This window comes from Myxocyprinus asiaticus, chromosome 46 (assembly GCF_019703515.2).
Source record: "Myxocyprinus asiaticus isolate MX2 ecotype Aquarium Trade chromosome 46, UBuf_Myxa_2, whole genome shotgun sequence".
NCBI lineage: Eukaryota > Metazoa > Chordata > Actinopteri > Cypriniformes > Catostomidae > Myxocyprinus > Myxocyprinus asiaticus.
The window spans coordinates 12,533,864-12,604,283 of record NC_059389.1 but is presented as its reverse complement, the minus strand read 5'-3'; the positions used below and the strand labels follow the sequence as shown (position 1 = coordinate 12,604,283).

The window sequence follows — 70,420 nt, the reverse complement described above, 5'->3', positions numbered from 1 at the left end:
ACATACAAAAATAAAAGTATGTATAGATGAATTCATTAAATGTTCTGAAACAACAGCCATGGCCTACTGATAGACCCAGACATCACTTGCACCACCAAATGAGGGCATGCATGCTCCCCATACATTCTTTGCAAGTGAGCCATCCCTCTGACACACTTCTATAATTCCTTTCATCTTCTTTTAGGGTTTTATCCCCATCAGCCCCCAAATGTTTAAAGCTGCATACACAACAGTACTTGCATGACTTTGTCAGGAAACTTCAAAGCCATAATTTATGATTCCTGATGGATCTCCATCTTTTTTGTCATGTAGAAAAGGCTGAACAGGTATAAAAAAGACTGTAGATATGTTATAAATAAATAAAGTTTGTCTTGTTTTGTCTGATTTTAAAATCAGGTGGGAGCAGGCATGCTGTATATATATATATATATATATATATATATATATACAGCATGCCTGCTCCCACCTGATTTTAAAAAGTTACTTAGGGTCTTGCTTCATACTTTGTGAAGAAACCAGGCACTGAAAAATATTTGCTTCCATCAAGTGTTATTGCTTACCTGGAATGGCTATAACATTAGGGATCCCTCAGGGCTCTGTTCTTGGACTTGTTTAATTCAGCCTTTATTGCCTTGCAGCCTCTTGGAAATGTTATCAGAGATCAACTCTCTGACACACATGCTTAAAATCATGTTAGACTCATTTAGATTCCTGGACATTTTATTATTGTCCTGTCTGAGCATGCTATTCCATATAACCATGATCTCTTATATGCTGGTGTTAATTGGAACTAATTGTGATATTATTTTCTTTGATTTCACCCTCTTGCTTTTGTCTACGGTATTGTTATGACTAATTTGATTGTTTGCTTTGACTGAAATGCAAGCTGTTTGTGTTCACTGACCTTGTCACCGACATCTGCTGTTTGATGTTGTTACTTTTGCATAGCTGTTGAAGTCTTTGGTTGTGAAGGCTTTGGCCTTGCAGTGTTTATTAAACATGCAGTGAGAACAGAGACCTAAACTTCTGAAAAACATCATCTGAAAAAATCTTCATCTGAGCTTGCACTGGAGAAAATGAATCAACATTGAAACTTCAGTCTTTGCACCTTGGGACTTAGTTGGAAAGAAGGCAGTTTATTGTTTCCCCTTTATATGTACAAGAGTTATATTCATGCTGAGTAGGCCTACTCAGTTGTGTAAATGTGCATCACAAGCACTGTGCGCCATACGTAGTGGCACACTGACAACAGAAGTATACTTTACTATGAGGAACAGAATAGTATTACTAAATAGTAAACAGTGACAGCCAACAACTGCACAAATTGAGCCTTAACTCATTTTTTACTCCAACTGACACTTAATGGTTTTTGTTTTCCATATGGATCACTCATTTCAGTACTTTTTTGTTATGGAGACCGCAACCAGAGTGATTCATCTGACACTTTGTAATATGGCTTATACTAATGCAATATTTGGCCCAGTGTTTGTTCTATGTGTTCCAGACTGGTAAATTACACTTCTGCTGTTGTTTATGCATTTATAATATTGTCAGATTTTTCTATTCAGCCTAAATGACAAGTTAATAACTTTGCATAATATTGGGCCTATGCAGTTCATGGTAATAATAAAATATTTCATGTTGGGTTTCTGTACAATAAACAGTTTTAGGTACACTTGGTGGTCAAAAGTTTTGAAACACTTCATTCTTTATTAGAATTTTTTTTTAACACATTTTAGAATAATAGTAAAATCATCAAAACTATGGAATAACATAAATGGAACTATGTGAATTATACTGTGACTAAACAAAATCCAAAATAAATCAAAACTGTTTTATATTTTAGCATCTTCAAAGTAATCACCCTTTGCCTAGAATTTGCAGACATGTACTCTTGACATTTTCTCAACCAACATCTTAAGGTATCACCCTGGGATGCTTTTTAAACAGTATTGAAGGAGTTCCCATCTATGCTGGACACTTATTGGCTGCTTTTCTTTATTATTTGGTCCAAGTCATCAATTTCAAAATGTTTTTTTTTTTTTTTTTTTAATAAAATCTTAGTTTTATAATGAAATAAATGAGTATAGTAGCACAATTATATTTTTGTCTACAAAACTAATTTAAAACATTTAAGCATACGCCGTTAGATCAAAAGATTTTTAAGATCATGAGAAACATTTCAGTCAAGTGTTTCAAAACTTTTGACCGGTAGTGTATATGCTGGGTCGCCATTATATATCCAAAGTAAAATATGGGTCCTGAAGCAAAACCAGCTGAGTACCACTGCTCTAAGTGCTTTGGTGTTCTTGGTGAAACCTGATCTGACACCCTTACGGGAATCTGACGGGAGAATGAATACAAGAACACACCCAACCACAAAACATACATTTGGTCTTAAAGGGTATACTCACAATCAACATTATTTTGTTTATTAATTTTACTTGTGTCAAACAAAGCTTTATAGCCTAATGTCTTCCCTTTTACAGGGATAGTTCACCCAAAAATGAACATTTGGTCATCTTTTACTCACCCTCATGTTATTCCAACCCCATTTGACTTACTTTCAAACGTGGAACACAAATGGAGATGTTAGACATGTCGGGCTTTACCGGTTGTTTAGATCAGTGTTACTATCAGAAATAATTAATAATTATTTCTGTAGTTATTAATTAATATTTAACTCATTAAAACCTCATATGGGGCTCCAGTAAATGTAGTGTGCTATGTTTAGGAGCAAGTTTGGTTATTAGCAATAATTAATAATTATCAAAAATAATTACTAATTATTAAAATCAATAGAACATTGATGAGAATCAATGTTAGCTTTTTTAATCCTTTAAAATCAACAATTATCAAAGATAATCGTTAAATGTTAACATCGATGAAACATTAATTAAAATTAACACTAGCTTATTGATCATTCAAATTCAACAATCATCAAAGATAATTGTCAATTATCAAAAATCAATAGAATATTAATAAGGATTAACATTGACGGGGCACCACCCTGGAATTAGGGACTAATAACCAAATAATAAAACAGTCTCAATATTAGATTGTTTTCTTAGGAAAATCGGCATCCGAAGAATATTGATTTTCGGGAAAAGAAAACAGTGAATGAAGGTTTGAATCCGAGCACTTACATCCCATCAGCATGACACAGGCGTATGCAAAACAAACCAAAACACTTCTCTTTGTAATATAAACAAAGTTTATTTATGCAGTAATATCAATTAATAATTAATACAATGCAGTCAATAAACTTCCGACTTACAACTACAAACTAAACAGTGATATGATTAGATATGGAAATCAAAATAATCCTATAACACATAAGGTGTGTGTGTGTGACAGTGTGTGTGTGTGATTAGTAAGAGAGAGAGAGAGAGAGAGAGAGAGAGAGAGAGAGAGAGAGAAAGAGATGATTAAGTGACAGCCCTAAAGCTGATTTCGCAATAGCGGGAGAGAAAGCAGCTGTGTTCATCACTCAGAGACGCGGTTTTACGAGCGGGGCTCGTAAAAGTCCTGCGTTATTTGACTCTTTAATGGATGAACTCAGTTTCTGTCTCACCCACGATGGCGAAATTGCACAATCCAATTTGGTTGGACCACAATACAGCAAAACAAATTTGTGATAATTAATACCCTGAGTATTAATAATGAGCGGACATGGCGGTCCGTAAACTGTACAAGCAAAAACCTTGAAACACAAGAATAACACGCTATAATATTCTATCTCTGCCCAGACGTAAACCTCTTACTTGTATCGCATGAGGACACAGGTAGAATGCGTTTTCCTCCGTCCTTTAACTCTGACCCGGTTCCTTGAGGCTCGTGTAATGACGGGAGGCCGTTTCCTCGCTCTGTCAGTGGGCGGTACGGCTGTTGATTCTCGGCGGGCTGGCGGAGAACTCAGAAATGTCGACTTGATTGAAGATGGAAGAGAAATCTTTAATCTCTTCACTTCTGTAGGCAAACGGATGAAGATGCAAATTGCTCGCCGGTCTCCTTCGGATCCGTTAGAGTGTTTGGTTGAACACAGAGTAATCTCAACTCGTGCAGCGAGATGGAGATTGTATGGCTACAGTTTCAAGTCGGACATTACTTCCTTGTGCCACGAGGTTGCACCGGAGAGCAGCAAAAGCTATGTCTATATTCGGTGAATGAAGTCGCTGGAAGCGAATTCTGGACGCATTTCAGAATTATTTCAACTCCTGATGATGTCATGTTTGAGGGACGTTCTGTTGTGTGCCTCATCCAATAGGAGTTGAGTGCTCGATCCTTTAGTGAGCAAGGCTTCATGGATCTGTAGTCTGTTTTGGACTCCCTTTGTTTGATTTTGGCGCGATTTTTATCAGTAAAATTTACGACTTAGAAGGTGGGGGCTTGAGTTATGTTTTTACGACTGTGTTAGGCCTGCCTTTGTCTTCTATCTGAATACATGAGGCCCAACAGACAGAATGTTAGTTTATCATGTTTGGAACAAAATGAAGGTGAGTAAATGTTGACAGAATGGTAAATTTTAGGTAAACTATCCCTTTAATTATTCTACTCTAGCAGTATACAGTTCAGATGGTGTAGAGATTGCAACTGGCGAAATGCTAAAGAGTGAGTTGTAATCTCATTTTAGGCTTCAGTTTTCCCGCAGATATCTTCTCAGTCCATTCTGAACCAGCCTTCACACCTCTACTTAAGAGTCATATATCCGTAATTCACAAACCATCTTAAACATATTAAGGCATTTTATACATGTTCCTATATCAAATATCATAATGACATTTTCAGGAAATGTTAATGCTACATACCACTCACACATTTTTTACTCAGCCTAAAACAAGAGAAGCAGATTGTCTGCAGTTTTGTTGGGTGTGTTAATGTGCGTTAATGTGTGTGTAAATGAATGATCATACAATTATTTTGTTTGGACAGCAATATAGCCGTAGGATGGGGCCTTAATTGTTCTGTGTATATAGTATGCGCTTAGTTGCTAATAACAAACTGTTATTGGGTACTTTTGAGAACATGGAATCCCTTGACAATTGAGATGGATAGATGATCAATCCTTTGCTGGGCCTTTCAACTATGTGATGTGCACTAACTGTGAACCCTAATTTTCTGGAATCCTCTTGGGTTGTAAATCAGAGACATGTAAACACAGGCTGCATAGTACTCACCTAATTGGCTTCCATTTAATGCTGGAGGGCCACATTGGCTGCAATTTACCTCTGAACTGTAATGAGGATAAAGATATAGCTTTTGAGGCTCATGAAGAGGATGAGATAGAAAAAAATCTAATTGAGAGATGCCGCAGGTCAGTAGTTAAAGACTTGATATCATGCTTTTTCTAATGCCAAGGTTTTAATTTGCATCGAAATGAGTTTGTTGTCACGCATTAAAATATAGTACCCAGTACCTTTTTTTGTTTTTATAGACAAATTAACCATTAATAATATTTTTAGTGGACCACAGGAAGATGCACGTGATGTAGCTCTTTGTTAACACTAGTCTACTATTTTAGCACTGTGGACTTCAATGCCATGTATGCTGTATAACCTATAATCTGATTTATAGAGCATGGGGTCAGGTCTTTAAAGGGATAGTTCCCCCCAAAATGAATATTCTGTAATTATTTACTCACCCTCATGTTGTTCCAAAACTTCCAAAACTGCCATCTGTTATTTTTACACAGCTCTTGTCATACAGTGACAGTTCATGAACACCAGGGGCTTTCAAAACACAATAAAAATATATAATATATAATAATAATACTAAAAGTCATCCTTACACACTATTTTCCATGTCTTCTGAAGCCATACATCAGTTTTGTGTGATAAAAAAACAGACATTTAAGCCATTATTCAATAGTAATGTTTCTCTCCAATGCAACTCTCAAATCAAATCTTGCGCCTATGCTGCAAGTTTGACGTCATGGCATTTGGTTATGGGACAAAAAAATAACAGCATATGGGTTGAAACAACATTAGGGTGAGTAAATAATGACAGAATTTTCATTTTTGAGTGAACTGTTCCTTGAACAAATCTAGTATGATGCAGTATGCATGTTAGAAGTAAAAATCACATGTTGCCATATTGTTTACAATGATTCATATAGCAGATGCTTTTATCCAAAGTGACATACAAATGAGGAATTAAACAGAAGCAATTCATCAAAAAGGAGGCAGTAATATGAGAAGTGCTGTAATACAAAGTTGCAAATTGCTCAGAAAAGCACAAGTAGAGAGGAAGGTAAGAGACAGTAATAAAAGAATCAATGGATATTTATTTATTTTTTAAAGAAGAAGAAGAAATAAAAGTTATTGCATTAGTAGGATTGGGTCAAGTGCTAGCAAAATAGATTTCTTGAACGTGGCTAGAGAAACAGCTGCTCAGGTTTGGCAGGTCATTCCACCAGCGAGGAACAGAATTTCATATTCATATTCTAGCTTAACTGGATGAGACTTTTGTTAGCACACCCACTCTCAACTTTAATTTGAAGTTGCAAAAGGAGAAAAATTGAGGTAATTAGCAAAGGCTCCCATTGATATGGCATCCATCTTGCCATCTGAACAGGTGTCTGGGGGTTGTAAGTGTTTGAAATGTGGAGAATTGGCTCTGTAACTTAACTGCTAGTCTATTGTCAAAGACATGAGTATGGTATGCAGATAATGGAATTTTGTAGAAAACTTCTCTTTCAACTATGTCATGTGTGACAATATAACACTGAATACAAAATAAATAGCTGTATAACAGGCACTTATTTGTAAGATAATGAAATATGACCTTGCACATTCTCACTATGTACTCTTGGTGCGTGTAAATTTTCTTTGAAGCTATTTAGCAGCGGTCATTTCAAGAATAAATTATTTGAGCTAACAGGTGTTTGCTGTTAACATATGACCAGGAAGACAAATGGAAGCAGAGAAAGTTCGACAGGGGTGCATAGAAGAATTTTTTTGGTAGACTAATACAGCTTCCATCGCCTTAGACATTTAAAGGAATAGTTCACAGAAAAATGTAAATTTGGTAATATACTCACCCTTACACTTGTTATTCTTAACTCATATGACTTTCTTCTGTGGAACAAAAAAGACTCTTTTCTATACATGTACAATTAATAAAGACTGAAAATTTCATAGTTCAAACTGGATCCTGACCATGAAACGAGTGCACATTATTCTTCTAAAGTGTTCTTAAGTCATACAGCATTGTGTGAGAAACAAACCAAAGTTTAAATAATTTTACACTGATAATCTTCCCCTCCAGTGAGCTTCTAACTGTTGCGACTGGAATCAGTGAACTGAATTCAAGAGCAGTATCAGACAATAATTATTGTTATTGTACATGTAATTATGCAACTTTAAGTGTTAGGTTTTGTGAATCGGATCTACCATTTCTTTGAAAAGATCAGACTCAAAAAACTATTTATTCATGAATCAGACATCACCAAATCTCTCAAGAGAATAACTTGGGAAGATGTTAAGATAACGTTTCAGTTATTTCCATATAAAGCTATCATATGGCTTCAGAAGACTTGGAATATAATACACAAGTCGTATGGACCACTTTTATGATACTTTTATGGTGCTTTTGTGTCCTTTTTGAAGCTTGAAAGCTTCAGTCTCCATTCATTGTAATTACATGGAAAATCAGTAACCAGTACATTCTTCAAAGCAGGGGTGAGGCCAGAAATCTCCAAATGAGTGGACCTTGGTAAAACAGGGTGGACCTCTATTCTGTGCCTAATTTCATCGTGAATATAATGAAGTGTGCCCCTTTCCTCAGCCTTTAAATATTCGCTCATTTACCTTATACTTAGAGTTGCATAATTATGTACGTACATAATTATGTATTATGTACGTATACATTACGTATACTGTACAGTGTATGTTATTATTTGTATACTGTTGAGTGTAATTATGTGTATAACAGATGTTTAAATTGTGTTGTGTTAATTTGATGTTATTGTAAATTGGTATATGTCTCATCCCAAACAATTCTTCTGGCAGTTGTGGCTGAAATCTTTCTTGGTCTACCTGACCTTGGCTTGGTATCAAGAGATTCCCAAATTTTCCACTTCTTAATAAGTGATTGAACAGTACTGACTGTTATTTTCAAGGCTTTGGATATCTTTTTATATCCTTTTTCATCTTTATAAAGTTCCATTACCTTGTTACACAGGTCTTTTGACAGTTCTTTTCTGCTCCCTATGGCTCAGTATCTAGCCTGCTCAGTGCATCCACGTGAGAGCTAACAAACTCATTGACTATTTATACACAGACACTAATTGCAATTTTAAAAGCCACAGGTGTGGGAAATTAACCTTTAATTGCATTTAAACCTGTGTGTGTCACCTTGAGTGTCTGTAACAAGGCCAAACATTCAAGGGTATTTAAACTTTTGATCAGGGCCATTTGGGTGATTTCTGTTACCATTATGATTTAAAAAGGAGCCAAACAACTAATTGATAATAAATGGCTTCATATGATCACTATCCTTAAATAAAAAACTGTTTTTTTTTCATGATTAGTCATATTTTCAAAATCAATGTCAAAATTTCACCATTTCTGCCAGGGTATGCAAACTTTTGAGCACAACTGTAATTACACATATCATTTAAAATATAATGTCTGTACCTGTTTAAACACATTGAAAAGCAGTGGTCAATCCCAATAATCATGCTCACGCATGTTATATAATGAGGTTGAACATTAAATCAAACATTAATGCACATAAAACATGGTAACTTGAGAAGAGAGCATACAATACACTTTCATACATGACAAAACAAAATACATGTCGATGTTAACCCCGAACAAAATAAGAAAAAATTAATTAAAATATTTTTCCGGGGAGCACTGACCCACCACAGCCACTCTCTCGGCCGGCGCGAATCTTAATGACCCATCCGGAACCAGTTCGCTACACAGCACCAGCCATTGGGTGGAGAGTGCAGCTTAAATATAATTAAAGGGCCATACACAAAATTAAGTGGAAGCACCTTTGTTACACAATGAAAAATGAAATGGCCATAAAAAATAAATTTAAATGAGGTCTAAAGATAAATCTAAAATTACATGACACATAATAGAGTATAACGTTTAATTGGCCTTATTTGATAATCATAACTATGATATGCAATAGAAAGTTTATCTTATTAAACAGATTTCTTTAGACACATATGAGTAAAGTGACCATGCAGTTTAAAACTTAAATAAATAGGCCTAAATAAATAAATAAAATACGTTTATCAAAGGAGGTTAGAGTGAGTGTGCAATGAGAGATTCCCTTCATTCTGTTTAAAAAGGTCTATGAGTAGTTCAGGACTGATGTCTGTCATTTTAATCCTGTTCTTTGTGCATCTGTTCAGTTTCCAGCCAAAGAAACAACACAGGCTACATGAGATCCCCTTATTATGATGTGATGTTCATTGGTTACATTCACGTTACATGCACTCCTTGCGTCACTTTTATTAATCTCTATAAACTGAGCAAATATCTGAAACCCTGTTTTACCAAAGGCGTAATTATTTAATTGAATTCTATAATAGTTATTACATTTCGGTGCCTCAACAAGGTTACAAACAACTTCCATGTTTGTTAATATTCCACATTACTTTCATTTTGAGAAGACAAACACCTGGACATATTTGCCAAAGTGATCAGCACCTTTGGACTGGACATCTCCCATAACGAAGCACTTAAGTTCAACTTTATAATGAGCGATCTAAGTGCTGGTTTGGGAAACAGGCGTTACTCCATCATAAAATAACGAACAACATCAGTTAAGATGATCCTAAAGGCTTAAGTTGCAATGTTATTGGGAAACCCAGCTTTGGCTTTTTCCCCAAAGATCGAAGCTTTAAAATCTGACAACTCTCCTTTGGCTTACGTTCTGGGCTTTGTGGAGCTGCAGCAATGTCCCAAATATTTATTTTTATTAGTAGTCTATGTAAAATAAGAGGTCTGGTAAAAAAATGCAAGTGAATCAGATGTTCTATTTAACAGCTGTCCTATAGATTTGGGGAATGTTACATTCAAATGGAGGCTAAAGAGTAGACAAGCACAGAAGAGAAACTTCTTGTTCAAGAACCATTTCTGAGGTTGTAGCTACTGAATTATGACACATATGACAAATCATCTGTCGTCCCAATGTCCTTGCATCCTGAAATGGTCTGAAATCATATTCAGCATTCTCATAGACGAGACTATTTCTGCAAATTGTTATCAGATTACGAACAGGGAATAAATAGTGAGAACTCGTGATATGCACGTTTGTGAGTGCCAACGTGCCAATAAACCTCTAAACACAGCGAATCAGAGATGCGCATCGACAGCTTCTCCTTCCTCTGTTTTCCAAAATATGATCAAGTGTGCTTCTTCAAATGCGCGTATTTGTGTCTAACTGCGTTTCTTGTCATTTGTCACACCAAGAAGTCTTAAAGGTCGCCTGCCACACAGTTGCAGGTAGGTGATGAGCAAAATTACCTGCTAATTTCATACCCTGCCATGTCATCTACTGAAACATCTACCACACTCCCATGTAAAATATTAATAATAATAATAATAAATTAAGTGAGACAAAGCATGGAATACATTATCTTGGTGCTAAGCGCAGTAAGCGGATCTGTTTACAGGCGTGACTGTGCAGTAAATGAGCGACTCGGTAAAAAGTGCGCCGCAACTCATTTCAGTTCACCATAATCATATCAAACTTTTTATTTGAACTAAAAAAAAAAAATGATTTATTTTTAATTTTTATATAACTATATTTATAACATGAATATGATGATTATCTTGGTTGTGAGCTATTTTGCGTGCGACAAAATGCAGTTTCTTTTTATTTGCAAACTGTTCTTATATTCCTGCAGTTTTGATTGGGTGGACCAGCCATCAGTCTGGGTGGACTAGTGCCACTCTGGCCCTTATGTGGCCTCGCACCTGCTTCAAAGTATCTCCTTCTGTGTGCCATGGAAGAAAGAAAGTCATGCAGGTTTGGAATGATGTGAGGGTGAGTAAATGATGAAAGAATTTTCATTTTTGGGTGAACTATATCCTTAATGGATATGCATAGATACAGGGACATACTGTATAAAATGTTTTAATCAGCTGCCATAAAATGAAGGAAAGAGTTAAATAGAGTGTTTCAGAAGATGGTGTGCACATTGTCAAATGGTCATATTAGAATAAAAAAATAAAATAAAAAAAATCTAGATTATGTCATCTTTTACATCTTTGTAAGCCTCAAGGTCCTGCAACAGATGTTGCAGCAAAAAAAAAAAAAAATTACTGTAGTAACAAAGGACAGGTGGTATGTAACACTGCTGTGAATGCAACCAATAGCAGTTGAAAGCAAATACAGAGTGACTCCCCAAATTGTATTTGAACAGGTGTGTAGGTGTGGAACAATCAGAAAGTATGAATGTTTCTCACCCACTCAATATTATTCCATAGAGTTTATTGGTTTATTATAGATGCTAATTTAACTGATTCACATCTTAGCAACATATGCTAAGAACAGGGTGAATTACTGAAATGAATTTTTTTTTTTTAAGTGACTGTCTCACCAAAGGTGCGCTATTGATGAATTCACTGAGTTGTTTTATCTCTAGAACATTTTCTGGGTGTTCACTAACAAAAAATGGACATACAGTTATATAGTTGCATACTTTCAGGCCATCCAACGAACCGGCATTGATATGAATGGGAAAGCTAACAGATAGCTCTTTCCAGGTAGATTAGAACTAATGTTTTTTTTTTTTTTTTTTTTTTTTTGGAAATGGTACCATGGTAATATCTTGGTCTTTGGACATGCACTGTACCATGGTGGTACCATAGTATTCTTTAAAGGACCTTGGAGTACCATGTAAGTATCATGGTATATGAATATTATTTATATATACCTAAAAAATATCAATGTACTCAGGTATTATCATCTGATACCATCACTGTACTTTTTTGTAAAGGTTTTCACTAAGCAAGGCCCTAAAGCGGAAGTAAACGAGCATTGCATGGGTACTGAAAAACCATCAGATCCATCTCAGTAAAGCCCTGAAGGCTTCTCCATTAACACTCTGTCAAATTGATACAACCGATTAAGGTAAAGTCTGATTAGAGACCCTTTACTGGAAATAGGAAATGAGCATACTTCAATTTTAAGACTTTAGATAAAAAGCTAGAATTAATGGAAAAGGTGCACCGTGATGTAAGACAGCCCAGGAAAGGACTGTGATTCCCGTGATGCCTGTGCTACTAAAGGGCCCCACTGTTTGGGGACAGATCAGCCCCATGGAATGATATGAGAGTGCAGAGTTTGGCTCAGTTTTGCACATCACAGAGATTGCGCTGTTAAATAATTCATAATGCCGGCAGTAATTAGGAAGCGGTGGGGCCCACAGAACACAGCAGTTACTGGAAACACTTCCCTTTTCACTCCTGACAGTTCCTCTACCCCAGAGTGCCAGCTTCTTGATTAGCAATGTGAGCTATTAGCATGTCTTGACGTCATAAAATTTCAGGTTGCTATTCGCAGCATTAGTTAAACACAGAAGGGTCTAACTGTGAAAGAAGGTCTAACTGCAGTCAATTTAACAAACCAGTCCCCTAATAACAAGTCGAACACACCGTCGTCAATAAAAGCGAGCAATGCAACAAACTAGAATGTTCCTGTTATAATCAATGGAGCTGTCTACACTGCAAACCATTGTACTTGTTATTATCAGCATTTGTTTTTTTAGTATAGACAGCTTCGTGGTTATAATATGCGTGTTCTAATTGTGTCATGTCACTCCACTCTTAGCCTGACGATGTTAAAGGAATGTTCCGTGTTCAATAAAAGTTAAGCTCAATTAAAAGCATTTGTGGCATAATGTTGATTACCACAAAAAATTATTCCTCCTTCATTAAAAAAAAAGAAGTTACAGTGAGACACTTGCAATGGAAGTGAATGGGGCCAGTCAATAAACGTTAAAATACAAATTATATGCACAAGACGTAAACATTATACATGTTAACATGATTTTACTGTGATAAAATCGCTTACTAACCTTGTCTGTGTGGCTATACTCTTGAAACAAAGTGTATTTTAGCATTTTTTGGACTGGCCCCATTCACTTTCATTGTAATACTGTGATAAAAAAAAAAAAAAATGGGAACGAGGGATTACTCAAAACTATCTTTTGTTATAATCAACACAAAGCAAAAAATGCTGTCGATTGAGCTTAACTTGTAATGAATCCATAACATTCTAAACTATAAGCTTATCTTGGTCATATTTTGGGTTTTGCAGGTAAGCCGGGGCATCTTGCACCTATTTTTTGAGGGGGTACCAGTGGCAATCCTGCCTCACTTGGTACCCTAAGCTAGGTAAGACATGACCAAATGTTTTTTAACAACATAGTAGATGTTTAAGAATAAAACGTGTCAGTCTGTTGGCAAAGTTTTGGTTTAATGTGCAAGAGAACCTGGGTTGAAATATTGATCTACTGTAAATGCGTATCACTTTTGTAATGATGGAGAGGCGGAAGCCGAGGAAGAATCCATATGCGGATGTTTATTCAAACAGTCCATCGAAATCCAAACACAGTGTCAGAAAAACAGTGAGGTAAAGCAGTCCAACCAGGCAAACAGGCAAAAGGGGAGATCCAAAAGAGAAGTCAAAACAGGTCGAAACACAAGGCAATAAGGCAATGATATAAACGCTTGGTAAGACAGATGATCTGGCAGTACTTCGCAATATAGGAATGAGCATACATGGCTTATATACTAAGCAAACAGGAAATGACAATACAGTAACTGATGTGGCAGGAAACAGGAAGTGACAGTTCAGAATTCAGGTGAGGGCTCCCTCTGGTGGGCAGGATACCTCTCAGATGTTACAGAACCCCCCCCCCCCTAGGAGCGACTCCTGGCGCTCGGCGTGGACGTCCCCGTGGTCGTGGCGCTGGGCGGTCTGGCCTGGCTCGATGAAATTCCTCTATGAGTGAGGAGTCCAGAATATCAGAAGCAGGTATCCATGATCTCTCCTCAGGCCCGTATCCCTCCCAGTCCACCAGGTATTGGAGCCGACCCCCTCTACGCCTCGAGTCCAGCAGCATGTTCACTCTATAGGCTGGCGATCCGTCAATGTCCAGCGGAGGCGGTGATTCTTGAGACTCAGCGTTGGGATCAGCATTCAGGTGGACCGGTTTGAGGAGCGAGACATGAAATGATGGAGAGATGCGGTAGTTAGCATGAAGCTCAAGCTGATATGTAACCTCATTTATCTGTTTTACGATTTTGAATGGGCCAACATATCTTGGGCTGAGCTTCTTGCTCGGCAGACGTAACTTGTTGTCCCTCGTAGAGAGCCAGACCCTCTGTCCCGGTTGGTAGCGAGGATGTGGGCGCCGTCTTCGGTTAACCTGGAGTTCTTGCCTTCGTACGTCTCTTTGAAGATGGGCATGAGCGCTATCCCATACCCTCTCGCTATGACGTATCCAGTCGTTGACCGCAGGAACAGAGGAAGGTTCGCCAGACCACGGAAACAAAGGAGGTTGATATCCTAGCACGCATTGGAATGGGGTTAGTCCTGTAGAGGCATGGGTTAATGAATTCTGTGCATATTCTGCCCATGGCAAGAACTCTGCCCACAGATTCTGTTCCCGGCTACAGTATGTTCTCAGATATCTACCGATTTCTTGATTCAGTCTCTCGAATTGACCGTTTGACTGGGGGTGATATCCTGACGTCAGACTCACATTGATGTCTAATTGTCGGCAGAAGGCTTTCCAAACCTGAGATGTGAATTGAGTCCCCCGATCAGAGATGATGTCTTCAGGTAAACCATAGTTGCGGAAAACCTGGTGAAACAGGGCTTGAGCCGTTTCCATGGCGGTTGGCAGACCCTTGAGGGGAATAAGACGGCAAGACTTGGAGAATCTATCAATGATGACAAGAATTGTTGTGAAATTTTCGGATGGAGGGAGATCAGTAACAAAGTCTATTGACAGGTGAGACCATGGACGTTGCGGGATGGGTAGTGGTTGCAGAAGACCAGATGGCAGTTCCTTGGGGGTCTTCGATTGTGCACAAACTTGGCAGGCTTTCATATAATCAGTTACATCTCTGTTCATCGTTGACCACCAGAAAGCATTGTGGATTAATTTGATTGTGCGTGAGATACCTGGATGACCTGAGGTGATGGAAGTATGAACCCATTGCATGACCCATTGTCGTAGTTCCAGGGGAACATATTGTTTGTTTGAGGGGCACATAGCAGGCGGAGGATTTTGCTGTGTGGCTCTTTGGATCTCCTCCATGATGTCCCAGTTCACAGGAGTGATAAATACAGAAGAAGGGAGAATGGGTTCAGGAGAATGATCTTGGAGAGGAAGGTCATGGCATCTGGAGAGGGCGTCTGCCTTGCTATTCTTACTTCCTGGGCGATATGTCACAGTAAATTGGAATCTTGAAAAGAACAGTGACCATCTGGCCTGACGTGAGTTTAGTCTCTTGGCACTCTTTACATACTCAAGATTTTTGTGATCGGTGATAACCTGGAATGGGTGAATGGCTCCCTCCAACCAGTGTCTCCACTCCTCTATTGCAGCTTTCATGGACAGTAACTCCTTATTTCCAACATCATAGTTTCTTTCGGCGGAAGTGAGTTTTCTTGAAAAAAAATGCACACGGGTACAACTTAGCTGGTTGACCCTGACGCTGTGACAGTACTGCTCCAATTTCGCAGTCAGATGCATCCACCTCCACTACAAATGGGAGGTTAGGGTCAGGGTGTTTCAGGATAGGTGCCGAAATAAAACTTGACTTGAGTTTTGTGAAGGCGATGGTGGCTTCGTTTGTCCACTTTAACTTGGATGGTTTCCCTCTCATAAGAGACGTCAAAGGAGAGGCGATCATGCTGTAATTCCTGATGAAACGGTGGTAGAAGTTGGCAAAACCTAGAAATCTTTGAAGTTCCTTGATTGTGGATGGTTGGGGCCATTCTGTGACTGACTGGATCTTGGTAGTGTCCATCTCCACTCCCTGATGACTTATGTGATATCCCAAGAACGTTGTTTTCTGAACATGGAACTCACATTTCTCAAATTTTACATAGAGTTGATGCTTAAGAAGACGAGAGAGGATGTTTTGGACATGTTCAATGTGTTCAGCTTCCGACTTGGAGTAAATCAGGATATCGTCAATGTAGGCAATAACATACTGGTTCAAGATGTCTCTGAAGATATCGTTAATGAATGACTGAAACACAGCTGGTGCGTTGGCTAGCCCAAATGGCATCACCAAGTACTCATAGTGACCTCTGGTGGTGAGAAATGCAGTCTTCCACTCATCACCTTCCTTAATCCGGATGAGATTATAAGCGCTTCTTAAATCTAACTTGGTGTATATCTTTGCTTCACGAAGTTGTTCTAGGGCAGCAGGAACAAGAGGGAGCGGATAGCAGAATTTCACCATCACGTTGTTAAGTCCACGATAATCAATGCATGGTCGTAGACCTCCGTCCTTCTCAACGAAGAAGAAACCTGCTGCTGCTGGTGAAGTTGAAGGTCGAATGAATCCAGAGTTAATAGCCTCTTCGATGTAATCTTCCATGGCTTGAGATTCTTGACGCGATAGTGGGTAGAATTTACTCTTAGGTGGCATGGCATTGGGCAGAAGGTCGATGGTGCAATCCCAGGGGTGGTGTGGAGGTAGCTGTGTAGCTTTGACTTTGCTGAATACCTCTAAGTAGTCGTGATAGCAAGCAGGAATTTTGGGACTGGGGGCAGCGAGCGGACTCTCAACACTCGTGGCGAGACATGGTCTTGGCATATTGATGTTCATGCAATGGGTTAGGCAGAATTTGGACCAGTGAGACAGTTCTCCATGATACCATGATAGTACAGGACCGTGAACAGATAACCATGGATGTCCAAGGATGATTTCATACCTGGGTGAGTCAATGATGTAGAGTGATATGTTTTCACTATGGAACAGACCAATCTGTAGCTGTGCAGGTGCAGTTTGTTGGGTGATACCTCCCTCAGTGAGTTTATTGTTGACATTAGTGATGCAAATTGTGGGAACACAAGGTAACGTAGGTAGACTGTATTTCTTGACAATATCTATGTTGATCAAATTCAGAGCAGCACCAAAGTCAATCAATGCTGTCAAGGTAATGGGACCATTTTTAGTAGTCAATTGTACAGGAATCAACAACGATTTTGAAATCTGAAGAGAGCATTGATTAACACTCACCCGTCTGGTAGTAGTGGTGGCTCTCCCGACTTTGTGTGGGCACTCTACGTTACGGTGGCCTGCTTCACCGCAGTAAAAACACAGATCATGTTGGCGGCGTCGAGTTCTCTCTTCAACAGATAGATGTGCATAACCTATTTGCATGGGTTCTTGGTTTACAGTTGGTGTAGTGAGGAAGTGTGTGTGAGGCAGATGAGCAGATTTCCTCTTAGGATTGTTTCTCAACAGGTTATCTATCTTGATAGCCATAGTAACAAACTCAGAGAATGTTAAATCCTCACCCTTGCAGGTTAGTTCCGTCTGAAGCTCAAGGTTTAAACTCTGTTTGAAAACAGCCCTTAGAGACACATCATTCCATCCACTTTGAGCGGCAAGGGTTCTAAATTCAATAGCGAAGTCTGCAGCGGTACAGTTGCCTTGAGACATGTGTAACAATTGAGTGGAAATATCCTTTCCCCCCTCGGGATATTCAAACACATCTCTGAGTAGTTGTAAGAAGTATGCAGAGGAGGAACGAAACTGTGAATCTGTCTCCCAAACCGCTGCAGCCCAATCAATCGCTTTTCCAGATAAAAATGACATCAGAAAAGTGCATTTACTTGCTTCATTTTGAAACTGATCTCTCTGGATTTCAACATAAATGCGTGCTTGTCTGATAAAACCATGACATTGTCCTGCAGAGCCATCAAACTTGTCTGGCAATGCCAGTCTTACCATTGGTGGTGTAGCTGAAGGAAGCGATTGAATATAGTGGGTCAAATGATCGTTTGCCGATTGCAGCTTGTTGAGCTGCTCTTGGTAGTTCTTCAGCATTTCGCTCTGATAAGTGAACGCCGCTTGAAGCTGAGAAACTTCCGCTGGATTCATAGTAGGCAAAGTATTCTGTAATGATGGAGAGGCGGAAGCTGAGGAAGAATCCATATGCGGATGTTTATTCAAACAGTCCATTGAAATCCAAACACAGTGTCAGAAAAACAGGCAGTGAGGTCAAAAACACAGTAAAGCAGTCCAACCAGGCAAACAGGCAAAAGGGGAGATCCAAAAGAGAAGTCAAAACAAACAGGTCGAAACACAAGGCAATAAGGCAATTATATAAACACTTGGTAAGACAGATGATCTGGCAATACTTCACAATATAGGAATGAGCATACATGGCTTATATACTAAGCAAACAGGAAATGACAATACAGTAACTGATGTGGCAGGAAACAGGAAGTGACAGTTCAGAATTCAGGTGAGGGCTCCCTCTGGTGGGCAGGAGACCGCTCAGATGTTACAACTTTTTTTCTTTCTTTTTTTTTTTAAATCAAATAAAATTTGCAACTGAAATTTGCAGCCATGCATTGTTGTACAGAAAAGAGCAGCTTTGGCATTTTGTGTTCTATGGGTAAAAAAGTCAACGAGTTTTGAACATCATGATAGTGGGTTGTTGACGACAGAATTTTGTGTAAAAATGCATTTATTTTGCTATGTTTACGCCTTTCACGCACACTGGAATGCCATTTTCCTCCATCAAAAATGCTCTTCTTTACCGCATACTTTGTAAAATGATGACCGTAGGAAACTAAAAATGGATTAGTGTGGATGTGCCTTAAAGCAAATGATCTGCGGAAGGTGCGACTTGATTGGACAGACCAAATATAGACATGTAAATGGTAGATTATGCTACGGAAAACACCTTCCAACCAACAATAATCGTGCAATTTACAGTAATTACCAAAGATATGCTTCATTTTTTTAAAAGTTGCATTCAAATCAACTTGGTGTAAAAATCTAGTTTAATCATATTTAAAATGAAGTACATAATATGTCCAATGTAAAATGTTACATTTGAGAAAATCTCTTAGCTGTAACTTTCCAGTTTGGGTTGTCTCTTTTCTCTTGATTCTTGAATCTTACTAGTCTCGAGTGTGGCTTCTGCAATCAGCTTGCACTACCAGCTGTCAGTAATTGTGATTTCCACCTGCCTACTGGCAGGAGCATCTTTCTATCATCAGCCCTCACCTGCTGACTCCGGTAAAAAGCACAGTATGACAAATATCATTTTAAAAGTTTTGACCTCTCACACCGACTTAAACCCACATGTCAGGAAGCCAGAGTGCAGCAGGACTTTGATTAAAGAACCAGAATCATCTTTTCTTGCAGATTGCTTTTTTTGCCCTTTTGTAAGGGACCTCTGTGTAGGATCATTTACCCTTGAATGATTTCTGAATAGAAGAGCATCAGTCATGTGCGGTTTGCTGACATGTCATCTATAAACAGTTTAAAGAGGGCAAGAGGTGGAATCTGTTGAAAAATTACAGTAAAAGCTGTGCCCTTATACCTTTTATCTCTCCTGTTCCTTTAGGAAGGAAAGCAAAATATAAGTTTTTGTGTTTTTAGCTTGGAGTAGACATAAATGTGCCTTTGCAATTTGTTTTGACGAAATCAAACACCAAGTCTTGCTATTGCATTTCTTACGTATTTTTATACAGTAAGAGTTGACAATAAAATTCCACAAAATAGACCCCATGCACTACACTTCAAACAATATTAGTGTGTTATTACAATGTGTTATACTGATACATAAAACATGACTATGTCAAAAATACTTACCTCTCAACTAAATTTGATAACAAAAGCAGAACAATGTTCAAGGCTCATTTAAAAACCAAATACTGCTCACATGGTCACTTTACATGCAGTGGACTTGACACTCTTGTTCTATCCAGGAAATTCTTATGTCTAAAGAGTCCTGGGTGTTTACTGCATTGAGTGTGTGCACACATTTAAAGTGACCTTTAACGGAACCGAGATATTTGTCTCACTCTCTCTCCTTTTCATTAATGTTGTAACTTGGACCCTTTCAGGTTTCTACATGGCTGAACCTCCACAGCATCCATTATGGGGAAGGAGGTGTCCTCAGGGAGTTACAGGAGCCTTGGCTACCACCAGTCGTGCTTTGGGCAACCCACTGCCAGAAAGAGACATTAGGGTTAGCTGAGGAAAACTCATAGGGATCAAATGGTAAGAATCAGAATTTAAACACTTTGATGTAAAGCACATTGGGATGTTTTTACATTTTGAAGATTTGCTTTTGGCATACTACAGTACGTTGTAGGGTAGGCATATTTGGACATGGGGAGACATTGGCTGTGCCCCAAATGACGCACTACACACTATGCACTTACAATATGCCCTCTATGCCATGTAGTGTATGAATTTTTAAAGTGTAGTATCATCCCAAATAGAATTTGCCGTTTTTCAGCTAATGGAAGTGACGTTTCAAATGCACCTGATACGTTGCCGCTAGCTTTAGCCTGTTAGCCAGTGTGGGGTATTGGTAAAACATTCAACTCACATTTGTAAGGTGCTGTCTTCACTGAAGTTTCGCTAGTTGCCACATTCACCAGTAATTACAATTGTTCTGCCAGGCCAGCATCGCGGCCCCATAACTCCGCCACTTCCACTAGGGCAAGTCGTGACTGTTGAGTGCATGAAGTGTCCAACATTCCACACTCCATTTTTTTGGTTGAAGAAGTACATAATCCGGGTACTCGTAGTACACTTTTTGTTGCTTTTTTAGTGTAAACATACTACTCGCACTACTTACACTACAAAATGGCATAGAATAGTGCAGAAGAGTGCAATTTGGGACGCACCTATTATTTTTGACATTCAATTTGGTGACACTAGTTGTGCAGAAAAAACACACTTCACATTTAAAGCTCAGCCAAAACAAATGCTTTGGGAAAAAACTAAATCTCATTTGCTGACACTGAAGGGCTGAGGTACCACAATGTCATTATGATTTTATGGCGCTTTCATTATGTTTTCACAATGGTCATCTTAGTGCCTGAATGGCTACAGTCTCACTTTTGCTTTTGAATCAATGGTGATTGTGCAATACCTGCGAACACTGTCTCCAATATTCCTGCTCTAAGTGCAGAAAACACATTCCTTAACCTGAAATTTCCCTGAATTTTTTTTATTTATTTTTTTCCTGGATTGAAATGTGATTTTCTTATACGAGTTAAGCTGAGGCTTTAAGGGGTTCTTCACTTTCCTGTGGCAATAAAACTCTTTTTGTTTAATATTGTGGTGGTTTAGGGAGCATACAAGCTCCCTAACATGATTTCATAGCAGTAATGTGTGAAAAGCCTTCCAAAAAAAGGAAAAAAGAAGATGAAAATCACGAACTCTTTTTAAAAAGCCCTGGTGTGCTTCCTCACAGAGGGCTGAGGTAAACACAAATAAGGCATTGGATTTTAGGTAGGGCTTTCTTAAACTTCTAGTTTTTTTTTTTACCTCGCAACATTTGTTGGTCTGCGTTGACCTGAATAACTTTTGCATTGCTGTATTGCATCAAGGGGTCATGTAATTCAAAATAAATTTTTTCTTGAACTTTTGAAATAAAAAAGTTCCATGCACTATGAAAACATTCTGTAACTTCAAGGACTGACAACCTCCATACCAGTCCAAAAACAAAAGAAAACATCTACGGGAACCAAGCTGCAAAAGCGACTAGTTCCAAAGTCTTACATCAGTAATAATGTTGATCGCTCAGATTTACATGTCAATGACGCCTTGAAACACAGCACAAATACTCATTTCACATGCAAAGAGGATGTTGACTATGAAAATATTCTGTAATTTTAAGAACTGCAAACCTACACCAGTCCCAAAACAAAACAAAGAACGCAACCAAACCAAACCAACGGGAACCAAGCTGCAAAAGCTACTAGTTCCTTAGTCTTACATCAGTAATGCTGTAAATTAATATATGATTGCTAAAATTATCATTTCAGTGACCCCTCGATACACAGCACTGACTCATTTCTCATGCATAGAGGATGTTTACATAGAAGTCTTTAAGATACATCACTAAAAAACAGCCTGTTTAATTTTGAGGGTCAGAGATAGGGTTGAAAATGATCATACATTTTTTTTTCAATTATGTTATATTTTTGGCACACAATTTTTTTTTTTTTTTTTTATATAAAGAAACCTCAGAGGGGAAACAATAAAGGAGAAAGAAAGAAATTATATGATTTCTTTAAAACAATAGCTCCTTAAAAAGTCAACTTTAGGCTTGTCTTCATTCATATATTTACTTTATTGATTACCATAAGAGAATTTCAAAACATCCGCAACAACTATTATGGGGTTGTCAGTGAAATTTAGTCTCCAAACACTTTCTGCTGTTGAAAACCAAATAAGGTCGACATTACCTCTACAATTGGGTGCCAGTGGGCGATGGGTTTGCGTGGGTATGTGAGCATCTCATTCCAGTGGTCACGTCCCAAACTCTGAGCTCTGTTCCCCACATGGCAAACACCAATAACCTCATTGTGACCTACACTGTGAATAAGAAGAGGGACATATCCATACTTATAATGTGTCAGTTTAACCATGTTGCCCCACAAGCAGTGTCTCTTTTCCAAAGCCGTGTATGATAATATGCACTTTTAAGTGCTGTCTACCCTTCAGTAAAGCAACATAATGATTTCTGTACAATCTTTTTATAAATTATTTACTCTTCTCCTCATCAGGACACTCGATCCATTTGGATGTCTGTTCATTGGTTTTTCAGTGCTGGTGAGACACTGAAACATTGCGGTTCATGCTTCACAAACAGGACAGTGATCTAAATTTGATATGAAACCCTCGCTGCATAGGGAATATACAGCAGCTCATGCTGTTCCTCAGATCATCCACAAGCACTAAGAATAAACTTCTATAGTCTCTGAACACTGTGCTTGGCAATAATTAAAAGCATATTTCTTTCAGATGAGATTCTTTTTCAGTTCATATTTGACATGCAGCACTCACAAGCTCATACCACACTGCTAGCTGTGCATTCGGATTAACTCTGTGTGACAGTAAAACTGACGGAGGAACAAGTGGGTGTTGGGGAAGCCACTTTGAAACTGTGGCTGTTCTCAACTGGTGGGTCGTGACCCATAAATGTGTCACAGGCAGTGGTGTAGTAGTGTCTGAAGAAGTGGGCCCCCCCAAAATGGCGGCGGAGACTACAGTTTCTGTAGTGAATGACAGATTTTATTCATTTTTCTAAATATAGCTATTGTTAGCACTTGTTGTTTCGGTCATATTCATTTATGTATATCAGCAACCATATTAAGAATGTTGTAGATTTTTACACTGTTAAATAGCTTGTATTTGACCAAAATACTATTATCGTCAGCAGGCTAACTGAGTAGTTTTATGGTGTCAAAATAAACGTTCCCCAGGAAATATGTATGAATGAACCTGCCGTCATCCATGTTTTCTGTTCTTTCCGACAACAAAGCACTTGAAAGCTACATACTCGTAATTACTACTTCAGATATGGGAAGTAGGATATTTCCAATAGCACATGTAGGCAGCATTAGTTACTCCCCAACACTAATAACAAGAAAAATTTGTATCTTACCGGTCATAGTCCATAACTGCTATTAAAAGGCTTATTTGGTCAATGTTCTCAGGCGGAACATCGAAAACGATGGCTTCATTGTAGACTGGATTAAGCGTGTTCCGTTTAGTTGATGTTTTCCTTTTCTTCAGTCTCCGTCCTTCACACATTAGAGAGACCTTTACGTAAGGATCTTAAACGAGAAAGAACAAAAAAATTACTAAAATAGTCGCTTGGCACTGCTTGTGTACATTAAATATCCCCTGCCACATTCTCAAGTGTTTAGTCGATGAAATCAATATTCTTTTAGAGAGCCCAGGGTGGCCCTTTGTTTTAACATGTCATGATGATGCACAAAAATCACTACTGCAGGGATAATAAGTCATTTAGAGGTGAGGGCTGTGAGGAGCCTACCAGACGCTCCTGTGATGTCCATGGCTTTAAGGTTTCTGGCTTTAATTATTGTTATGGTCAGTCGCCCGGCAGTTGGCAAATAACAAAGAGAAAACATCAGATCTCCCAGATCCACATTATCCTAGAAGACATACAGCCGAACAGGAATAAGACACTTTAACTGACATAATCATATCATAATAGTTAATTTAGTGCATTAAATAGCATTTACCAAGGCTTCCTTGAATTTCTGTTCATGGGAAATGTGTATTTCTCCATTCCATGGCAGTGTAGTGTATTATATGCGCAAACATTCACTTTGATATGACTCATATTGAAATTGCTTTTTGGGCATTACAGCTGCTTCTAATAATTAAAAGTGTGTAATAAATATAAATAAATACCATTCTATCAGAGACATGCAGATGGGGGTAGTGTTCGGGAAACCTGATTGAAAACCTGCAGTATTTTTTAAATACATTTGATGATGCTCTAGTGGCACAGAAATTACACACTTTAAAGTAAATCCTAAATTAGGTCATTTACATATAGAAATCTTAAAGATACAGTATCAAAAACATCCAGTGTCATGTGATTTAAAATAAATGAATGGCCATCTGAAGTGGGCTTTGAGATGCAGTCAGGACTCAATATAATGCTAAAAGATGTATGGGAATAGATGTGTGTTCAGAGAAGTGTTTCACCTCAAGGGAATTCAGTTCTTGCACTTTGCTCTCCACTCTTTACACAAGCAGAAACCTGCTGTCTAATTATCAGTTCTGAAAATAACCACAATTTGCAGTTTTATTTTATTTATTTTTTAAATTAGAGATGTATTTATAGCAAACTAAAAATGCAACCCATATTCTACATCTTATAATAATGAGCCTATAAAGGGAGCCAACAAAGCATAAGCCATTGCTTTAATGGTGATTCTATCACATGTGCACCACACATATACAATATATGATAATGACTGCTGTGATTGTAGTCTTTATGCTGTTGTTTGATGAAGAACAAGATAAAAAGCAATACACGGTGAGTGTATTCTAAGGCAGCATCCTAACTGAAACGTAACCTAATAAGTGAAAGATTAGGAACAGTCTATTGGCAGCAACTCAGTGTATCAAACAAATGCTGCATCTTATGCAAAGTGTACTGGTGAATCGGCTTTTACCAATTGATTTGGCATTAACTTGTTGCTAAGATAATGATGCTAATTGTAGCACTTACAAATATTTCATTGGGTTAAACTATGTTTATTGATACTGTTTGATTATGAACTAATTATATTTGTAATCGACATTTCTCTTGCTTCGTCCACATTCTTGGATGGAGTTTTTCATTAAACTTGTCGCAAATTGGATTGGATTGGCTGGATTACACTACACGACTTTAACCCCGATTTTAGCCCTGATTTTCAATTGGGCTGAGTTTGAGAAAATCATGTAGTGTATAATTTGTACCGACTCTGTTTTCTTACCCACTGATTATGATTCCATCTAGTCGAAGGATATCAAACATGTTTGATATTTTTGAGCCAACTATCCACGACTACAGTGGAAATTTTGTAGTGTATGATGCTCTACGACTCAAATCTTAAGTCATACAATGAACAGCCAATGGAAATCGCACTGGGACATCAAGTTTAAGAAATGAAGATGGCGAACAAGCACTCCAGTGGAGTTAAAATTTTGATGCCTCACCAAGTGTTGTGGTGTAGAGGCCATACTTGCTGCGTCTTCAAACCCTAGACTAAAATGCATTTGCCCTGTTTTTGTTTTTGTTGTTGTTTTTTTTCATGACTTTGAACACAGAATAGCAGCAGCAACAATAAAACCAGCCAGCTTCCATAACCATATTTGTTCACATGCCATGCTGCTCCCTAGAATGGGAAGGTCTGTGTTTTTGTGTGAGCTTGTGAACGGATTGGATCGGCTTTCGTTTTAAGTTGGGTAGTGTGCGATCCTCAGTTGTTTGGTGTGTGATGCCCAATTTTTTGTCTGTAGCAATTTTCAAAGTCAGTAAATGATGCTAAGTATTTTGAAATGTGTTCAGATTTTAAAAGATGTGTAGTGTAATCCAACCTTTAGAAGACACCATAATCACTTCGGAACAGGCTTCATGTCAAGGGCCTATGATGCCTTCAGATGCTGCCTATGTAGGCAGCTCACTAGGTTTTGGAACAAAGCCTACAGTATATTACTTGAAAATCCCCGTGGAGCAAACTGGGGTTAAGTGTCTTGTCCTCAGGCACAAAGGTGCTATAGCTGATGTGATCTTGGAGACCGTCTAGTTCCTGGTTCACCACCAGTCGGTTGAACTACTGGTATGCATACATGCAGCTCTCTGGTTCATCTCAGCCCGTTAATGCAATGGCATAACAGGATGGAAGAGAGGAAGATGACCATACATTAGTAATGAATCAAAGTGTTTGCAGAAACCAAATGGGCCTTTAATGCACATGGCAGCCAGGCATTGCCCGATCCCACAGCTGCCAGAACTTTCACGTACTGTCAATTATTAACTGATCTATGTTAATGGACACACTGGGATTAGATGGGTGTGTAGTGCTGCTGAGAGCATGTTAGAACCCTTATCATTACTTAGCCTCTCAAATCTTTTTCCCCCAAGGATATAAGAGAATGATGTCAAAGTTGCATGAGTGTTGGAGGTCCAGTAGTGGACATTATAAACGGCTTACTTTTTATGCACTAAAAGTACATGATATGGCCAAAAGTACAATATGTGGACATCCCATTCTTATAAACAGGTTTGGCTATTCCAGTAATTCCAGTGAAAACAAATCTTTATGCTTCTCCATACGATTTTTTTTTTGCAACTTTATTGCAGCAGTTTGGGGAAGGCCTTTTGTGTTCCTGCATGAAAATGCCTCTGTGCACAAAAGGAGGACTATAAAGAAATGGTTTGCTAAGTCTGGTGTTGAAGAACTTGACTGGCCTGCACAGAAGCCAAGACCTGAACCCCTACTGAGCACCTGTGATTGATTGGAACAGCGAGCAAGGCCCAATAACCTAACATCAGTGCCTGACCACACTGATGCCCTGGTGTTCTGTTGAACATTTAATTTCAAATGCATTAATTCGTCCTTTTGCTGCTATGAGTTCTTCCACTCTTCTGAAAAGGCTTTACACTAGATGTTGGAACATTGATGTGGGGATTTGCTTCCATTTAGACACCAGAGCATCAGTGAGGTCAGACAATGATGTTAGGTCATGGGGCTTGGCTCACAGTCAGTGTTCCAACTCATCCCTAAGGTTCAGTGTGGTTTAGGTCTGGGCTTTGTCCAGGCCAGACAAGATCTTCCATACCAGACTCACTAAACCATTTCTTAATGGACTTTGATTTGTGCACAAGGGCATAGTCATGTTGGAACAAAAAAGGCCCCATCCCAAACTGTAGCCACCAAGCACACAATTCTCTCGAATAACAATGTATGCTGCAGCAGTAAGATTTGATTTCACTGAAATTACTGTTATAGCTAATCCTGTTAATTAGAAGGGGGTGTCCACATACTTTTGGACTTTTTGGATGTTATCTTTCTTTTTCATGCTGATCATGGACTGGATTCCCTTCTCTAACTCTTGATTTACAGTGTAAAATGAACTGCATGACTGGTCAGCACACATCATTGGGCTTCTAAGGCTTCTTGACAAATCTAATCATTTGTGATTGTGTGTTTTTCAGAAGCTCTGAAGTCCTGTTAAGATAGATCAGTCCCATCCTGAGCAGTTCAGAGCCTTTGGGCTTCTTGCACAGTGGGAGGTTTCGTACATTAAGGCTGAGAAGAAAGGTCATGGAGGAAGGCAGCAGAGATAGGCTCATTATCTGGCCAGGTCGCAGCACTGCGTCCGGTACTGTCAGCCATGCTGGGAGCTGTGTTCATTAATGCACAACAGGGATGAGGCTGGCAGGGCTGAAACTGGTCACAGTTGTTCTGTCTCATAGACCCTCAATGCTGAGATTCACTTGCGAGAGTCTAACTAGATCCAATAGGAAACACTATTAAACACTGACTGCATTTACATGCACAAGAATATTCTGATATTTAATATATTCCACTCTGTTGCATAGATGATGTTTTGTTATTTACATCATTCAAGCTAGCCAGTTTATATTTATTCAGAATATTTCTTTCTATAATTCATATTTATAAAGTTATAAATATAACCAAAATCGCTTTAATACAGACAAACCATATACAGTATTATTGTAAGTGTCTATTTATTGGCAGTACGTTTCATCTGTCCTAATCATTCCTTTTTGTTTTCCATTTATAAACAAAAATTATAGAACAGGAATCAATCATTCACAACTTTGGTTTAAAGTTATATCAAACACAAAAAACAAAAAACAAAACTATTGCTACAGTAAATGTCACATTTACTAACTCTAGATGATGTTTCTCTGTCATTTAGATTTTTCCACTGATTTGTTCAGAACCAATTTTTGTAAATCACACCTTAACCATTAGGTGGCAATGTGTTTTGGGTGTGTCATAAACCATTGATAAGCATTGAGTTGTTCACAGTAGAAACAAGTCTAATTATACTTTATTAATTTTAGCATGTCTAGAAAAGCTACTTGGAGAATTCAGCAGAGTGTTTAAGTATCATAAGCATTTCCTCACTAATGACAACAAAGCATAGTTATCATTTTGTGCATGACTATACAAAAAGACAACAATATTTGTTTAAAAATAATTATAAGTGATTCAGTTATGTCCTGATTCCATTGTAATATCCTCTCCTTCAGTTGGTCAACAGGTCCTGATCCTACCTCATTCAGTGAAGGGTGTATTCGTTCAGTGGGTCAAACCAATGATACTCTCCTTCACAGCCCGCACTCGAATGCTATTGGCTGGTGCTACAGTCAGTCTTTACAGGCAAGAAAAGCCACCAAAGCAGTCTTGCACTGCAAACTAGAGCTCTGGGCAACCACAGATTTGCTTGCTGATTGCAGAGTTTTACAGATTTTTAAGGGAGATGAAATTTAGTGGGGCTGCATCTTTTGGTGCCACTCTGTGGACTTTTCATCCTGAAACTGGAGCTCACATGTGCCCATGGGCTCATTCTATAATTTAGGGTACATTCAATGTCCGTTGATGATAATTACATATTTTCTAATATTCTTTTTCATAAATATCCCATTTTATCCATTAACAGAAAGCATGTTATAATATCAAACAAATATTTTGTGCACCCCATGTTTCATTTTGCATGAAATTGCCATGATGTTTCTTAATTGACAGTTTCTGCATTGTCTGTTTTTGAAGTGAGTGGGTCTTAAGTTAAAAAATAATGAATAAAAAATGTTAAAGTCAACCTTATCTATATTTTATTTATTTTTAGATTCTTAAATTTCAGAAAATTTTATATTTTAGATTGAGTTTGACATTTTAATAAAGAAAATATCTTATTTTTCTCATGTCCACAAAAGTTCTGTCAACTATGTTACTAAACAAACACCCCCCTGTAACTAAAAAATGGTATATCCCAAAACCGTGTGACCAGCATCATGTGATGTCATTTTCCTCTGTCGGGGACATTTTGAACACCTAATGGCGAGTGTCCTTTCATTTTTTTCAGTGTTTTAACTAGAATAGCATATTGTCGAGGAGTATATTAACTGACCGTCAGCTATTTTGGGTACATTGTTATGATTTTAACTAAAATATATATTTAAATTTGAGATTAACCTGATCAAGAAAATGACATGACAAGGCCTACCATTGAAATTATGAGTAAAAATGGGGGAATTGTCAAATATGTTACCCTCAAGGGCAAATTCTTGCATAACACAGTTGACGTGACCCTACTGTGTCCACTGATGTCCACTGATGATAATTAATTATTGTCCATAGATCAGTTTTTTGTCATTATTTAAGCCTGTATGTGTCAGAGGACCCTGAGGGTGTGTGTGCCCTTGTGCATGTGTGTGCGTGAATCCGTGTGAAGCATGATGATTAGTGATTAAGGGAAATTTTATTTAATTGATTTTACAAAATTACCTAGATATTGTTCCTTTGCAAGTTAAAACAGAGATCCTCTTATGTAAATGGTGTCATTGTATTTTGTGAAAAAAGCAGGATATTGCTTTTTCAACAATTTTGCTTCCTCTGTCAACTATGTTACACCTGATTATTTTTACATTTCAAATAACAAGAATGCTGCTCCTGATATCTTTCAAGGTGTATTTTACATCCACAAAGGTTAGAGTTTTGCATAACATCTCTTAAAAATACCAAAATTATATTTAAGGCAGACTTATGATAATTTTTTTTTTTTACTGTTATTAGTGACCGTGCTGAAAATATCACATGAAAATCTGCAAAAACATACAATTCTTAATATGATTTTAAAAGAATTACTGCACATGTGGCAGAATAGACAAAAGAACCCTTAATTATGTGTGCTACTTGAAGTGTAGCATTTAATCAGTGTCTGCAATGGCATGCAGTTTGTCCATAACATAGCTGACAAACTCACTAGGGAAAACATCCTTTCCCTTATAATATCAAAAAGGTGTTTAATGCTTAAGCTTTGAAACTAGTAGATATGTTACATTGAAGAAATATATTAACTTAAACCAACAGCTGTTTTATTGAGAAAGCACTTTGTTTTTGTACTTTTTTTGTTGACATGAAATATACCCCCAATTATAGAATGAGCCCCAGACACTTCCAGCTTCGGCCACTGGGGGCAGTGCTTCGAATTTTCGTAAGTACAGACCTATTTCAGATGAAGAACTTTCGACCTCCTGTCTGCAAATTACATCAGTCTGAATTATGCGCATGTACGTAAATGTGGTAATTGTTGAACCAAAAATCCATTGATCAACATGACCAGAGATCAATCTTTATCACCAAGTGCACAAATATTGAGGCAAGCACAGCCTCTGCAAAAACTCCCTAAGTATTCAGTGAGATCAATAAATGTTATTGCCTCGGGATTGGATGTAATGTAGGCAGTTTTTGTTTGTTGTTCCTTGCACATTATAATTAATGTCTACTACAGTAGGTAAAGGAGAAAGGTAATGTTTCATCTTTATCCCTGGGTCTCATCCATACAAAGCACAGCTGTCATTAAGAGAGAGGTAAGAGAAGCTGACTCTTGTTGCAAATTAAAGCCTAAATTGGATTCTCCTCATCAAGCCAAATCCTGGTTGCTTCATTATAATGATGAATGCCTTGTACAGAAGCAGCACATACAATAAAGCCTGTATCTGAATACTGTTTAGCTCCAAAAAGGACAAAACATCACCATAAAAGTAGCCCATACAACTCATGGACTATATTTTATGTCTTCAAGTCTAGCTTTGTGCAAAGAAACTCATTCACTGAAAATCTCAAATTTAATTCTCCATTCCACATATTTGAAATGGTTACAACCATGGGCGCATTCAGGATTTCATCTGAGGGTACACACAGAAATCAAACGATGTTACATTTTCTCTTAACAGCTTACAGTTCATTGTGTTGCAGTTGTTTGTATCATGATAAATACATGTAGTGTGACAGTAAAAATATATTTTAGAATCATAAGAATCGGCATGATTAATTATTTTCATGTATTTAATACAGGAAGTGTTTACAAGATATTTTACCACAGATTTTAAAACAGTCCTCTAATATTTATCTGAATTGCTTCAAAATTGTTTAGAATAATTTCCAGACACTGCTGGTCTGCAATAATCAAAGTATATTTGATATTTTATTAGTGTTGCCCTTTTAGTGTTACTTGGCATCCACTCAATCTGGATTGGTGGCACATGATTTGCGGCTAATATATATTTTAATAATAATAATATGTATACTTTGTATAGGCTTCATTAGGGGTGTAACAGCATGAGATTTTCACGGTATGATAACCATTACAAAAAATACCACGGTATTACAGTATTATGGTATTATGGTGTATTACTATTATTATTAACAATTTAATATTTAGTTATACAATCAGTTAAATTTTGACTTTTCACTACTTGTAACTAAATCTAACTGCACTACTGCCATTTAATTGTATCCCATGCTGCCAAAAAAAACAAAAAAACAATCTGTATAAATAAAATATAATAAAAATATCAACTGAAATATTGAAGTCAGTTCTGTTCCAAATTTAGGTCGAGTGGCAAAGTGCTCAGACGCAGTACCAGAAATGTCCTAAAACACAAATGAGAATTCAATAATTAGGCCTATTGCCATTATTACATTGTCTGATATTTAAATCTGGTATATGGCCATATACGAACAAATACAATTAGAGTTAATTTATTTGAGAATTTCTGTACACATTTAAATTCCATAAGTGTCTATTGTACTTAAGGGAAAAACTTAAGGTGTTTTATGCAACCGGGCATGGGGATTTACTTGTTATTCTTATTAAATAATATATTAATACAATAAATATTCATTCTGTTTAGGCAATAGTGTGAGGTTTCCATGGTTACATGGGCTGGCCTTTCTCAGTTTAGAACGCGGCATCAACCACGTGATCGTTGGTTGATTAGTAAGATATAAAGTTTGGGATCTAAATAAATCTAATGTTAGAAACACCACTCAACCCACATGTAAAGTGACAACATTTGATTGCACAACATTATATAACATGTTTACAAGATTATAATATTCTAATAACTTCTAAAATAACTGGTTACAATGCAAGTGCTGTTGGCAGTAAGAGCCAGCAACTATTTTAATTTTCACGGCATCTAAAAATGCAGCGCCCCTGTGAGAGATGCTAAAAACACAGTTAAACGGGGTGCAGTTGTCAAAAAACATCCATCTAGCTAATGTTTACATGGAAAACTATTGAAAAACAGCGCAAGCGTTCACCACTTGTTCACATGACACGGCACTAGCTGAAGTTTCTAAAAGTGACCTCTCAAGAAGACAGCCTTTTGTTTTAGTTGATTGTTGGGAAATTTCCACTGTATCCAGTGCTGTTTGTTCTCTGTATTCGTAAATATCCCGATACTGTTTTACTGTGTGAGAAACCGCTCCAAATGATTCAGTGAGAGAGTGCTCTGAATGAATTGTACTGATTCACGAATCGATTCAGACAGTTTTGCAAGCCTGTTTGGCCAGTTCACTGAAAAGAACCGACTCAAAAGAATTATTCATTCGCAAATTGGGCATTGCTAGTTCTTTTAAACAGCCAACAGAAATACGGAACACACTTCATGATTGGTGAAATATTCTGAGAGTAAATGTTTCTCAGGTCAGTCGGAGCACGCATGGTACACACAGTGCGTACGGCCGTACAGCTGCAGGCGCCACTGGTTATGACACATGCAAGAACCAATTGCATTTTGACTACTTATTGACTAAGACATGACAGTGAGTAAATACTGACAGAATTTAGGGGGGCCTGGGTAGCTCAGCAAGCATTGACGCTGACTACCACCTCTGGAGTCGCAAATTCGAACCCAAGGTGTGCTGAGTGACTCAAGCCAGGTCTCCTAAGCAACCAAATTGGCCCGGTTGCTAGGGCGGGTAGAGTCACATGGGGTAACCTGGCTGCGATTAGTGGTTCTCGCTCTCAATGGGGCATGTGGTAAATTGTGCGTGGATTGCGGAGAGTACATGAGCCTCCACATGTGGAGTCTCTGCAGTGTCATGCACAACAAGCCACATGATAAGATGGATTGACTGTCTCAGAAGTGAAGGCAACTGGGACTTGTCCTCTGCCACCCGGATTGAGGTGAGTAACCGTGCCACCACAAGGACCTACTAAGTAGTGGGAATTGGGCATTCCAAATTGGGGAGAAAAGGGGATAAAAAATATAAAAATAAAACTATTGACAGAATTTGTATTTTTGGGTGAACTATTCTTATAACAATTGTCAACCATTGCAGTGATTTATTGAAGCTAGATGGTAAGTATCTATGGTAAAATGGTAAACAGTACAACCTTTAACCTGATTTTCACAACATTTGCACTTTATATTGTTTCTTTCCCTGAGCCCTACTCTTGGGGGGGGGGGGGGTGTCAGGTTGGGTGGGGTATGATGGGAGGGGCGTGGTTTAGTGTCCAAGTTTTAATTAGGCACAAAAAACACACCCTCTTTTTTTGTGCAAGAGGCATTAAGGGTTGGACTTCGTGAAACGAGTTTCTTTCACGCTAGCTAATTAAATTACGCACTTCCATCTGTAGACTCTAGGATAACAGACGCCTCTGCTCTCATAAGCACTTAAATCAAGTCATCGTTAAATTATGATCACTTGCGCACTGTCAATGAAATTACAGTGCAGTTGCGAAGAGGATGGATGTGACTCTAAGAGAGTCTATCTAGAGTAATTTTCTATGTATCCCCCCACCCCCATCTATTTTTTGAAGAGACTATTAGCAAGTACAAGAGCTGGCCAGCCACCACATCAAAAAGAAAGCGTGGAGTTAAGAGACTGATGAATGTAAGGGCAAAGCAAAGAGGCTTGTTAACATTAGCTTAATCACTGATTTCCCATCTTACGGCGTGACCACAGGAAATACATTTGTACTCTGACGCTGGCACAAATCACTATAATTTCATTGCTATGTCTAGCCTGGACTTTGTAAAATCTTCTGTTTACATTTGAGTATACAGAGTTAAGTTTTAGTATTATGGACACTGGGGTCCAAAAGTCTGAGACCACTAGTGAAAATGCTTCTATTTTGCATTTTTCTAATTTAATACAAATTAGACAGCCTCAGATACCATTCACTCCATTGTTTGCAAAAAAGATGCAGTGAAGTGAATGGTAACTGAGGTTAACATAATATCTTCTTTTGTGTTCCATGGATAAAATAAAGTAACTTGGGTTTGGAAAAACATTTTGAACACCTTTCGTTTTACCATAGCATTAACATTTCTTTGTTTTAAAGTTTTCAAAATTCTAAAAATGTGTACATTTTGAATCCCAGATTTTCAATGTAGACTTTAGAATCCCACTGTATATGTATTAAAGCTTGGAATTGTTACATTCCAAAGCTCTCTGTTCTAAAGTTCCTCTGTTTCAACTTTACAAAAATGTCCTTTCAGTACTGTAGTCACAATACGATGAAAATGTCTCTTGGTTCGAGGTGAATCTTGACAGGAGATTGAATAGCACTAAATCCTGCTGATTGACCTTTTATTATTCCGGATTAGAGATCCCTCAATCTTTCTCTATCCAGCTGGGTGGAATGGATTGGCCTTTTCGTACCATAACTAGCTTGTGTTTTATTTATAGGCAGACCAAAATTACACCTTGAAGAGATCTGAGCAAACATAATCACTCATTTAGATTGGAATGTACTGTAGATTACTTAGGCTAACAGAGGAGTTGTGAAGAAGGAACCAATACTTTAAGTATTTTGTTTCAGACAACTCCGGTAAATTTGTTTTTCTGAGTTCACCATTAAAGTGTGTAATGTGCCTAATTAACGTTTTGTAACTAAAAATATGATATATAAATATTAACTGATGTAAAATACTGAACTATGTACAGTGTACGACAGATATGAGTCAATTTGTTATAATAAAAAAAAAACTAATCAGAGTTAAGTTAAAATCAGTATTGAAGTCATAGTGTTTTCTGCTAATTGGCATTCAATATAAAGACTTAGTAATGTGATACTGCGTTGATCATTACAGCGAAATATTATTAATTGTAATTGTCTTAATTGTAAAAGGAAAATATATAATCTGTTGATAAAATGCATTGATGGCCATTTAAGCACTGCAGTGACTGTTTAAATCATACATAGGCAATGTGTATGTAGTTATATTTTGTAGATGTTTCCTCACACATTTTGATGGGGAGTTGAATGAGCAGCCACAATACTAATTGATCTGAAACCCCATATCTGTTATATTTCATCCAAACTGATAATTGAGTGTACTGAGTGATAATGAGTACTCCGCATTTATGCAGGTTTATTTTTTTTTAATGAGTGTGCTTCCACTGGATGAACATTGATGCTGGATAAGGCTAGACTGCAAGATTCATGTGACATCACAACACGCCACCTAGTGGAGTGGAGCTGTTCATCAAGATTACAAGGAGTGCTTTGCGAACAAATAAGAGATCCAAGAGATTCAAACACTCAGAACACTTTGAATCATTTCAGTGATCACAAGATTTAAAACTACCCGGGTAATACAGTCATTTTCCCTCATTGGAACGTAAAGGACTGAGACATTTCTTCCTTTTTTTTCTTTTCAAGAAAAAGAGCTCTTTAGACTTTGGTGGGGTTGTTTTTTTTATTTTTCTTTTCCATATACAGGCCTGATTATGTTTTGCATGTTTCCATTCTGCAGATACTTGAAATTTTTTTTAATAAAAATTACACTTCTATCTCAAACATGTGTGGTTTGCTGTCTAAAATCCTCCTCTGAACCTAGAGGGCACTGTGCCCATCTGAATTAATTTGGATACCTAGATTATTATTCTGAATTCACCATGCTGTGTAGCGGTTACACTTTATTCAGAGTTGTTTTCCGATGTATTATGTTTTTGTATGTCATGATTCTGTACTGTGGATTGTATTTCATTTAAATCTAAGACCATCTGTACTGTTGAAACTCTCCTGTATTTTTGACAAGTTTCACTCAGAATCCCAAAAGTAATACAGAGAGTTAGTATGGAGAGAAAGACCTCTCTGACATCAGTGCTAGTACACTGTTAGCTGATCTGTAAAGATGTAATTTATATATATATATATATATATATATATATATATATATATATATATATATATATATATATATATATATATATACAATAACATTGAGAAAGTGCACAACAGGAATATATAGATGGATGATACAAATGATAATTATTTTGTGTACCTTGAGAAATGTATCACACTTTGGCATTATTCAATAAGTCCAATGAGTGTTTGCATAAACATGAATCATAATTAGGCCAAGTCTGATTTACATGTTTAAGGTTTGTCTTTAAAGCTGTCACCAAACGGAATCACAAAAATTATGATTGTTTTCAAACAGGTTTCCCGAACACTCCCCCTGTCTCCCATTGGCAAACAGATTGTCCCTCCTCAAACTCACACTATTTGTGGAGTAAGTGTTGCTGTGGCGAACTGGTTGGGATGCTTAAACATACAAAGCAATTTTTGATAGCACCACAGAGCCACAGTGTTTAAACAGTACTTCTGGGGGTAATCAACCTACGAATGGCTTTCTTATAGTTGTCTCGGCATATTGAGTTGGGATAGGAGAAAATATCTTAACATCAAAAGATTACCTACTTTAGCTTTAAGTATTTGATTTATAAATGTTTGCAATTAACTACCAAAAAACAGAGGAACACTGTACAGTAGTTTTAAAGCCATTAAGGCCATCATCTTGCAGTAATATTTGCTGGTTATCTATATGTAAACCCTTTCCATTTGTAAGTTAGATATACAATCATGCCTCAAAAAATTATTAATGCATGGATTACATGCATGGCTTGTGTTCCTCCTTGCTGGCCTTCTCTAGAGGAATGGCCAACTTATATGCACCGAAACAGCTTGTGACGCTTGCTAGCACTTTGACGCTAACCTCTAGATCTCTGGTAAAATACACTGGCTTTGGCTCTTACTAGCTCTTTCAAAGAAATATTTGATTCTTTTACATAAAAACACAGGTTTAAAAATAATTTAAAAAGACTTGAAATAACTACTACCCTAAGAGTAAAATCATAACATAAATTAATAAACCTAAAATATCAGACAAACAGAAAAACAGACAGACAGACGGACAGACAGACAGACAGACAGACAGACAGACAGACAGACAGATAGATAGATAGATAGATGAAGCAGACAGACAGACAGACAGACAGATAGATAGATAGATAGATAGACAGACAGACAGGGTTGGGGAGTAACGAAATACATGTAACGGGATTACGTATTTAAAATACAAAATATTAGTAACTGTATTCCACTACAGTTACAATTTAAATCATTGGTATTAGAATACAGTTACATTCAAAAAGTATTTTGAATACTGAAGAGATTACTTTGCATTTTATTGTCACTTGTTTCATTTAATATTTAGTCCTTTCAGATGGAAAAATGTATACATATAGATGATCAAATTTGAACAGCGGTGAAACACTTTCTTATGATGTGTTACATTCATATGTGCAGACAGAGAAGTAAGCTTGAAGTAAGTTTGGAGCACAAGAAATAGAAATAAACCTTGTGTAAATTGTCAGCTTTACGCTAAGCTAAAATGCTATTTATAGCCTTTATACATTTTTTTTCTGGTTGCAGTTGTTACCTCTCTGCTTCCGATGGCCACGATCGCAGTCTTACGTGCTTGAGCGCTGCCCATGTGGAGACACCGTTCGTGGATGGGTCATGTTCTTACTGCGAGAGCGTGACCAAAGCAATGTTGCGGTCATGGTTTTTCCTTCGTTAGAGGGAAAGACCACCCCAGCGGCTCCCCGCCTCGGTCCTTCAACCTATGGGTTTGAGGCAACGTTGGTTAGCACTGAGGGCGATTTGGGGACCCCAATGGGAGCCACTCCACCGGGTAAGTCCCCACGGACCTCCCATTCCCCAGTACGCTCATTTGCCCCGCTGGGATGAGACCGCCCCAGTCCCTTTCTTCCCGGAGGTGCATGAGGAGCTCATGAGGTCATGGCGGGCACCTTTTCACTGCCCGGACCCGGTCTCTGAGCTCCTCCGCTCTCACTACCCTCGATGGTGGGGCTACCAGGGGGAACTCAGCGATTCCCCAGGTGGATAAGGTGGTTGCGGTACACCTGTGCCCGCAAAACGCCGCTAGCTGACGGGGCCGCCTGAGACCCCCGTCCAGCGCCTGTAGGGTTACGTCGTCTCTGGTGACTAAGGCCTGCGGTGCCGCTGGATAGGCCACCGCCCTGCACGCCATGGCTCTCCTGCAAGTGCACCAAGCCAAGGTGCTAAGAGAACTGCACAAGGGTAGTTCTGACCCGGGATTGATGCAGGAGCTGCGCTCGGCGACCGACCTCGCTCTCCAGGTGATGTCCACCATGGTGGTCCAGGAGCGCCACCTATGGCTCAACTTGTTCGAGATGTGGGAAGCTGACAAGGTACGGTTCCTTGACACCCCATCTACCAGGTCAGCCTGTTTGGCAACACCGTCGAGGACTTTTTGGCGGTGAAACAGCAGACAGAGGCTATTCAGCACATCCTGCATCGGCGCGGTTCAAGACCTTGCACCTCGTCTGCTCGTCAACAAGGGTGTCCTCCTGCTGCAACAACACCGGTTCTGCCGCAGCCTGCCTCCGCAGCCCGGCCCCGGCATGGAGCCACCTGCAGGAAGCAGACGCCACCTGTCTCACGGCTGGCCGCCAAGAACCCAAGGAAGGCTTTGACGCGCCCCTGAGAAGGGCGACCCAGGCACGTGGAGACCTGCTGCAGGCCTAGAGATGGTAAGCAGACCAGTCCATTCCCCGGTGGAGGGCCGGGAGGAGAACCCTTCGCCTTTTCTTTGATTCGGTGCATGCCCAAAGGGCTGCGGCACCTACGCACTCAGAAAAGGAGCGGTTTCCTCATTTCCTGGGTCACATATCCTCATTTTCTGGGTCACATATCTGGTACCCTTCTGCAGAAGGTTAGATAAGGATAGAGGATAGAGCCTGTCCCTCCGGCCGAGATGAAGAAAGGGTTTTACAGCTCCTACTTCATCATACCGAAGAAAGGCGGTGGGTTGCGGCCAATCTTGGACCTGCAAGTACCGAACCAGGCTTTGCACAGAATCCCGTTCAAGATGCTGATGCAAAAACACATTCTAGCGAGCATCCGGCATCAAGATTGGTTCACGGCGGTAGACCTGAAGGACGCATACTTCCACGTCTCAGTTTTACCTCGACACAGACCCTTCCTGCGGTTTGCTTTCGAGGACCAGGCGTACCAGCACAAGGTCCTCCCCTTCGGCCTGTCCTTGTCCCCTCACGTCTTCACGAAGGTCACAGAGGCAGCCCTAAGGGAAGTGGGTGTCCGCATCCTCAACTGTCTCGATGACTGGCTAATCCTAGCTCACTCTTGGGATGTGTTGTGTGAGCACAGGGATCTGATGCTCATGCAACTCAGCCAGCTGGGGCTTCGGGTCAACTGGGAAAAGAGCAAGCTCTCCCTGGTTCAGTGCATCTCTGTTCTCGGTTTGGAGTTGGACTCAGTCTCGATGATGGCTTGCCTCACGAACGAGCGTGCACAGTCAGTGATGAACTGTCTGAAGGCATTCAGATGGAAAACAGCGGTCCCACTGAAACTTTTTCAGAGGCTCCTGGGGCATATTGCATCCTCAGCGGTGGCCACACCACTCGGGTTGATGCATTTGAGACTGCTTCAGCACTGGCATCAGACTCGAGTCCCGAGATGGGCATGGCACCGTGGGACACATCACGTGGTCGTCACGCCAATCTGTCACCGCTTCTTCAGCCCTTGGACCGACCTAGCATTTCTACGGGCAGGGGTTCCCCTAGAGCAGGTCTCCAGGTGCGTCGTGGTTACGACTGATGCTTCTGAGACGGGCTGGTGTGCCGTATGCAATGGGCACACAACCACCGGCTCTTGGACTGGCCCGTGACTACGTTGGCACATCAACTGCCTCGAGTAGTTGGCAGTACTGCTTGCCCTGCGAAGGCTCCGGCCATTGATCCAAGGGGCAAGCATGTGTTGGTCCGGATGGACAACACGGTGACGGTAGTGTACATCAACCATCAAAGCGGCCTATGCTCCCGTTGCATGTCACAACTCACCCACCGTCTCCTCCTCTGGAGTCAGCAGTGCCTCAAGTCACTGCGAGCCACTCACATCCTGGGTGACCTCAACACCAAAGTGGACGCACTGTCACGACAGGTTATGCTCAGGGGAGAGTGGAGACTCCACCCCCAGGTGGTCCAGCTGATTTGGAGTCGATTCGGTCAAGCGCAGGTAGACCTGTTTGCTTCCTGGGAATCCTCCCACTACCCACTATGGTACGCCCTGACCAAGGCACCCCTCGGCATAGATGCGCTGGCACACAGCTGGCCCCCGGGACTACACAAATATGCGTTTCCCCCAGTGAGCCTGCTTGCACAGACCCTGTGCAAGGTCAGGGAGGATGAGTAGCAGGTCGTCCTAGTAGCACCCTACTGGCCCACACAGACATGGTTCTCAGACCTCATGCTCCTCGTGACAGCCCCCCCCCCCCGGTGAATTCCCCTGAAGGACCTTCTTTCTCAGGGACGGGGCACCATCTGGCACCCACGACCAGACCTCTGGAATCTCCATGTCTGGCCCTTGGACGGGATGCGGAAGACTTTAGTGGCCTACCACCCGCGGTGGTAGACATGATCACTTAGGCTAGGGCTCCCTCTATGAGGCGTCTGTATGCCTTGGAGTGGCGTCTGTTCGCTAAGTGGTGTTCTTCCCGACGCGAAGATCCCCAGAGGTGCGCAGTCGGATCGGTGCTTTCCTTCCTGCAGGAGAGGCTGGAGGGGCAGCTCTCCCCCTCCACCTTGAAGGTGTATGTAGCCGCCATTTCGGCACATCACGATGCAGTTCCTGAGAGGCGCTAGGAGGTTGAATCCCCCCAGACCGTGCCTCAACCCCTCGTGGGACCTCTCGGTAGTCTTTCGGGGTCTACAGGGAGCTCCCTTTGAGCCCCTAGAGTCAGTTGAGCTAAAGGCACTCTCTTTGAAGACTGCCCTCCTGACTGTGCTCACTTCCATCAAGAGGGTAGGGGAACTGCAGGCGCTTTCTGTCAGCAAAACATGCCTGGAGTTCAGTCCGGGCTACTCTCACATGATCCTGAGACCCTGACCGGGATATGTGCCCAAGGTTCCCACGACCCTGTTTAGGGATCAGGTGTTGAACCTGCAAGCGCTGCCCCAGGAGGAGGCAGACCCAGCCTTGGCATTGCTGTGTCCGGTGCGTGCTTTAAGCATCTATTTGGATCACATGCAGAGCTTTAGAAGCTCCGAGAAGCTCTTTGTCTGCTTTGGCGATCAGCGGAAAGGAAGCGCTGTCTCCAAACAGAGGATTGCCCACTGGGTCATTGACGCTATCATGATGGCATATCACACTCAGGACGTGCCACCCCCCATGGGGCTACGAGCCCACTCTACTAGGAGTGTGGCGGCCTCCTGGGCCCTGACCAATGGCGCCTTTTTAGCAGACATCTGCAGAGCAGCAGGGTAGGCAACACCCAACACCTTTGTGAGGTTCTACAATCTCCGCGTTGAGCCGGTCTCGTCCCGTGTATTTTCAGGTACAAGCAGGTAAGTTCCAGGACAGCTGGCCAGGTGTACCGCTTGCGCATAGCGCCTTTTCCCTCCCCTGAGGCGAAGACATGTGCTTTGACTCCCAGTCGTGTTCATGAAGTTGTAATCCCTGGATGACTTTCCTCCTTAGCCCTGTGGCAGATGAGTTTGTGGAGAAACTTGCTGCCAGCCCAGTACATGTGCTAACTAAGCCCTGTACTGGGGTAGGTGCTCCACATGCGCTGGTTCCTAATAGGTGACCCCATGTTATATATCTTCCGCTAAATTGTTTCCCTGTCGGTAAACTGCATCTTCCTTGGGCAGAGGTTCCTCTGCCCCCAGTCACCATGTTTGTAGAGCTCCTCCCCCCTCGGGTAGGACCTACCATGGGACTTCTCCACATGACATACTTCCGACAAGACTCAGTAAGACCATGTGACGTATTTCCACTCAAAATCTGCCCATCTCACACCGCCAGACCTTGTAACACAGTTCAGCTTATTGTGGGGTTTCGTATAGGGACCCCTAGTGTCACTACATCGACACAACATTAAGTGAGTGACAGATAGGGAATGCCCTGGTTACTTTCGTAACCTCCATTCCCTGATGGAGGGAACGAGACGTTGAAAATGGCCAGGACCTTGTCTCGGCTCCTCAGCACAAAACCTGAATGAGTGGTTGCGAGCCAGCCTTTTTTCAAAATCAGAAGTGTTATAGGCTCCCAAGAGTTACCCCTAGTGTCACTACATCGACACAACATCTCGTTCCCTCCATCAGGGAACGGAGGATACGAAAGTAACCAGGACGTTTTCAGAGAATGTATTTTTAACATGTGTATTTTGTTAAAAAATATGTGTATTTGAGTTTTTATAGTCAAAACAAGTGAAAAAATCTACCAGTGCTGAAGAAGTAATCCAAAGTATTTAGAATACATTACTGACCTTGAGTAATCTAATGGAATACGTTACAAATTGCATTTTACAGCATGTATTCTGTAATCTGTAGTGGAATACATTTAAAAAGTAATTCTCCCAACCCTGTAGATAGATAGATAGAAAGATAGATAGATAGATAGATGCAACACAATTGTATACAAATGTAACTTGCATCTCTATATCCACTAAGGGGTCTGAAAAAGGGCCTGAAAAGGCTTAAGATCCCTGTTACAGACTTGTCAATTGAAATTTTTTCAATAATCCACCAAAGTTGTTAAAGAGCCCATATTATGCTAAATTACAGGTTCATTATTTTATTTTGGGGTCTACTAGAATAGGTTTACATGATTTAATGTTCAAAAAATACATTATTTTTCTCATACTGCACATTTCTGCTAAACCTACTTTCATCCTCTGGCTCAAACACTCTGATTTAGGTCCTGTCTCTTTAAAGCCACCCTTTCCAAAAAGCCCAGTCTTCTCTAATTGGTCAGCTTGCCTAGTCAGTTGTGATTGGTCAACTGCATAGAGTGTGTGTTGGAAATGTAATGGCCCTTACCATAACTGAGTTTCAGGCTTCCTGAGCAGCTGTAAACACTATTGTAACTATGGTAAAAGTGCCGTCGGCTTTTGCCGTACCAGTTCGAGCCTGAGTCCGATAATGAAAGTTTGGAAGAAAAAGCTGATCGACCCGAACCACCTTCGCAAGCATGACTTGAGCAGGACGTTTCACAGTGGTAAGTTTTCATTTTGTAGCTTTCTTACAAGTACACTGTTGATTATTGTGAACCTAACAAAGCTACAAGTAAAAGACATGTAGTGCATCTAAGTTAGTCATCATTTGCTGGAATGGGTGTAGCCGAAATTCTTTCACCCGAGCTATGAACAGAAAACAGAGGCTTACTCCCGGTTAGTGAGCAAGTTGCAGTGGACTACTGTGGATAGTGGCTGAAACACTACAGCTTGTAATTATATAATTATATAAGACTCAAGATCAACCATTTTGTTACACAGTTTTAGGTAAAAGCCGGCCAACAACTGAATAGTAAACCCTTACCAAAACAATAACATTACATAGCAAGTTAGCCGAGCACTACCATGGATTGCAGACATAAAATTACAGTTTGTAAAAATAAATCCATCTCCACACTTGATCACTATTCATGATAGTAAGAACGACAAACAATCTGCATAATTCTATACAACTGTAGGTAAAAGTGGGCCTGCAGCTGATCAGCAAAACTATTTCAACACAATATCTTTGTAACATAGGAAACTATGGCATGATTATATAAAGCTATTTTTAACTTAGGTATTGGTCTATCTTTGTAAATTGTAGTGGTCATGACCTGTGGGTAGAAATACTGTTTCTCTAATTAAGTGTCTACTATCTAAGGGGACTAAACAAAATACTTTTAGATAAAAGAGCAAGCATGAGCAGCCATCTAAATAGTATTTAGTCAATTACCTCTGTCTAATGACCAACACTGGCGTGTTTATGATTGTGAGATCCATGTACACGGCCGGCGCGAGACTCTCTAAGTGACCTAGGAATCCGAATGAACGAGTACAATATAAAATAAAGAGTTAAATATGATGATCAAATGTTAAACCAAATTTAATAATAATAATTAAGATTGGAACATTAATATATCCTTGGAAACTTTTATAATTGGAGTCAGATAAAATAAACGGGGATCATAAAATGAATAATATATTTATTTAATTGGAACGAAATAACTTAATGCGCACGATAAGTCAGAACTCGCAGGAGACCTTCAGCCACACCATTGGATACCGTCCTTGGGCCTTTGGGTGGCCTCCCCCTTACAATGGCATAATACAAATAAACTGACAGGAAAGCTTATCCCGTCTTGTTCTTTCTTGTCTAAGGGCATTTACTTCTAGACAACTGGGGCAAGCCCTCCTCTGAGACTGAAGTATGAGACCGATCAATTTCCCACAGTCAGATCTCTATCTTGTCACCCTCCATTTAAAACAATAAACCTACAACCACTGTATATTCATGTCTGAGCAAACTCTCCAGCTATTTCAAATGTGGGTCACCCATATGTGGGCCAAGTGTGATTATGAAATATTCACGCTTCTGAAAGTATATTTTCATGTTGCAACCTCTGAAGCATGGAAGTGATCCAGGGAGGGAGAAAACTGCCCTCAAATATTTCAGTTGTACTTTCAGTATGACCATTAAATGTTTCCATAAACAATAAAAGACTATTTTACTTAGGAGCAGTCACATGGGTTTAATAATCAACTATCTTACCATACATATCAATCTAAAATATTTCCTAAACTCCTTTATGTATGTACTTTACCTACTGCACTGGAGTTTTTAAATGTGTTTTATCAAATTGATTTTCTTCTACTATAAGTGCTGTTTTGCATGCTATTGTTTGGTTTAATTTAACCCAGCACTTTAATCAATGTACAAATTCCTTGCATAGATTTCCAATACTAGCCTCTTCTACCTGAATAGCATAATTCTGAGTCATACACTCCAGTCCCCCACAGAGTTGCAACACTACGTATAGCAACTAATACAACCTTTACCTTTACCTAAAACATACTGTACACAGTACATATACCACATACTGTGCCTTATCACTGTTTTGTGTTACTCATACTCCCCTGGGAACTATTTAAATGACCCTTGCATCATGCTGTATACAGTATCTGAACATTACATACAGTATACTCATTCTGCACCTGCCACTCCAACAGACTGTTCATGTACTTGTACATCTTTTATACTTAGTAATATTGTGTGCAATATGTGTATTATAATGTATATTGTGGCAATTGTCTATATTATGAGTATAATGAAGATATTCCATATTACTGTATGTGTACTGTATTCTGTGCATAGTTAGTATATTATGCAGTCTGTATATCATGTATATTGTGCTATACTGTCACCACTGTGGAGGACCACAAACCCAAGGTTTTCACTCGTGCATATGGTGTAGTGACCCAAAATTATTTGATTTGACAATTTTAAGATGAATGGTGTATTTTAAGATTAATCGAGATTTAAAAAAACAAAACCTACCTCCCTGCCCTAAACCTTAAACCTGAACCTAACCGATAGTGTCATGAAAAGCAAATGTGACATGTAAAACACAACTGCTGAAGCAACCACATAATTTTTTTGTGCTTCTATGACACATTCAGTTCACGTGTTTACATGCGTGAACACTTTAGAACACACTCCGGTTTTTGCATTGCAAGTGCAATGCTTTATCAGCTGAGCTACTGCGCAATATGATCATACCTGAGGAAGCTTGTGAATGTAGTTGGTTATAAAGCAAATGTTGAAATGTATGCCTCATGAACTATAGTAAAAGGGTTTAGATTGTGTGAGGAAGAGGGTGAAAAGTACATCGTTTATGAACTGATAATCTGCACTTTATTTGTGTGAAAGGGAGTCAAAGTAATTGTGTTGTAGCACCTCTAGGGTTCATTTCATTAGGAAACTGCCTCAATACGCATGTAAAAATAATTTAGCAAAAATTTACAGGTAGGTATAGTAATGTGACTCTGACAAGAGATTGGACTGTTCTTAATGTTTAGAGCTTATTTTGCCCCTGAGAACATTATTTGAGAAGGCCAAGAGCAATACATTTTTATAATCTCAGTTTATATCTATCAGTTTTTATAGTCTCAATAATAATCATAATTCTAGTGTTATTTGCCCAAATCGGCAACAAAACTTTAGTATATAGTATACATGCTCACTAAGCTCTTTTATTAGGAACACCTCTACACCTACCTATTCATATGATTATCCAATCAGCCAATCATGTGGCAGCAGTGCGATGCATAAACTCATGCAGATGCGGGTCAGGAGCTTCAGGTAATGTTCACAATGTGATCTCATTGTTTTCGACCATGGCATGATTGTTGGTGCCAGACGGGCTGGTTTGAGTATTTCTGCTGATCTTCTGGAATTTTCACGCACAGCAGTCTCTAGAGTTTACACAGAATGGTGCCAAAAACAAAACAAAACAACATCCTGTGGGCAGCAGTTCTGCGGACAGAAATGCCTTGTTGACAAGAGAGGTCAACGGAGGATTGTCAGACTGGTTTGAGCTGACAGAAAGGCTGCAGTAACTCAGATAACCACTCTGTACAATTGTAGTGAGCAGAATAGCATCTCAGAATGCACAACATGTCGAACCTTGAGGCGGATGGGCTACAACAGCAGAAGACCATGTCAAGCACTTTATTAGGACCTTAGTGTTCCGAATAAAGTGCTCGGTGAGTGCAGATACAGTGAGGAGGACTTACCGCGCTAACATAAAGGATATCCCTGCAGAGCCTGGTTTCCTGTGGAAAGTCAGGTAGATCCAAGAAGTTGTCCACCACCACTTGGCCAATCACATCATGACGTGAGAAGCGGTCAAAGTCATACACACTGAAATGCAGCTTGCGAGTTGGTAGCTCGCCGTAGGCCACGGGAAAAAGGAACACCTCGTCAAAGATGGGGTTTAGAGTCTTGCGGTGCACCTTAGTCTGATGCTTGGTTTTGCGGTCTGGCAGTAGGTAGATCTTCACGTAGGGGTCCGATGTTCCAGTAAAGTCCTTGGCAGGTAGATCTTGGGCCTTATGGATCTTCACAATGAGTTGCTCTAAGTCACAGTCATATTTGAGGATGAAGTGCAAGCGGCCACAGCTGTCTGCTCGCCTACCATCATCTGTGTCCACAGAGCGTTGCTTGTACAGCTCAGGCTTGATGCGGCCCAGGCCTGGACCAGTTATGGACTCTTGTCTCTGGAATTGAGCCATGTTGAAATCAGGGTTGGAGACATTCATCTGTCTCCGGATGGAATTATGCCTGAAGCAAGAAGAAAGCACTCAAGTTTCTCATGGGGGTGGATCTCTATTGGCCTATTTGCTGGCTTCATATGCTAGTCATCTTCTGAATAACTAGACAAAGTAGAACTTTAATTAAAGGTCACAGGAGCCCACAATGTCTGACAAATGCCAACTGGGGATTGCTAAATTAATATCTATGGTGGGGTGATTACGGTTGATGAAGTTGGAAAACCTGACTCACCTGACAGATGAGGTTGGCTCGGTGACTTGTCGCTGTACGCGAGCTATGTGGATGTGGTTAAGCTCCTTGGCTTTAGTCTGGGCCTCCAGCTGGATGTCTGGGGATGTATGGCTGATCTTCATGGCTGACTCTGGGAGCACTGTTGAGGCAGAGGGATCTTTCCCAAAGTCTTCACTGTATTCCCGTTCCAGGCCCTCCACCTCGTTCAGGACTGGCTGCTGCTCGCCCTGGTGGTCCTTTAGGCTGGGCAAGAAGCGATCGCGCCATGGAACCCAAAACAGCTTCCATGACACAAAGAGGGAGACAGCAAACAGTGCCAGGCCACATGTGGTCACCAAAAGGGACAAAAGGCTCACAGACACATCTGAAAAGACCAGAAGAGACATAAAGCTGGTTATTGGATGCTGTCTAAGACTGTGGCAAAATGTAGTTTAATACTTTAACCAACAAAGTGACAATCGATGAAAGCTATCTCTTTCATGTAAAAGAGTCTTGGTCCTAACCATCTGTGATGAGCAACAAGACATTTTGTCACCTTTCCGCATTTTGTTGCTTGTTTTTTATTAGTAGCATTGCGTTTGGTAGTTCTGCCAACCGCGAAATATTATTGGTCCAAGGTCCTGCTTTAAATTACTGCATAACATTAAACATCAAATATGCTCTGATTAGATTTTAACATGTCATGTCACACAAAAGTTTCAACATGATCACATGGAAAATTGACATGTTGCTACTGAATATTCCAGCAACCTGATATCGCCCACATTCTGTTGAATTACTGATAAGCACCATCCCTCATCAGACATTTTTTTATCAATTCAAATGTGTTTACCATTTCTTGTGGAGCTATTGATTATGATGCGCAAGCAGCCTTAAGGCCACTGGTTCTGATCCCCTGTAACCCAGGGAGTAGTTGCGTTCACATAAACAATGATGAACGTGATTCGGAGGATGCATTTTCCCTCTAAGGAGATGGGATGGCAGTCCAAAGTTACGAAGGTTTTTGTACTTCTTCAAAAATGAACAAATTGACATTGATGAGTTTGCAGGTTAGTGAAACTGGTGTAACTGCACAAACTGAACGATTATAAATTGTGATGTTTATTATGCAATTTCTCTGTATTTAGCATTGAATAGGTCTTTCGTTCAAGCTGTCAAACCACAAAACAACATACAAGTAACTGAAAATACATTGTGTAGGCTCTAGGAAAGATACACGTTCACAACAGATCATCCAGTGATGGCTAGAGTAAATAATCTTTGTTCTTTCATAATGATTTGTATTGAATTTAATGGAAAACTATGCGAGTTGCGCTCCGTGGCACTTCAGAATGTTGACACTGAGCGTTGCTGGTTGTGCGTACCTTCATAGAAAATAATTAATCGTTTCTAATTTTAGAACGGGCCACGTTGTCCGCCAAACGCGTGCATTGTGCGACCTCCTTTAAATTACCCTACCACTCACACCTAACCAAATTTGTGTTGAGAAATATGTCTGAAGAGACAAAGACTTTTTTTGTGCAACGAGCAGCCCAATTTATATAAAAAAAATAAAAAATAAAAAAAATACCGATATATATCGATAATCGTCAGGAAAATCTTCCGATTATCGATGCGTGAAAAAGGCATCGATCCCAAGCCTACTAATAATCTTTATCAGGAGACCAACCCCAGAAATGAAAAGATTTTCAAAATAATAAAAACAGACTTTTAAAAATACTTTAAAAACATTAGTTGTTGGTACAAGGCATGTTATCACATTTTTAAGCACCATTTTCAAATATACAAAGCTATCCAGATATTGCGATGTTTTAAGTCACCAATATCTGGGTTACAGTTAAACTACAACTCTTGCTGCTAAATGTACAGTGATAGATGGTACATTTAAGACCCACTCTACTGTCTCTTCTTCTCCCTCCCTCTTTCTTTCTTTCTCTCTCTCTTGAGATGGTTTTTCTGAATTAGGCCACCCAGGCAGAGAGGCTTTTAGTGTGGACTGAATGAATCCAATGTCAGACTGGACTTCCTCTTGCTTATCTGTCCACTCCAAACTGTTCTCCCCATACTAAAGAATATATACGTTCAGGCTACTTCTGTAGTTCATCATCTTTCATTATGCAAACACCTCATGCACAATGATAGAAAGAGATGGAAATAATTTCCCCGGCCTAACTTATAACTAAAGATGAAAGAATCTTAGATAAATGCCTTTATGATTACTACTCAGAAGTACTGTTCAGGGATAGGCAGCCTCCAGAAAAGAAACTGATGAATTAATGTAGTATGACCAAGCTTTAGAAATAAATATAGTGGAGCCTTAAAGTCTGAGACCATACTGCAAATCTGAGACTCAAAATCTAATTTAAACCTGGAAAAAAACAAAACAAAGAAATGTCATGACAAAAAATAATTAAGAAATATTATTTGGAAACTTATCAAATAAGAAAATTTATAACATTGACCATGTTTGCTACTTTGTTCAAAAGGTCAGATTTCTTTGCTTCCATTGAAGCACACAAGATGCTCTTTGGTTTCTTAAATCTTATTGTGTTAACATGGATCATCAGGTTTTGAACAGTTATGGAATGCATGCCAGCTTGAGTACATGTTGTTATTACAGCAAAAAGAGGACATACCAAATACTAAGAAATTCTGAAACACATTCATTGTTTCACTTTAATTGTTATGCTTATTCTATAATTTGTAATGAAAAAAAAAAAAAAATAGCAAAAGCAAAATAGAAGCATTTTCACAAGTGGTCTCAAACTTTTGGACGCCACTGCATCTAATTAACTTTTTTTTTTTTTTTTTTTTATGTAGGAGGCTTCATATACACTCAATCAACAAAAAAATTTGTTTTCCCTAAGTTTTTAGAATAATTAGTTATACTTCCCAATAAATCATGAGAAAATAATATTGCATTATATTGATTCGGCTGTTCTGAAATTTCATGAGTCCTCATTAAAGCGAACACACTCCATTTGATAAAACCTCCGGCAGGCTTCATACCAGCAAATCATGAATTGAATCGATTAATAATTTCTTCCTTTTATAATGCTGTCAAAGTGTAATCGGCATTATTAGCATTTAGCACTGTTCCATTCACTTTACACTCAGTGGGACTTCACACAGAGTCAATGACACACTAAATTAACTATGGGCTTCATTTGTGTAATGTGCACTAATCCATAAGCTTGACATCCAGCACACTTAGAATACAACAATATCCCTGTTTTTGTAAATCGAGTCATGAAATTAGGTAGCCATTTTGAGAGGGTGTTTTGATATTATGGAAATATTGTGACAAATCCATTAAGTAAAAAATTATTTTAAGACCTTGCAGTAAATACAGTATTAAGAGTTAAAATAAACTCATATAGACTGAGATGGGTTTAAACTGCACAATACTCATATTCCCTTACATTCACTAACTCTTTAGAGTCAGGATACGTATACATAAAATGAATAAATGATGCAACAGAGAACATGCTCTGACTAGCAGCCTTCCTGGGACCCATATACAGTGCGATAACATGTCATGCATATTGTTTCTGTGGGGGACACCCAAGGTAAGCTAAATAGGACACATCAGCATGCACTGCGTCATGAATAAATTATGCAAATTGCAGTGTTACTCTTTTGTTTCGTTTTCTTTACTATTTTCTGCTTTTATTTATGCTGTTGGTTGTTGTCATTGTTGTCACTTTTTGTTATTTGTCATGTAGCAATAATTCAAAGCTCATCATTTTACTCAGTGATTTGTTTGATGATTGTCACCATTGTTGTGATTTGCATGTAAAGTGTTAAGCATCTTGCATTTCTCCATGATAAATCTAAGTAGAGGGATCATCAACTATCCATTTACCATTAATGACAGTTTAATTTTCCTCTGACAATGGGATAGCACTGACTATATCCATGGTTATCAATCATTTGAAATTCTTTATTCAATTTGGATTTAATTAAAATTAATTTGATTGAATTTAGGAAGTCAAGTTTACCTAAAAGACATTAAGCTCATAAAATGTTCCGGTTACTTGCGTAACCTCCGTTCCCTGATGGAGGGAATGAGACATTGTGTCGATGTAGTGACACTAGGGGTCACTCTTGGGAGCCCGAAACACCTCTGGTCTTTGATAAAAGGCCTATGAAAATTGGCGAGTGGTATTTGCATGCCACTCCCCCGGACATATGGGTATAAAAGGAGCTGGTATGCAAATACTCATTCAGGTTTTATGCTTAGGAGCCGAGACAAGGTCCGGCCATTTCAGCAGGTAGTTCAGTGTTGTGGCAGGAGGGACACAAAGTCTCGTTCCCTCCATCAGGGAACGGAGGTTACACAAGTAACCAGGACGTTCCCTATCTGTCAATCACTCGACGTTGTGTCAATGTAGTGACACTAGGGGTCCCTATACAAAATGCTGCAACTGGCTGAACTGTGTTACGTGAACTGGCGGTGTGTGACGGGCAGACATCTGTGTGCCACGTAGCCAGCGCACCAGACCGACACATAACCTCCCCCAACATAGTTATGAGTGTCGAACGGCCCTTTGGGGACAAGTCGACTACCCAAAAGATAGAGACAGGCTAACCCAGTCATGGCCTCTTTTCCCCTTCATTTTTTCCACTCACTAAAAAACAAGGGGGATTATCCGACTGGGCCGCCAGATCTAATTGGGGGTTGTCCCTCCCAAGGGGAGGACACCGCAGAGACCACACCTCGCCCAAAGGGGGGGGGGGGGGTATTTCAGTGGAAAATATGTCACATGGTCTTGCTGACCATGTGGACAGTCTCATGGTAGATCCTACCCAATGGGGGAGGAGTTGCTACAAACATGGAGACTGTGGCAGAGGGGGCTCTGCCCAAGGAAGACGCAGTTTGCCAACAGGGAAACGAATTAGCGGAAGATATACATCACATGGGGTTACCTTACAGGGAACTGCCACATGCGGATCACCTACCCCAGAACAGGGCTCTTAGTTAGCACGTGTACTGGGCCGGCAGTGAGTCTCTCCGAAAACTCGACTGCCACATACCGGGGGCGGCACGTCCTGGGTGTGATATGCCAAAGTTATGGCATCAATGAACCAGTCGCTGTGCACCAAAGCAGACAAAGAGCTGCTCAGAGATCCTAAAGCTCTGCGTGCGATCCAAATAGATGCGTTAAGCGTGCACCGGACACAGCAACGACAGGGCTGGGTCTGCCTCCTCCTGAGGCAGCGCTCACAGGTTCACCACCTGGTCCCTAAAAGGGGTCGTGGAAACCTTGGGCACATAGCCCGGTCGGGGTCTCAAGATCACGTGAGAGTAGCCCGGACTGAACTCCAGGCCTGTTTCGCTGACAGAGAACGCTTGCAGGTCTCCTACCCTCTTGATGGAAGTGAGCGCAGTCAGGAGGGCAGTCTTCAAGGAGAGTACCTTAAGCTCAGCTGACTGCAAAGGCTCAAAAGGGGCTCTCTGTAGATCCTGAAGAACTACAGAGAGGTCCCATGAGGGAACGAGGCACAGTCTGGAGGGGTTCAGCATCCTGGCGCCTCTCAGGAACCTGATGATCAGGTCGTGCTTCCCTAAGGACTTACTGTCCACTGTGTCATGGTGTGCTGCTATAGCAGCAATGTACACCTTCAAGGTGGAAGGGGACAGCCACCCTTCCAACCTCTCCTGCAGGAAGGAAAGCACTGATCCGACTGCTCATCTCTGGGGGTCTTCCCATCAGGAAGAACACCACTTAGTGAATAGATGCCACTTTAAGGCATACAGGCACCTCGTAGAGGGGTCCCTAGCCTGAGTGATCGTGTCTACCACCGCTTAAGTCTTCCACGTCCCGTCCAGGGGCCAGACATGGAGATTCCAGAGGTCTGGTTGTGGGTGCCAGATGATGCCCCGTCCCTGAGAAAGAAGGTCCTTCCTCAGGGGAATTCACCGGGGGGTGGGGGAGGGAGCTGTCGCGAGGAGCGCGAGGTCCAAGAACCACGTCTGGGTGGGCCAGTAGAGTGCTACCAGGACGAACTGCTCCTCATCCTCCCTGACCTTGCACAGACACATCTATGCCGAGGGGTGCCTCGGTCAGGGCGTACCAGAGCGGGCAGTGGGAGGATTCTTGGGAGGCGAACAGGTCTACCTGTGCCTGTCCGAATCGACTCCAAATCAGCTGGACCACCTGAGGGTGGAGTCTCTCCTGCCACGACAGCGCATCCGCAGTAGTGTTGAGGTCGCCCGGGATGTGAGTGGCTCGCAGCGACTTGAAGTGCTGCTGACTCCAGAGGAGGAGACGGCGGGCGAGTTGTGACATACAACGAGAGCACAGACTGCCTTGGCGATTGACATATGCTACCGTTGCCGTGTTGTCTGTCCGAACTAACATGTGCTTGCCCTGGATCAACGGCTGGAACCTCCGCAGGGTGAGCAGAATTGCCAACAACTCGAGGCAGTTGATGTGCCAATGTAGCCGCGGGCCCGTCCATAAGCCGGTGGCTGCGTGCCAATTGCAAACAGCGCCCCAGCCTGTTTTGGAGGCGTCTGTCGTGACCACAACGCACCTGGAGACCTGCTCTAGGGGAACACCTGCCCATAGAAATGAGAGGTCAGTCCAAGGGCTGAAAAGACGGTGACAGATTGGCGTGATGACCACGCGATGTGTCCCGCGGCACCATGCCCATCTCGGGACTCGAGTCTGAAGCCAGTGCTGAAGCGGTCTCATATGCATCAACCCGAGTGGGGTGGCCACCACCGAGGATGCCAAATGCCCCAGGAGCCTCTGAAAGAGTTTCAGTGGAACCGCTGTTTTCTGTTTGAACGCCTTCAAACAGGCCAGCACCGACTGTGCGCGCTCGTTCGTGAGGCGCGCTGTCAAAGAGACTGAGTCCAACTCCAAACCGAGAAAAGAGATGCTCTGAACCGGGAGGAGCTTGCTCTTTTCCAAGTTGACCCGAAGCCCTAATCGGCTGAGGTGCGAGAGCACCAAGTCCTTGTGTGCACACAACATGTCCCGAGAGTGAGCTAGGATTAGCCAATCATTGAGATAGTTGAGAATGCGAATGCCCACTTCCCTTAATGGGGCAAGAGCTGCCTCTGCGACCTTCGTGAAGACGCGAGGGGACAAGGACAGGCCAAAAGGGAGGACCTTGTACTGATACGCCTGACCCTCGAATGCAAACCGCAGGAAGGGTCTGTCGAAAAAGTACGCGTCCTTCAGGTCTACCGCCGCGAACCAATCTTGATGCTGGATGCTCGCCAGAATGCGTTTTTGCATCAGCATCTTGAACGGGAGTCTGTTCGGTACTCGCAGGTCCAAGATTGGCCGCAACCCACCGGCTATTTTCGGTACAATGAAGTAGGGGCTGTAAAATCCCTTCTTCATCTCGGCCGGAGGGACAGGTTCTATCGCACCCTTCTGTAGGAGGGTAGCGATCTCCGCATGCAAGGAAGCAGCGTTTTTGTCCTTCACCAAGGTGAAGTGGATACTGCTGAACCTGGGCGGATGCCTGGTGAACTGAATCGCGTAGCCGAGTAGGACGGTCCAGACCAGCCATCGCAACGGATTGGAAAGCGCAAGCCACGCAACCAAGTTCCAGGCAAGGGGGACCAAAGGGACAACGTTGTCAGACGTACTGGCGGGTGGGGCCTCACGGCGGGTGGAGCTCGAGGTGCCACACCACGTCGTGGCCGTGCTGAGTCTAGAGACTTCAAAGCACTTACCTGTCTCCTTGTGACCACCCCCAGAACAGCCTGGGACAGGGGAGGAAGAGGCCTGTCCTCGCAACCCGTGGAGACTATCACATCGGGGGTGGATGTGTGTCACAGCTGGGCGCTCAGGGGCAGGGAGACCGCCGCTGGAGCACCAATCCTGCAAGGGAAAAAAGGTGGACGCTGGTCATGATGACGACCGTGCACACTGGGTATGTGACCCAGGGAAGGAGGAAACCGCTCTTTTGCTGAACTGTTGGGTACCGCAGCCACTTGGACATGCGGCGAAATCAAATAAAATGGCAACAAAAGATTCTACACCAGGCCCTCCACTGGGGAGGGAGTGGTTTTACTACCAGCTCCAATGCAGTGGGTTTCATTGACCCTGGTTCACCCGTCTCAGGGGTGCTTTGTCGACCTTCATGGGTTCTTGGCGGCCAGCCATGAGACGGGTGGTGTCTGCTTCCTGCGGTGGGCTCCATGCCGGGGCTGGGCCGAAGGGGCAGGCTGCGACGGAGCCGGTGCAGTCACCGCAGGGGGATGCCCTTGGCGACGAGCAGACAGGGTGTGGGATATTGAGCCGTGCTGGGGCAGGATATGCCGGATAGCCTCCGTCTGCTGCTTCACTGTCAAGAACTGCTGGGCAAAGTCCTCGACGGTGTTGCTGAATAGGCCAGCCTGGGAGATGGGGGCAGCAAGGAACCATGTCTTGTCGGCCTCATCCATCTCGACCAGGTTGAGCCAAATATGGGAACCCAGCTGAGGCTTCTGCATCCAACTTGACAAGCCCGCTCTCCGATGCTGCGCTCGAGAGCTCATCAGCTTCACGTGCTCCGAACAAGAGGTCGAACTCACCATGAGACGAGCCGGCTGACTCATCCGGAAGCCCAATCGGGGCAGACGAGGGTGCTGGGGAATGGGAGGTCCGCGGGGGGATACCCGGCGGAGGCGATCCCATTGGGGTTCCCAAATCGCCCCCAGTGCTAGCCACACTGGCCTCAAACCTGTAAGTAGAAGGACCGAGGCTTGCTTTTCTTACAAAAGCAAGCTGCGACCACAATGTTGCCATGGTCATGTTCTCGCAGTGAAAACATGAACCATCCACGAACGCTGCCTCCATGTGAGTCGTGCCTAGACACGAAAGACAGCGATCGTGACCGTCTGAAGTTGAGAGGTAACGACCGCAACCAGGAATAACACACAATCGGAAAGGCATCTTTAAAAAGACACGTCTTTAAAAGACGTTCCGTGAGGTCACGTGACCCCATGCAAGGGGCAGGCGTGTGAACAACGAGCTCTGCACACTTTGCTAAATTTTTTATTATTTTCATGTTATAATCTGGTGAATTTTGATACACCCAGTTACACATTTGCTCTTTGATGCAAAACATGGAAAAGAAGTGAAAATCATCAGGCTCTGGAGACATTAAAAGACATTTACGTGTTCAGGATGAAAGCCCTGACAGACCTACAGACCGGGGACTCAATTTGGATGACGCAGCGGGAGAAGGAATCCAGCGTCAGTTGTCCAACATGTCGGTGATGTTGATGAAGATTCTTGCTGACTTGGAGGATCTCGCTGTAATACGTCGATCGATTATGGCGATGGAAACAAAATTCTCTGAGTTAGTTACAAGAATGACTGATGTTGAGAAACGAATCAATTTTTTGGAATCTTCGGAGAGGGAATTTACCGCTAATCTGCCCGCGACCAAAATTGATTTGGAACATCTCCTTGAAAAGCTTGAAGATCTTGAGAATAGAAGCCGCAGGAATAACGTTCGAATTGTTGGAATTCCTGAGCATGAGGAGGGCGGAGATATGGTGAAATTCCTAGATGAGCTTTTCCCGAGTCTGCTCGACATAACAGGCCACAAGCTGGAAATCAAGCAAGCTCACAGAGTCCCAGCTCACAGATCTGCTGAGGGAGACAGGCCCCGATCGATTCTGGCCAAATTTCTGAGATCATCTGATAAAGATCTTGTGTTGTGCTAGGCAAGGAGCAAAGGGAAGCTTTCTTGGAAGAACCATGATATTTTCTTTTTCCCGGACTTTGCGAACTCGACGAGAGAGAAACGCGATTGGTTCAAGGAATGTAAAAAACACTTACATCGGCGAAAGATTACTTTTGCTCTAATGCTTCCGGCCAAACTGAGAATAGAAACGAAGGTCGGTCGCAAAGTATTTACATGTCCCAATCAAGCAGTGTCTTTTATTGAATCAATGTCTGAGTAAACCATTGGATGTTTCTCATGGGTCGACTCACTGTGCTTACTGTTGAGGAAGCTGGGCGTCATTTTGGGGTTTTTTTCAGGTTAATGCATACATTATTCTTTTTTCTGTTTGTTTTGTTCGGGGGGAAGTTCGGGGTTTGATTGTTTCACTAATGGGGAATGTGGTCTGTATAATTGTGTTTTTGACACAATTTATTTTTTGTACTTTATCAAAATATCAAATGTTAATATAAGTGTACTATCTCTCTCCACATGGAATGTGAATGGGTTGGGGCACCCCATAAAAAGAAGGAAGGTTATTACTTTTCTTAAACATTAGAAATATGATATAGTGTTACTTCAAGAAACACATCTCTCCCCACAGGAAGCTGAAAAATTTGGGAAGATATGGGGTGGACATGTTTTCTTTAGTGCTGGCTCAAGTAAGAGCAAGGGAGTCATTATATTGATAAATAAACATCTACAATTCAAATGTCTCAAACAGATTAAAGATAAATAGGAACAGTAACTATTGTTTCAGCTGAAATTCAAGGGCAAAGGTTGATTTTGGCTAATATTTACGCACCTAACGCTGATGATCAGGGCATTTTTATAGATCTTGAAAGGATGTTGCAAGCAGCTGGCACCCCTCATGATATAATATTGGGAGGAGACTTTAATCTTTTGATGGACTAAGTCCTTGATCATAGTGAAGCAAAAGTGTGCAAGCCCCCTAGAGCAACATTGATGCTTCACAGGATGTGTAAAAATCTTGGTCTTACAGATATTTGGAGACTTTTGAACCCATCTGGTAGGGACTATAAATTTTTTTCATCAGTCCTTAAGATTTATTCTAGAATAGATTTTTTTTTATATCCAAATCCCTCATTTCATCTGTTGCTGATTGCTCAATTGGAAACATTTTAGTCTCAGATCACGCCCTGGTGAGTTTAGATGTGTTGCCATATATAGAGAAAAAGAAATTATATAGTTGGTGCCTTAATGTATCCCTTTTGCAAAATCCTGATTTCCAACAAATGTTAAAGACTGAAATCAATGTTTATATGGAGACCAACTGGTCCTTAGTATCCTCTGTGGATGTGGCTTGGGAGGCACTTAAGGCGGTTCTTAGGGGTCGGATCATACAGTATGCCTCATTCATCAAAAAATCCAAAGCACAAGAACTTGTGTAGTTGGAAGGAAATATTAAAAGTGCAGAGGCAGAGCTGAAGTGCTGTATGTCAGCTGATGGCCTCAGAGAATTGACCCGATTGAAATATAGATATAATACTATTTTGTCGCGGAAAGTGGAGTTTTGGTTATTCAGGGCAAGACAGTCATACTTTGAGTCGGGTGACAAAGCAGGGAAGCTTTTGGCTAGATATATAAAGCAGAGAGAGTCTTTTTCTACCATTCCCTCAGTGAAATCTGCTGGTGGTGAAATTTTTACTTCAGCCATTGATATTAATAATGCCTTTAAAGGATTCTATATTGATCTTTATAGTTCCACATCTTCGTCTACTGATGAAGATATTAGATACTTTGTGGAACCATTAGATCTTCCTAAACTGACGACTGAGCAAAAAAACTCTCTTGATTCTGAGATAACCTTGGAGGAGCTTGACGAGGTAATTAAGTCCCTACCTACTGGCAAGGCTCCGGGGCCAGATGGTTTTGCCGCAGAATGTTTAAGATCCTATGCTACAGAACTGGCTCCACTTTTGTTAGAAGTTTATACTGAATCATTAAAGAATGGAAAGCTTCCTCCAACCATGACACAAGCCCGGCTCAGTCTGATTCTTAAAAAGGACAAAGATCCAAGCGAGTGTAAAAGTTACCGTCCAATCTCCCTGATCCAACTAGATGTAAAAATATTGTCAAAAATTTTGGCTAATCGATTAAGTAAGGTTATGACATCTCTTATACATGTAGATCAGGTGGAGTTTATTCGGGGCCATAACTCTTCTGATAACATCAGGTGTCTCATCAATATCATGTGGTCAGTAGCGAATGATCAATCTCTGATCGCTGCCATCTCACTTGATGCCGAAAAGGCGTTTGATATGGTAGAATGGGATTATCTTTTAAAGATTTTGGAAATGTATGGGTTCGGGAGTACATTTATTGGTTGGATTAAGTTACTTTATAGACACCCTGTAGCAGTGGTACAAACAAATGGATTAATTTCAGATTATTTTACTCTGAATAGGGGCACTCGGCAGGGCTGCCCTCTTTCCCCATTATTGTTCTGTCTTGCCCTGGAACCATTAGCAGCCACGATAAGAAATGAGGATGATTTTTCAGGGGTGGTGGCGGGAGGTGTGGCGCATAAGCTTCTGCTTTACGCAGATGATATTTTATTATTTGTCTCTGAACCTACTAGATCTATTCCTTGCCTCCACAGAATTATTAATTCCTTTTCCAAGTTCTCAGGATACAAAGTCAGTTGGGATAAATCCAAAGCTTTGTCTCTGACAGCGTACTACCCAGTAACGGCTCTTCAGCTGGGTGCCTTCCAGTGGCCCAAACAGGGCATTAAGTATTTGGGGATTTTATTCCCAGCAAATTTGTCTGATTTAGTTAGTGTTAATTTTGACCCTTTAATAAAAAGGTTTTCAAGTGATGTGAGCAGGTGGGCTTCATTACATTTATCGATGATTGGGAAGGTTAATGTTATTAAAAATTTAACTTCCTGCTACAATCTCTCACTGTAGATGTCCCTCTCTCTTATTTCAAGGAATTTGATAGCATAGCGAAGTCTTTCATTTGGAATGGTAAACATCCCAGATTGCATTTTAATAAGTTACATAGGCCGATAAACAAAGGAGGGCTAGGCCTACACAAGATTTTGTTTTATTACTATGCGTTCAGCCTCAGACATTTGGCTCATTGGTCACTTCCACCTGAGAGAGCCCCTCACTGGTTTGGTATTGAACAGGCAGTTCTTGCCCCTATTTCGCCATTACAAAGCATCTCTATCAAACTAATTGGAAAAGTTAAGTTACAACCCGTTATTTCGCATTTACACTCGGTATGGACTAAAGTGTCAAGATTGTTTAAATTGGACACTTATTTAAATGTTGCCTTGAGCATATGGCAGAACCCAAGACTGTGTATTGGCAAGTCTCCTTTCTGCTGGCCAGAGTGGATTGTGAGGGGGGTTGCTACACACGGTAACCTATATGAAAGTGGTGTGTTGAGATCATTTGAAAACTTGGTCCAACATTTTGGGATCCCCAGACCTCAGTTTTATAGGTATTTACAACTGCGCCACCTGCTTTGTACTATTTTTGGGAGTAGCACACACCCCCCTAAGAAGGCAGATGCTTTGGGAGAGGTGATTGCAGCTTTTGGAAAAGGTCATGAGGCAACAGTGTACTACTCCCTGTTAATTCAGAGTATGGGGGACGGAGCCTTAACTTCTCTCAAGAGACTATGGGAGAAAGATTTAAACTTGGTATTGGAGGAAGGAGTGTGGGTTAAGATTCTTAAAAACATTAAGTCTGCATCTAGTGATGCAAGGGTGCGTCTTATACAATTCAAAATTTTGCATAGATTTTATTGGACCCCCTCTAGACTGTATAGGCTTGGTCTTAAAGACACACCCACCTGCTGGAGATGCCAATTGGAGGATGGAGACATGGCCCATGTTTTTTGTTGGTGTGTCGAGATCCAGAAATTCTGATTGAAGGTTCAGAATTTTGTGTGCGATGTGGTGGGCACTCAGGTTTCGTTTTGCCCCAGATTTTGTGTTCTGGGCAATGGGGCGGTCATCGATGTGGGGGATGGCCATATAGAGAACTGGGTTCTGACCTGTGTGATGATTGCCAGGCAGGTTATTTTGAGGGGTTGGAGGTCAGCTGGTGCGCCCCCATATCCGGAGTGGTGCACAGAGGTGGGGAGGGTGGCAGCTTATGAGGAGGTGTCATCGGGAAGACGGGGTGGCTTGGATAAGTTTATTCGGAAATGGGGCAGGTAGTTGGAGTTTTTGGAGGGCTCTCGGGTGGGGTGTGGAGAGAGTAGTTTATTATAGTTAGTATGATTATTATGTGTGTGTATGTATGTATGTATGTGTATATGTATATGTATATGTATTTATGTTTGTATATATATATATATATATATATATATATATATATATATATATATATATATATATATATATATATATATATGTGTGTGTGTGTGTGTGTCAGTTTGATTTTTATTTCTATATATTTTCATATGTCTGACCACAGGGTTGTTTTTTGGGGGGGCGGGGTCGGGGAGGGGGGGTTGTGGCGTTTAAATGTTGATTTTATATATATTTACATTTCATTGCTAGTGTATGATTTAATAAAAAAAATTTAATTGAAAAAAAAAAAAAAAAGACGTTCCGTGTGTGCCGCTCTTTTAGAGAAATATACACTTTCAGGAAAATATACTCTCTTTTTTCTGCCGAAGCGCCCAGGGGCGTTCTCTGCAGTGCACCAGTGCAGAGGGGGGAGAAGCCGCTGAAATGCGCCGTCAGATCCAGCAGAGGTGAATGAACAGTCGTGAGAATTCAGCTCAGTTAGCACGACCGTTTAGCTCCGAAGAGAAAATCTGAATGAGTGGTTGTATACCAGCTCCTTTTATACCTGTATGTCCAGAGGCGTGGCATGCAAATACCACTCGCCAATTTTCATTGGCCTTTTATCAAAGACCAGAGGTGTTTCGGGCTCCCAAGAGTGACCCCTAGTGTCACTACATCGACACAACGTTGAGTGAGTGACAGATAGGGAACAGGTTATCTTAATTTAAGTCAACATTATGTTCTGTTTACACTTTCTTAAGTTGACACAACTTAAAATGGAAAGGCAGCATGATCACTTACTTTTTAAAGTTGAAACAACAACCTTTTTTTACCGTAAGAAGTTTGAAAAAGTAGTGTTTTGGGAAAACCTAAAAAGGCGGACACAGTACCTACAAGTTAATGAGTGTACTTGATAATGAAACTACTTTGCCCGTGACAGATCTGTTCCTTCAAATTTGGCAATTTTGGTAATTTTTCCCCCTTTATAAACTACTTAGACCCTGACAATTGCTGCTTGCGGCTATATGTATATGTTAACATTAACCAACATTAAAAAAAAACATGCTGTAAAAAAGGTATTTTTCATTATTAGTTCATGGCAATAAACTAATGCACATATGTTAACATACTGCATAGAACATTATTGCAAAGTGTTTCTCATATATCTAATACTTAGCTGATCTTAAAATAAGCCAAATACAGTTGAATATGGTAATGACTGGATGTGTATATGTTTTTATTTTTAGACATTAAAGACAAGCAATCAAAAAGATCAGTGCACCTCTATGGAAACGTCTTCATGATGCATCTGTGTTTGCTACAAATATGGAAACTACATTGTGTACTGCGCCTCATGGTTCCAAGGTGATTTCCCAAACCTTGTACTGTCTAAATTCTTGACACAATGCAACAAGACACCAAATCTATTTTTAAGCTGTGACATCGCATTATTCACTTATCCAGCACATGATTAATGACACCGGCTCAAAACAAATTTGTTTACCGTCACTCTTCAAAAAACTTGAGATTGCATTGTCTTTCCTCCAAATCTTGTGAAGCATTTCCCTTGAGCAAAGATAAAAGTACTTTTCATTTATAATGTGCATACATGTATAAAACAAAGGAACATGAGCCTTCTACTGAGGTCAGCAATTAAGATCTGAATGTTTATACGAGAGGTCGAGACACTTGCCAGGGGAGGCATGTTTCAAGGTCTCTGTCTTGCATTCAGATGGCAGCCCTTGGATTTAAAGTGCCAAGTGGATTAGAGCAAAATATACCTGACAAATTGCCTCAGCTCTCTCAATTTGCATGCATATTTTAATGTACAATCCCAGATCTGGAATAACTGTGTTATGCATCTTTTTAAGCAGGTGTCTGCTTAAGCATCAGCAGGTGTTAAGGATTGTGTCGTCAGTTTACACATACAGTATATAGACACATGTGTTGCATCGATATTTTGTATTTGTTCTCACTGTATGTGTCATTTACAAAAACACTATTTACTCACCCTCAATAGTACACCATACATATTATCACCACCATTTGGGTAGTTTGAAAGACCATATTCACCTAGCTCATCTTCACATTAATAATAAAAAAAACTGTCTTCTTCTGTAAATCATATGTACATCTATGTGTCAGACCACAGATGCTAGCAGCTGTTAGCCAATCAAAATGAGGCTGGAGAGACTGTTAACAGATTTGATGCAAAGATCCAACATTTTTTCCACCGCAGAGAAAAAAAGTGTTTAGAGGTCGACCAATCAAAGACCATTATGACAGTCTAGACAGCAAATGTTTTTTAGGTATAGGTGAGAATAGCTACAAAAAATAGTACAAAACCCTCACAGTAATAGCCTTTCACTGGCACATATTGTCAGTCAGATTGCTTATGGATGTGTCTTAGACTTGCCCCATGTTGGTTTCCCTGTGTTTGGGCCTTCAGTTACACATACTCCTGTCAATATGCTTCTTCAACTTGTCATGTGAACTATCTATAAGTCATCCATTACCATGATATATTATTAACCTCTCAAAGTGTCGCCCTCCCATGTGTTCAATTACAACAGATTTTTCACCATACAGCCACTTTGCAGTGATGCATGTGAATTCCCATGGGACTTAGAATATATTTACTGGGTTCCTCTGCCTCAGTGAGACCTGAGCCCAGCTGTTCCCTTTCATTAAATTCTTCTACAATCTGTCTTGAGGGGCCGAATTACTAGTATGAATCTTTCTCCCATGGGTACACAGGCCTAGTGTTAGCGGATGTCAATGTAGGGAAATCACGGAAAAGAGTGTGGACAGAGTAGCATGGTGGAATCCAAATGGCTTCCTTTCGACGTCTCTGTCTTTCTAAAAAAGATATGGATGGAGACTGATCTGAGGAGACCCTAAGGAGTTTTGATCTATGAATGAAGCTACTAATGTTTAGTTAAAGTTATATTCTGGGTTTAATACAAGTTAGCTCAGCATTTGTGGCGTAATGTGTGTGAATGTTAACAAAAAGTTAAAGCTCCAAAAAGCACACAAAGGCAGCATAAAAGTAATCCATAAGACTCCAGTTGTTTAATTCATGTCTTCTGAAGCTATCCAATCGGTTTTGGGTGAGAACCAACCAAAATATAACTCCCTTTTCACTTAAAATCTAGAAATCAGGAGTCTCCTTGGCGATCATGATTTCAAGCTCGATTACACTTTCAAGCACCATCTAGCACTCTGTGCATGCGTCAAGCACTAGGAAGTGTAATCGAGCTAGAAATCATGTTTGTGCCTATAGACTGCAATGGCAAGATGCACAGTGAAAAAGGAGTTACAGTATATTTTGGTCTATTCTCACCCAAAACCAATTAGATCCCTTCAGAAGACATGGATTAAACCACTGGGGTCTTGTGGATTACTTTTATGCTGCCTTTGTGTGCTTTTTGGATCTTGAAATTGTTGGACCCCATTTACTTACATTGTATGGAACAACAAAGCTGAGATATTCTTCTAAAATCTTTGTTTGTGTTCAGCAGAAGACAGAAAGTCATACACATCTGGGATGGCATGAGGGTGAGTAAATTAAGAGAGAATTTAAATTTTTGGGTGAACTATTCCTTTAAAGATAAAAGAAAAAATCGTGGTTACAGTGAAGCACTTACAATAGAAGTGAATTGGGCCAATGTTTGGAGGGTTTAAAGGCAGAAATATGAAGGTTATAATAAAAAAAGCACTTACATTAATTCTTCTTTTCAAACTTGTGTATTATTTGAGCTGTAACGTTGTTTAAATCTTAGTTTTTGCGGGATTACAGGGTTAGCGGCGTTACATTGTCATGGCAATGAAGATTTTAAATTGGATATAACTACACAGAAATGTTTAGTAAGCGATTTTATCACACCAAAATAAAGTCAACACGCATATTGTTTGTCTTTTGGCTATAATCTTGAAACAGTGAGTATTTCAGTGTTTACAGATTGGCCCCATTCACTTCCATTGTAAGTGCCTCACTGTAACACAATTTGTTTTTTTTTTTTAATTTATTTTTTTTGTTTTTTTTGGAGATTTACAACTTTCTTTTAAAGCCAGGAACATTGAGTATAACTTTTTATATATATTTAGTTTAACCTCAAGTTATGTACATTCTTGTAGGAGTATTAGTCCTATAGCATTGAATCTAAATGCATGTGGGCTGCATTTCCAGATGGTAAGATACAGGACAGCTCTAAATAGGTCATTAATACTGGACTGTGGGGAATGATGATTGGGTGTGTGTGTGTGTGTGTGTGTGTGTGTGTGTGTGGGCAGGTTTAAGTGGTTTACCAGGACTTTTTTTTTTAGGTTACAAACTGGGTATTACAAGGGTATTATGCTATAAATGTGGTTTATGAGGACATTTCTAGTGTCCCCATAATTCAAGTTACTTAAAAAATCATACTAAACGATGTTTTATTGAAAATGAAAAAAATGCAGAAAGTTTTTTGTGAGGGTTAGGTTTAGGGGTAGGGTTAGGGTTAGGGGATAGAATCTATAGTTCGTACATTATAAAAATCATTATGTCTATGGAGAGTCCTCATAATGATAGCTGCACCAACGTGTGTGTGTGTGTGTGTGTGTGTGTGTGTGTGTGTGTGTGTGTGTGTGTGTGTGTGCGCGCGAGCGCTCGCCCGTATACGAAAATGTAACTTTCAAATGAAAATATACAAAGGCCTATAGCCTATATTCTTAGTGTAATAAAAATTTGTTTAATATATTGAGTTGACAATACATCATAAAAATACTTAATGATAAATAAAAACAATTTCATTGGGTAGGCTATGCAAGATAAACGAAACGAAGATCTAGGCTAAATTATAAAATATCAATAATCCCAAATCAAAAATTGTTAGGTTATTTGTCGGTGAATAAAATGGCAATAAATAAATAAATAATAAAATGCAACGAATTAAAAGACAAACAATTTTAGTTTCAGGTGGTTTTATAGGCTATATATATATAACTGTTTATTTTGTGCTGTTTAATGGGCGAGGTTGCTTTGCTGAAAACAAACTCCATCTTCATCAATGCGCAGAGCTAATTAGCCGAAAAGTCCACCCCCCCAGTCTTCGGTTCGATAGATTGTTTAATTTCATTTAACGAAAAAAAAAAAAAAATAATGATAATAATAATTTTTAGACTAGGATAAAACAATGTAGACTACTTACCCGAGTCCGAATATCTCGGTCTCCCACGATCGCGAAAATAGTAGGTGAAATCCAAACAGTTCTCATTCTGCACCTCTCCTTTCGAGCAGAGTTCGGACAGTAGCTCCAGTGCCTTTCCACAAATCTCATCCTCTCTGTCTCCAGGCATTTCCCACCAGCATCCTTCTGAATGAAAAATCCTATAACGGCTTTCGGGGCACTGCCGACTGCCACTTCCAGCTTCTGAACGCGCTCTTCATACTCGCCCAACAGAATCCCATAAGGAAAGTTAAATTAAACTGTGTTCAGCGGTGTTTAGATCAAGCCCACAAGTTTGCACACATGTATGGCTCTGGTTAAGTGCATAGTGTCGTTTAGAGCAGGTTGAACACTGGTTGAATTCACTCGGCTGGGCTACACCACTGGCAGAGGTGGTGCGCTGGCCACAAAGTGTTGGTGCTGAATTGCATCTTTATGAATGAAAAGCTCTAGCCTGGCTCGCATCGCTCTCAATACAACCCTTCTGAGATCCCTTGTCTACTGCCAATCTAAAATTGCTCCTCCCACACCAGCTTTGCTTCTTTCCACAACAGACTTCTATCATTTGTCTACAAAATCCCACTTGTAATACTAAAATCCATAATAAATCGAGTTGAAGAGAAACAAAGAAAAGGGGAAAGAAGCAACAACATTCTGTCAAAATGGTACAGATGGCAACTTTTTTATTTTGTTAGTTAATGGGATTGCATTATTTGTATAATCATATATACTGTATGTATACATATATATATCTATATCTATCTATCTATCTATCTATCTATCTATCTATCTATATATATATATATATATATATATATATATATATATATATATATATATACATATATATATATATATATATATATATATATATATATATATATATATATATATATATATATATATATATATATATATATATATATATATATATATATATATATATATATATATATATATATATATACACACACACTCACTGGCCCCTTTATTAGGTACACCTGTACATCTACTTATTCATGCAATTATCTAATCATCCAATCGTGTGGCAGTAGTGTAATGTATAAAATCATTCCGATATTGGTCAGGAGATTTAGTTAATGTTAACATCAACCATCAGAATGGGGAAAAATGTGATCACAATGTTTTCGACCATGGCATGATTGTTGGTGCAAGACGGGCTGGTTTGAGTATTTCTGTAACTACTGATCTCCTGGGATTTTCATGCACAACAGTCTCTAGAGTTTACTCAGAATGGTGCGAAAAACAAAAAACATCCAGTGAGAGGCAGTTCTGCGTTGTTGATAAGAGAGATCAACGGAGAATGGCCAGACTGGTTCGAGCTGACAGAAAGGCTACAGTAACTCAGATAACCACTCTGTACAATTGTAGTGAGCAGAATAATATCTCAGAATGCACAACACGTCGAACCTTGAGGCGGATGGGCTACAACAGCAGAAGACCACGTTGGGTTCCACTTCTGTCAGACAAGATCAGAAAACTGAGGCTGCAGTGGGCCTACCATTTGTGTACCTCAGCAGAAATCCAGATTTGTCAGACCAGGTGATGTTTTCCAATTGTGTACTGTCCAGTTTTGGAGAGCCTGTTCCCACTGCAACCTCAGTTTCCTGTTCTAAGCTACAGTATTGGTACCCAGAGGGGTCTTCTGCTGCTGTAGCCCATCCGCCTCAATGTTCGACATGTTGTACGTTCAGAAATGCTTTTCTGAATAGAACAGTTGTAACGTGTGATTATTTGGGTTACTGTCACCTTCCTGTCAGCTTGGACCAGTCTGGCCATTCTGCTCTGACCTCTGTCATTAACAAACCGTTTTTGCCCACAGAACTGCTGCTCGCTGGATGTTTTTTGTTTTTCGCACTATTCTCTTTACACTCTAGAGACTGTTGTGTGTGAAAATCCCAGTAGATCAGCAGTTACAGAAATACACAAACCAACCTATCTGGCACCAACAATCATGCCATGGTTGAAATCACTAATATCACATTTTTCTTAGCTGAATTCCTATCAAAGCTTCTATAGATTCAATCCTCTGCTCAGATCTGACTTTCCAACCCTTTCCATCAGAATCATTTAAATTGGATCTGTAATCTACTCCCACTCTGTCTATTGATGAAGAACAAAGCCAATCTACATCAAAAGACCCCCTCCTCCCACAAAGGACTGATGTGAGTAAACAAAACAACCAGTTACACATAAATGAGTAGAATGAAATAATGATTTCATAAAGGGTGGAATAAAATTGAATGAAAACCTGAGTGACTCAAATGGAAAACTGAATCAAATATATATTCAGTTATGTAACAGCCAACCTCATTCCACTTATACACATTCAATGCACTTAGTGTTGTCTGTGATTGACAGTTCAAATCCCAGTTTCTTAATGGATTATGCACTGAATAAAAAAATTGTTGGTTGAATGTAATTCAATTGTGGACATTGGTTCCACACAATGAAAATGAGTTTCTTTGATATTACATTAAAATACAGCATAGGCTCAAATACTTTGCATAGCTAGAACCTAAATTAATTGAGTTAATCTAACTTAAATTTGATCTGTTTAAATTACTCTATTGAACCTTGAAGTTTGTTGCTAGCTATAGAATCAAACACATCAGCATATTATATATATACTGTATATATTTGCAATGTATAACAAGTATGGTGCTGCTGAAAGTTTACAGTTCCCCAATCAGTCAATATACTGATGATCTCTCAGTATTTGCTTCATTTAAACAGCGATACACATTAACATTTTAGTAATAATGTACCCAACCTCAACCTAACCATTAGCTGCACTCTTCTCCACAATGGTAACCTCCAAAAAAATTCAACATGACAGAATCTCTTCTAAGTCCTGACATAACAGAACATTAAACACTAATAAGTCTCCTACTTGTTTCATTTTGCGTATAAATACATTAAAATAACACAATGTTAAAATTTTCACTCCCAATCCAGTCCCAATACATTGATGCAATAAAT

At 40.3% G+C, this 70,420-nt stretch overlaps 1 protein-coding gene across 1 annotated transcript; it reads right to left on the bottom strand.

Moving 5' to 3' along the window:
- Window positions 1–19,730: 19,730 nt before the first annotated feature.
- LOC127435816 (synaptotagmin-9-like) lies at window positions 19,731–67,823 on the bottom strand. Its single transcript, XM_051689544.1, has 7 exons — window positions 67,400–67,823; window positions 48,257–48,620; window positions 47,488–48,034; window positions 24,043–24,163; window positions 23,650–23,821; window positions 22,448–22,577; window positions 19,731–20,190 (listed from the first exon to the last, which is right to left on the bottom strand). The coding sequence occupies exons 1-7, from the start codon at window positions 67,545–67,547 to the stop codon at window positions 20,119–20,121; spliced, it is 1,554 nt and encodes a 517-aa protein (XP_051545504.1). The 5' UTR covers window positions 67,548–67,823; the 3' UTR covers window positions 19,731–20,118.
- Window positions 67,824–70,420: the final 2,597 nt, after the last annotated feature.

Excerpts from the sequence above, each read along its gene's own strand:
- LOC127435816 (XM_051689544.1), bottom strand. The coding sequence starts at position 67,547 with ATGCCTGGAGACAGAGAGGATGAGATTTGTGGAAAGGCACTGGAGCTA. Across the intron at positions 48,621-67,399 it reads ACCGAGATATTCGGACTCGG|ATGTGTCTGTGAGCCTTTTG; the intron begins GTAAGTAGTCTA and ends TGGTCTTTTCAG. Across the intron at positions 23,822-24,042 it reads GGACATCACAGGAGCGTCTG|ATCCTTACGTAAAGGTCTCT; the intron begins GTAGGCTCCTCA and ends TTCTCGTTTAAG.